Source organism: Triticum urartu, chromosome 2A (assembly GCF_056163025.1).
Source record: "Triticum urartu cultivar PI428250 chromosome 2A, HENAU_Tu73, whole genome shotgun sequence".
NCBI classification, from domain to species: domain Eukaryota; kingdom Viridiplantae; phylum Streptophyta; class Magnoliopsida; order Poales; family Poaceae; genus Triticum; species Triticum urartu.
In genome coordinates, this window is record NC_141874.1 from 77,709,202 (window position 1) to 77,781,290 (window position 72,089).

A 72,089-nucleotide genomic window follows, 5' to 3' on the forward strand; every position below is an offset into this window, starting at 1 on the left:
TGAAGACGCGCCGGAAGATCCGTTCGCCTATTTTGCTTCATCGGGATTCATGTCCTGACAGAGGGTAAGAGTTTCATGGTGCTCCTATATCTCGGTTAAGCCAAGGGCTTGAGGTTCCAGCAAAAAGATTATGACGGTGTGGATTTGATCATCGAATGATTCTTCCATCGAGCTTTTGTGACCACATAGCGGGACCTGCATGGGCCACCAATGTCAAAGCTAAATCTGGCAGATCTTCGGTAGGGGGTCCCGAGTTGGTGACCTTGGCTTGATGGTAACATGAAGTAGAGAGACACATTATTTACCCAGGTTTGGGCCCTGTCAAAGAGGTAAAAGCCTACATAATGCTTGTATTGTATTGATTGTGGATGGGGTACAAAGTATATGATGATCTTTCTCGAGATTGTATGAATGAATCTAACTTGCCTCTACTGACCTAAACCCTTGGTTTATATAGAGTCTGAGGGGTACCTAGGGTTACCCATGATCGGTTGCATGTAGAGATAAACATGTCAAATATTTGAATATGCCTTGTAGTGTGCGCCAAGTCTACGGAAGATTCCATCTTGAGTATGTCGAGGGTCATGGCAAACGTGGCCCAATCTTCGATTATTGGTGGGTCCTCGGCCCGGCCCATGAATGGTAGGCCAATGTGATGAGTACCCCCTAATCCAGGACACCGTCACCCACATAGGTGCCTGGCGCGACGAAGGGGGTGGCCACGCCCCCTGCCTATATGGGGCCCACATTTACCGCCTTGACCTGATTCCACCATCATAAATACCTATAAATAAAGAAACTATCTGCCGTGCCTCCGGAAGAATTTTATCGCCACCGCGAGCCATTGTTCCACGGAGATCCCATTCAGAGGCCTTTTTGGACCTTTGTCGGAGGGGGATGCCATTGTCGGGGCCATTTTCATCAACCTTACTGCTTCCATGACCATGTGTGAGTAGTTCCACCAGGACCTGCTGAAGGAAATATGCCCTAGAGGCAATAATAAAGTTATTATTTATTTCCTTATTTCATGATAAATGTTTATTATTCATGCTAGAATTGTATTAACCGGAAACATAATACATGTGTGAATACATAGACAAACAGAGTGTCACTAGTATGCCTCTACTTGACTAGCTCGTTAATCAAAGATGGTTATGTTCCCTAACCATAGACAAAGAGTTGTTATTTGATTAACGGGATCACATCATTAGGAGAATGATGTGATTGACTCGACCCATTCCGTTAGCTTAGCACTCGATCGTTTAGTATGTTGCTATTGCTTTCTTCATGACTTATACATGTTCCTATGACTATGAGATTATGCAACTCCCGTTTACCGGAGGAACACTTTGTGTGCTACCAAACATCACAACGTAACTGGGTGATTATAAAGGAGCTCTACAGGTGTCTCCAAAGGTACATGTTGGGTTGGCGTATTCCGAGATTAGGATTTGTCACTCCGATTGTCGGAGAGGTATCTCTGGGCCCTCTCGGTAATGCACATCACATAAGCCTTGCAAGCATTGCAACTAATGAGTTAGTTGCGAGATGATGTATTACGGAACGAGTAAAGAGACTTGCCGGTAACGAGATTGAACTAGGTATTGAGATACCGACGATCGAATCTCGGGCAAGTAACATACCGATGACAAAGGGAACAACGTATGTTGTTATGCGGTCTGACCGATAAAGATCTTCATAGAATATGTAGGAGCCAATATGAGCATCCAGGTTCCGCTATTGGTTATTGACTGGAGAAGTGTCTCGGTCATGTCTACATTGTTCTCGAACCCGTAGGGTCCGCACGCTTAAGGTTTCGATGACAGTTATATTATGAGTTTATGAGTTTTGATGTACCGAAGTTAGTTCGGAGTCCCGGATGTGATCACGGACATGACGAGGAGTCTCGAAATGGTCGAGACATAAAGATTGATATATTGGAAGCCTATATTTGGATATCGGAAGTGTTCCGGGTGAAATCGGGATTTTACCGGAGTACCGGGAGGTTACCGGAACCCCCCGGGAGGTATATGGGCCTTAGTGGGCTTTAGTGGAAGAGAGGAGAGGTGGCCAGGGCTGGGCCGCGTGCCCCTCCCCCCTAGTCCGAATAGGACAAGGAGACGGGGGCGGCGCCCCCCCTTCCTTCTCTCTCTCCTCTTTCCCCCTCCCGAATCCTATTCCAACTAGGAAAAGGGGGGAATCCTACTCCCGGTGGGAGTAGGACTCCTCCTGGCGCGCCCTCCTCCTGGCCGGCCGCACCTCCCCTTGCTCCTTTATATACGGGGGCAGGGGGCACCCCTAGATACACAAGTTGATCCACGTGATCATATTCTTAGCCGTGTGCGGTGCCCCCTTCCACCATAATCCTCGATAATATTGTAGCGGTGCTTAGGCGAAGCCCTGCGACGGTAGTACATCAAGATCGTCACCACGCCGTCATGCTGGCAGAAATCTTCCCTGACACTTTGCTGGATCGGAGTCCGGGGATCGTCATCGAGCTGAACGTGTGCTAGAACTCGGAGGTGCCGTAGTTTCGGTGCTTGATCGGTCGGGCCGTGAAGACGTACGACTACATCAACCGCGTTGTGCTAATGCTTCCGCTGTCGGTCTACAAGGGTACTTAGATCACATTCTCCCCTCTCGTTGCTATGCATCACCATGATCTTGCGTGTGCGTAGGAAATTTTTTGAAATTACTACGTTCCTAACAGTGGCATCCGAGCCTAGGTTTTATGTGTTGATGTTATATGCACGAGTAGAACACAAGTGAGTTGTGGGCAATATAAGTCATACTGCTTACCAGCATGTCATACTTTGGTTCGGCGGTATTGTTGGATGAAGTGGCCCGGACCGACATTACGCGTACGCTTACGCGAGACTGGTTCTACCGACGTGCTTTGCACACAGGTGGCTGGCGGGTGTCAGTTTCTCCAACTTTAGTTGAACCGAGTGTGGCTACGCCCGGTCCTTGCGAAGGTTAAAACAGCACCAACTTGACAAACTATCATTGTGGTTTTTGATGCGTAGGTAAGAACGGTTCTTGCTAAGCCCGTAGCAGCCACGTAAAACTTGCAACAACAAAGTAGAGGACGTCTAACTTGTTTTTTCAGGGCATGTTGTGATGTGATATGGTCAAGACGTGATGAGATATAAGTTGTTGTATGAGATGATCATGTTTTTTTGAAGTTGTCGGCAACTGGCAAAATCCTTATGGTTGTCTCTCTATTGCATAAGATGCGAGCGTCCAATAATTGCTTTACTTTATCGCTATGCGATAGCAATAGTTGCTAGAGCAATTGTTGGCGAGACGACCACGTGACGAAACATTGATATAGATCAAGATGATGGAGATCATGGTGTCATGCCGGTGACGATAGAGATCATGACAGTACTTTGGAGATGGAAATCAAAGGCGCAAGATGATGATGGCCATATCATGTCACATATTTTGATTGCATATGATGTTTATCTTTTATACATCTTATTTTGCTTAGTTTGATGGTAGCATTTTAAGATGATCTCTCACTAATTATCAAGAAGTGTTCTCCCTGAGTATGCACCGTTGCGAAAGTTCTTCGTGCTGAGACACCACGTGATGATCGGGTGTGATAGGCTCTACGTTCAAATACAATGGGTGCAAAATAGTTGCACACGCGGAATACTCAGGTTATACTTGACGAGCCAAGCATATACAGATATGGCCTCGGAACACGGAGACCGAAAGGTCGAGCGTGAATCATATAGTAGATATGACCAACATAGTGATGTTCACCAATGAAACTGCTCCATCTCACATGATGATCGGACATGGTTTAGTTGATTTGGATCACGTGATCACTTAGAGGATTAGAGGCATGTCTATCTAAGTGGGAGTTCTTAAGTAATATGATTAATTGAACTTAAATTTATCATGAACTTAGTCCTGGTAGTATTTTGCAAATTATGTTGTAGATCAATAGCTCGCGTTGTTGCTTCCCTGTGTTTATTTTGATTTGTTCCTAGAGAAAATTGTGTTGAAAGATGTCAGTACCAATGATGCGGATTGGATCCGTGATCTGAGGTTTATCCTCATTGCTGCATACAAGAATTATGTCCTTGATGCACCGCTAGGTGACAGACCTATTGCAGGAGCAGATGCAGACGTTATCAACGTTTGGCTAGCTCAATATGATGACTACTTGATAGTTTAGTGCACCATGCTTAATGGCTTAGAATCGGGACTTCAAAAACATTTTGAACGTCATGGACCATATGAGATGTTCCAGGAGTTGAAGTTAATATTTCAAGCAAATACCTGAGTTGAGAGATATGAAGTCTCCAACAAGTTCTATAGCTAAAAGATGGAGGTGAATCGCTCAACTAGTGAGCATGTGCTCAGATTGTCTGGGTACTACAATCGCTTGAATCAAGTGGGAGTTAATCTTCCAGATAAGATAGTGATTGACAGAATTCTCTAGTCACCATCACCAAGTTAGTAGAACTTCGTGATGAACTATAATATGCAAGGGACAACGGAAACAACTCCCAAGCTCTTCGTGATGCTGAAATCAATGAAGGTAGAAATCAAGAAAAACATCAAGTGTTGATGGTTGACAAGACCACTAGTTTCAAGAAAAGGGAAAAGGGAAGAAGGGGAACTTCAAGAAGAACGGCAAGCAAGTTGCTGCTCAAGTGAAGAAGCCAAGTCTGATCCTAAGCCTGAGACTAAGTGCTTCTACTACAAAGGGACTGGTCACTGGAAGTGGAACTACCCCAAGTATTTGGCGGATAAGAAGGATGGCAAGGTAAACAGAGGTATATTGGATATACGTGTTATTGATGTGTACTTTACTAGTGTTTATAGCAACCCCTCGGCATTTGATACTGGTTCAGTTGCTAAGAGTAGTAACTCAAAACGAGAGTTGCAGAATAAACAGAAACTAGTAAAGGGTGAGGTGACGATGTGTGTTGGAAGTAGTTCCAAGATTGATATGATCATCATCGCACACTCCCTATACTTTCGGGATTAGTGTTGAAACTAAATAAGTGTTATTTGGTGTTTGCGTTGAGCATGAATATGATTTGATCATGTTTATTGCAATACGGTTATTCATTAAAGTCAGAGAAAAATTGTTGTTCTGCTTACATGAATAAAACCTTCGATGGTCATACACCCAATGAAAATAGTTCGTTGGATCTCGATCGTAGTGTTACACATATTCATAATATTGAAGCCAAAAGATGCAAAGTTAATAATGATAGTGCAACTTATTTGTGGCACTGCCATTTAGGTCATATCGGTGTAAATCGCATGAAGAAACTCCATACTGATGGACTTATGGAACCACTTGATTATGAATCACTTGGTACTGGCGAACCATGCCTCATGGGCAAGATGACTAAGACTCCGTTCTCCGGAACAATGGAGCGAGCAACAAACTTGATTGGAAATAATACATACTAATGTAAGCAGTCCAATGAGTGTTGAGGCTCGCGGCGGGTATCGTTATTTTCTGACCTTCACAGATGATTTGAGCAGATATGAGTGTATCTACTTGATGAAACATAAGTCTGAAACATTTGAAAAGTTCAAATAATTTCTGGGTGAAGTGGAAAATCATCATGACAAGAAAATAAGGTTTCCACGATCTGATCGCGGAGACAAATATTTGAGTTACGAGTTTGGTCTTCAATTAAAACATTGTGGAATAGTTTCACAAACTCATGCCACCTGGAACACCACAGCATAATGGTGTGTCCGATCATCATAACCGTACTTTATTGGATATAGTGCAATCTATGATGTCTCCTACCGATCTACCACTATCGTTTTGGGGTTATGCATTAGAGACAGCTGCATTCACGTTAAAAAGGCCACCATCTAAATCCGTTGAGACGACACAATATGAATTATGGTTTGGCAAAAAACCAAAGTTGTCGTTTCTTAAAGTTTTGGGTTGTGATGCTTATGTGAAAAAGTTTCATCCTGATAAGCTCAAACCCAAATCGGAGAAATATGTCTTCATAGGATACCCAAAGGAGACTGTTGGGTACACCTTCTATCACAGATCCGAAGGCAAGACATTCGTTGCTAAGAATGGATCCTTTCTAGAGAAGGAGTTTCTCTCGAAAGAAGTGAGTGGGAGGAAAGTAGAAAACTTGATAAGGTAATTGTACCTTCTCCCTTATTGGAAAGTAGTTCATCACAGAAATCTGTTCCTGTGACTACTACACCAATTAGTGAGGAAGCTAATGATGATGATCATGTAACTTCAGATCAAGTTACTACCAAACCTCGTAGGTAAACCAGAGTGAGATCCACACCAGAGTGGTACGGTAATCCTGTTCTGGAGGTCATGTTACTTGACCATGACAAGCCTACGAACTATGAGGAAGCGATGATGAGCCCAGATTCCGCGAAATGGCTTGAGGCCATGAAATCTGAGATGAGATCCATGTATGAGAACAAAGTATGGACTTTGATTGACTTGCCCAAAGATCGGCGAGCCATTGAGATTAAATGGATCTTCAAGAGGAAGACGGACGCTGATAGTATTGTTACTATCTACAAAGCTAGACTTGTCGAAAAAGGTTTTTGACAAAGTTCAAGGTGTTGACTACGATGAAATTTTCTCACTCGTAGCGATGCTTAAGTCTGTCCAAATCATGTTAGCAATTGCCGCATTTTTATGAAATCTGGCAAATGTATAAACAAAACTACATTCCTTAATGGATTTAAAGAAGAGTTGTATATGATGCAACCAGAAGGTTTTGTCAATCCTAAAGGTGCTAACAAAATATGCAAGCTCCAGCGATCCATCTATGGACTGGTGCAAGCATCTCGGAGTTGGAATATACGCTTTGATAAGTTGATCAAAGCATTTAGTTTTATACAGACTTGTGGTGAAGCCTATATTTACAAGAAAGTAAGTGGGAGCACTACAGCATTTCTGGTAAGTATATGTGTATGACATATTGTTGATCGGAAATAATGTAGAATTATTCTGCAAAGCATAAAGGAGTGTTTGAAAGGATTTTTTCAAAGAAAACCTCGGTGAAGCTGCTTACATATTGAGCATCAAGATCAATAGAGATAGATCAAGACGCTTGATAAGTTTTTTTCAATGAATACATACCTTGACAAGTTTTTGAAGTAGTTCAAAATGGAACAGTCAAAGAAAGAATTCTTGCCAGTGTTACATGGTGTGAAATTGAGTAAGACTCAAAGCGCGACCACGGCAGAAAATAGAATGAGAATGAAAGTCATTCCCTATGCCTTGGCCATAGGTTCTATAAAGTATGTCATGCTGTGTACCAGACCTATTGTATACCCTACACTAATTTTGGCAAAGGAGTACAATAGTGATCTAGGAGTAGATCACTGGACAGCGGTCAAAATTATCCTTAATGGAATATGTTTCTCGATTATGGAGGTGACAAAAGGTTCGTCGTAAAAAGGGTTACGTCGATACAAGTTTTGGCACTGATCCGGATGACTCTTAGTCTTCATCTAGATACATATTGAAAGTGGGAGCAATTAGCTAAAGTAGCTCCATGCAGAGCATTGAAGACATAGAAAATTGCAAAATACTTACGGATCTGAATATGGCAGACCCATTGACTAAACTTCTCTCACAGGCAAAACATGATCACACCTTAGTACTCTTTGGGTGTTAATCACATAGCAATGTGAACTAGATTACTGACTCTAGTAAACCCTTTGGGTGTTGGTCACATATCAATGTGAACTATGGGTGTTAACCACATAAAGATGTGAACTATTGATGTTAGATCACATGGCGATGTGAACTAGATTATTGACTCTAGTGCAAGTGGGAGACTGAAGGAAATATGCCCTAGAGGCAATAATAAAGTTATTATTTATTTACTTATTTCATGATAAATGTTTATTATTCATGCTAGAATTGTATTAACCGGAAACATAATACATGTGTGAATACATAGACAAACAGAGTGTCACTAGTATGCCTCTACTTGACTAGCTCGTTAATCAAAGATGGTTATGTTCCCTAACCATAGACAAAGAGTTGTTATTTGATTAACGGGATCACATCATTAGGAGAATGATGTGATTGACTTGACCCATTCCGTTAGCTTAGCACTCGATCGTTTAGTATGTTGCTATTGCTTTCTTCATGACTTATACATGTTCCTATGACTATGAGATTATGCAACTCCCGTTTACCGGAGGAACACTTTGTGTCCTACCAAACGTCACAACATAACTGGGTGATTATAAAGGTGCTCTACAGGTGTCTCCGAAGGTACTTGTTAGGTTGGCGTATTTCGAGATTAGGATTTGTCACTCCGATTGTCGGAGAGATATCTCTGGGCCCTCTCGGTAATGCACATCACACAAGCCTTGCAAGCATTGCAACTAATGAGTTAGTTGCGAGATGATGTATTACAGAACGAGTAAAGAGACTTGCCGGTAACGAGACTGAACTATACATTGAGATACCGACGATCGAATCTCGGGCAAGTAACATACCGATGACAAAGGGAACAACGTATGTTGTTATGCGGTCTGTCCGATAAAGATCTTCGTAGAATATGTAGGAGCCAATATGAGCATCCAGGTTCCGCTATTGGTTATTGACCGGAGAAGTGTCTCGGTCATGTCTACATTGTTCTCGAACCCGTAGGGTCCGCACGCTTAAGGTTTCGATGACAGTTATATTATGAGTTTATGAGTTTTGATGTACCGAAGTTATTTCGGAGTCCCGGATGTGATCACGGACATGACGAGGAGTCTCGAAATGGTCGAGACATAAAGATTGATATATTGGAAGCCTATATTTGGATATCGGAAGTGTTCCGGGTGAAATCAGGATTTTACCGGAGTACCGGGAGGTTACCGGAACCCCCCGGGAGGTATATGGGCCTTAGTGGGCTTTAGTGGAAGAGAGGAGAGGTGGCCAGGGCTGGGCCGCGTGCCCCTCCCCCCTAGTCCGAATAGGACAAGGAGAGGGGGGCGGCGCCCCCCCTTCCTTCTCTCTCTCCTCTTTCCCCCTCCCGAATCCTATTCCAACTAGGAAAAGGGGGGAATCCTACTCCCGGTGGGAGTAGGACTCCTCCTGGCGCGCCCTCCTCCTGGCCGGCTGCACCTCCCCTTGCTCCTTTATATACGGGGGCAGGGGGCACCCCTAGATACACAAGTTGATCCACGTGATCATATTCTTAGCCGTGTGCGGTGCCCCCTTCCACCATAATCCTCGATAATATTGTAGCGGTGCTTAGGCGAAGCCCTGCGACGGTAGTACATCAAGATCATCACCACGCCGTTGTGCTGACAGAACTCTTCCCCGACACTTTGCTGGATCGGAGTCCGGGGATCGTCATCGAGCTGAACGTGTGCTAGAACTCGGAGGTGCCGTAGTTTCGGTGCTTGATCGGTCGGGCCGTGAAGACGTACGACTACATCAACCGCGTTGTGCTAACGCTTCCACTGTCGGTCTACAAGGGTACGTAGATCACACTCTCCCCTCTCGTTGCTATGCATCACCATGATCTTGCGTGTGCGTAGGAATTTTTTTGAATTACTACGTTCCTAACACCTGCGTGTTCATAGTAGTAGCTAGATGGTTCTCCCTCTTTTTGGATTTTGAATACCATGATCCCATTCTTGATCGAGATCAATACGATGTAATTTTTGTGGTGTATTTGTTGGGGCGTGATGAATTGTCACTTTATGACTATATTGATTATGAAAATCAATTGAATCTTTTGAGGTTTGTTGCTGCATGATTAAATAGCCTTGTATGCTCTCTGACTTATTTTCTTTAGCCAAGTTCGTTTGATTTTTCATTAGAGGGAGTTGTGCCATGTAGTGTGTATAATCTTGCGGTGCTCTAACCCAGTGACAATAAGAGCCAAGACACATATTGTATTGTTACCACTTAGGATAGAATGACAGGGGTTTTATCATATTGATTTACTTCTTCCTGTCTACATTATGTCATCTTGCTTATTGTGATACTCTGTTTCTTGCAAACTTAATACTTTAAGATGCATGCTGGATAGCGGTTTTGGGGTGGAGTATTAGTAATAGATGTTGTTCGATTAACTCTCCACTTATCACGAACATAATGCCTATATGAGATTATGCCATAAATAATCATATTCATAAATACTGCAATTCAGTCAATTGCCCAACTGCAATTTGTTTGCCATGCTACTTGAGAGAGATGTCACTAGTGAACCTATGCCCCCAGGTCTATCTCCATTGATAAATTCTTCTACACAATTTTCTTCTTTTTATTTGTCGTATTATTTTACCACTATCTATCTCTATTTGCTTTTAATCTCGTAACTAGCGAGACAAGGGGTTTGACAACTCTCTTGCCATGTTGGGTGCAAGTTTTATTTTGTTTGTGTGCAGGTATTGTTTATCTTGTTAGCTTAGAGCTTCCTACTGGATTGATAACATTCGTTCTCTAACCGAGGGAAATACTTTGTTGTTGTTCTACTTCACACTTCCTTTTTGAGGAATCCCAACAACTCCTATGGGAGTCAGCACTGGTGGAGCAACATCTTTGCAGCAGAGCCCGGCGACGGCTTCCACGCAGCAGATTCCGACAAATGCCGATGAATCCCAACAGAGCAATAGATGAATCACACGGTGGCGACCGAATCGGGGGCCCCATGGTCAGCACTGGTGGAGCAACATCTTTGCAGCAGAGCCCGACGACGGCTTCCACGTAGCAGATTCCGGCAAATGCCGACGAATCCCAACGGAGCAACAGATGAATCACACGGTGGCGGCCGAATCAGGGGCCCCATGGTCAGCACTGGTGGAGCAACATCTTTGTAGAAGAGCCCGCCGACGGCTTCCACGCAGCATATTCCGACAAATGCCGACGAATGCGAACAGAGCAACGGATGAATCACACGGTGGCGGCCGAATCGGGGGCCCGATGGTCAGCACTGGTGGAGCAACATCTTTGCAGCAGAGCCCGACGACGGCTTCCACGCAGCAGATTCCGGCAAATGCCGACGAATCCCAACAGAGCAACGGATGAATCACACGGTGGCGGCCGAATCTGGGGCCCCATGGTCAGCACTGGTGGAGCAACATCTTTGCAGTAGAGCCCGGTGACGGCTTCCACGCAGCAGATTCCGACAAATGCCGACGAATCCCAACAGAGCAACGGATGAATCACATGGTGGCGGCCGAATCGGGGGCCCCATGGTCTAAGTCAAAAAATCAGGAGATGGGGGTGATGGATCCGGCGATGTCGGGCAATGGGAAAACCTGATTTGGGTGGCAATGATGCGGCGACTGTTGTGGGTGATGTCGGTGATGCGGCGCTAGGGGCGTGAAAAGGATCTTGGCGGCGGGGAGCAGACTGGCCAGTGGCATCCAGAATCGGCGGCTGCGCCAATGCTAGTGCAGGAAGTGAAAGTTCAGTGGGCAGTCGAGGGCTCACGCGACGTGGTTAGGCTGGTCGTAATGGTAGTATCATAGTTAGTATCATGCATGCCAACTAGACAATTTTGATGATGTGTCATAGTATTAAATGAAGAAAGAGATGATGGAGTATCATATTATGATACCGTATCATAATAAATGCTATGCTACTTTGTGTCATGTATGGTAATTAAAAAGTAGTACATGATACTAATATATGATACTATGCATTAGGGAGGTAGTATCATACACTAGTATCATATACATGATACTACTATATAATACTCCCATTACAACCAGCCTTAGTTTTTTGCGGCAGCCACAAGTGCAAATATACAACAGCGGGCTAACATTTGAAACTCACAAAAATATATTTCATCATCAAATAGAGACATCATCTACTGTAGTTTTTTGGGCACGGTCATGTTTTTCCATCATCTGCTCAAGATGCTTTAGTTGTCGTTCGTACCGTCGTACACATATCTAGTGGGCCCTAAATGAGAGGTCAAGCTTGTGATCTTCGAAGTGGAGCCTTGAGTCAACACCTTCAGCGAAGATAGCTGCTTGATTGATGTAAAAAAAAAAAGATAGCTGCTTGATCCAGCTAAAAAGGAGCATCGCGCTAGCCGGCTTCCCCCATACTACCTCCAACCCTTCGTCTTGGTTTACTAGCCATTCTCATATTTTGAATAATATTTTAGCCATAATTTTAACTAATAAGTATATAGCAAAAATAATATCATTGTAAACTACATTCGTATACAAATCAATAATATAAATTTTATTACATGCACTAACATTTTCATAGTCAAATATAAGGTCAAACTTTGACACAAAATATGATATGGACTAATAAACCCAGTCTGGAGGTAGTACCCCTTCCTTTCTTTTTTAGTCCGCATATAAAATTTGTCTCAAGTCAAACTAGTAAAATTAATTTGACTAAGATTATAGGAAAAAATATATCAACATTCCTAATATAAAATCAGTATCATTGATTTAACTTTCAAATTGTATATCTCTATTATTGTAGATCTTGATAATTTGTATATAAATTTAGTCAAACTTTATAAAGTTTAACTTAACACAAATTTTATATGCGAAATAAAAGAAAACGAAGGAAGTGGACAAGGATTTGTGGCTCGCAAGTGCGGGGCACTCAGATCCCTGTTGCAGCTTTGTATTTTGGTTTCTGATTTTTAAAGTTCTCTATCTTTTAAGCGAAATTTTCAAATTAAGTTCTGGTTTTTATATTCGTGTTTTCGTGACCAGCGCTCTGAAATAAGATCCATTTTGAAAACTTAAAAAAAATTAAGTTTCAATGTTGAAACCTAGTGCGAGCGACCGATAAAAATCAATTATTTCGTGTCTACGACCAACCGAAAAATTGCTTAAAATTATATCTCTGAAACTTATTAAAACATCACAGTTTTAGATGCAAGAACCGTAAGTTTCATCATTAAAATTTAAATCTTTTTGAGGAATTTTCATTTTTACTGTGTTCTTGTGCAGGATTCAACTACTTCATAAATTGCGAGACAAATCAAACGGACGGTAGGGCTTGATAGGTGGATGTCACCACGCTCGCGTGCCCCCTGTGAATTTCCGCGAAGGGAGCACTGGAACAAAGCCGTCGGCCTGGACTGCATATGAACTGCCGCGCCTCCAGCAGGGACCGCCATCCGGTCACTTGTTAAGTGTGCATTAATTAAAAGGGGCAAACCAAAGATTCGTTCGCTTGGAGATTGGCCAATGCCTTTGAACGACATAAACTCCCTGGACCACTAGCCTGATGACATGTATGTAGTATATTCAGGGGTAACGTGCCCACTCTACAGTACTCGATCTGTTCACCTAGAAGAGCTAAGATCAGTGCTATCCATAGGTAAAAGTTTTACGGAATTTTTAAGTACACATTTAACAACAGACGGTTAGCTAAGATCATGGAGTAGTTGCATTTCTAAAAATCAACTTTTTTATTGGTTAAATCAAGATTTATTGCGGACGTTTGAGAAGCTGAATTAGTACATCGTGACTGTAGATGCTCTAACATATCAAGATCAAATGTAGTAAAGAGTGGCCCTATGAGGATTGGCAGTCCATGTGCTGTAGTCGGGAGCTAGAAGAGCTGTACGAGCTCCAGATCGGTTGGCCCGGGAAGGATCTCCCCACCTATAAGCACACTACATATTTAAACATAGAGCTCCTTTACGGTGATTGGGGCAGTACTGGGAGTACTTTCGAGTACTTACCCCTCCAAATTTTATTAGCCGTCCGATCTGGTGGGGGATTAAAAATGAATTAACCTAATTATTTTAATCAGAGAAGGGCATAATAGTCCAGAGTAAAATATTCTGTTTTCAACCGATCACGTCCACGACGTCTAGATCCAGTCCTCGTTCTCGTCCTCTTCCTTCTGTCCGACGAGCCCGGCGAGAGGTACCAACAACGTTGTCGGCGTCGTCCTCGTCCTCCACCTCGTCCCCTTCACTATAAACGACGTGTCCAGCGGCAGGAAGAAGATTAGGGTATGACATCTGCGGCGGCAGTGTCGGCAGCGACGGTGGCGGCGCTATAGGAACTCGCCCACGCTGATCACATCGCTTCCGGGCTTGCATACTAAGGTATGAATCGCCCGAATCTCAACTCCCCCCCGTTGGAAGTGACTCTTGGGAGGAACTCCAACTTCCTCGTAGATGGATCTATACTCTGCGGTTGGCCCCTCGGTTAGGCCGCCGGAAGATATCAATGCTTGTTCTGAAAGTAGGCTTGTTTTTCTTAATGCAACAGGAGATATCAATGCCTGCGGGAGATATCACCATAAACTTACTTTGTTTCGTAGCCTGCACTTCCTACTTAGATTAGTTTAGTCATCGTCGATTTAGGTTTCCCTAGTGCATGCAATTCAATTTAGAATTTTTCATCATCCATGGTCACTTCACTAGTTTATGGGGGGCCCAGTTTATGGGCGTTTATGATCGCTTGCCATAACATGTACAATGATGAAAGTTTAAAATTCCACGCAAGATTTCGTACTGGGTTTTGCATGCATTTATGTTTGTCCTTTTAGATTTTTATTCGTTTGAATTGTGATGCAGGAAGACATGGTGGATGTAAGTCATGAGTCAATGATGGAGTGCTATCATATTGCCAACAAGATGTTTAATAGTGAGGATGAAGGTTATAGATTCTATAACAAATATGGTCTTGAGAAAGGTTTTAGTGTCCGGAGAAGTTATGTCGAGTGGGATGAATCCAACTGCCATATAATTTTAAGGAAATTTATGTGTAGTCGTGAAGTGGTTCGTGAAGAGAAGCACATGAAGAGGAAGATGGAAGATAGAAAGAGGAGGCCACGGAGTATAACTCGTGTAGGGTGTAAAGCTAAATTGGTGATTGCAAGACAGGAGGAAACAGGTCAGTGGTTTGTCAAGGATTTCATCGATGAACACAACCATCCTCTAGCCCCACGGGATCTATCGTGTCTTTTGCGTTCACACAGAAGAATTAGCGATGAGTAGAAAGCGGACATTGCAGACATGGAGAAATCTGGGATCAGAAAACACCATATTATGGATATTATGTGCATGCAATACGGTGAATATGATGAGGTTGGATGCATTATGAGGGACATTTACAATTTCTGCCATGCTAACAAGAAGGAAACAATTTCTTCCGAGGATGCTCAAACGGTGATCAATCACATGGTGGCGAGGCAAGAGCAAGATTCAGATTTTTTTCTTCAGGTACTTGGTTGATGAAGCTGGCCATCTGAAGGGACTGTTCTGGTGTAATAGTCAATCCCGACTTGACTACGAGGCTTTCGGAGACGTTATTGTTTTCGATAGCACATATAGAACCAATAAGTATAATCTGCCATTTGTGCCGTTTGTCGGGTTGAATCACCACCGCAGCACCGTTATTTTTGCATGTGGTATCATTTCACATGAAACAAGCCAGGCATACGAGTGGATGTTACGGAACTTTTCTGATGCTATGGGACAGAAGCATCCTATATATGTGATCACAGATGGGGACCTTGCCATGCAGAGAGCAATCAGGGTGGTGTGGCCTGACTCAAACCATAGGCTATGTATATGGCACATTCAGCAGAACATTGTACGCCATCTGCATGATGACGCAGTAAAGGAGGAATTCATATCTTTCATATATGATACATCTTCCATTGAAGAGCATGAGAGAAAATGGTTACACTTCTTACAGCGGAATAAAGTAACAAGTGAGGACTCCTGGCTGCATCAGATGTATAAGAGGAGAAAATTGTGGTGTGCTCCATATCTTGAGGGCCGTTGTTTCCTAGGATTGAGCAGCAATCGGCGGAGTGAGAGTTTAAACTCGGTGCTACATACACATCTTGAGGCTAAGATGACGTTGTTTCAAATGCTAGAGCACTATGAGCGTTGCCTTGCGTCGCGACGCTTGAATGAGGCTCTCCAAGACGTCGAGGCCTTGCAGTCTGTTCCGTTCACAGAGGAAAATGATTCAGTTCTTGAGAAACACGCCGCGAAAGTTTTCACTCCTGTTGTGTTTAAGTTGGTCTTATGGAGCATAGATGCTGTCAAAAAAGTGAGATCCGAGAGGTACTTGATGCAGCAGAGGTTACCACATACGTTGTCTTTAAGAAGGAAAGAATGGATAAAAAGATCGAAGTGCGCACGGAGTCGAAGGAAGGTCTGCTTCGCAGTATCAGTTGTTCTTGCCGCAAATTGGAATGCGCGGGCACACCATGTTCCCACATATTTTACATAATGGGAATTTTACAAGAAGAAACACTTCCTAGGTGTTGCACTACTGGAATCAGCTAGTTTGCCATCTGCCAGTTCTTTGCCATCAGCTTCCAAAAAGCAGACGGCAAAGAACTGGCTGATGGCAAAGACCAAGTTTTCCATCAGCCAGTTCTTTGCCGTCGGCTAGCGGACGGCAAAGAGGGAGGGGCCCCACTGACAAACTGCAAAAAAACCTAACGGGCCCCCTCTTTGCCGTCCGCTAGCGGACGGCAAAGAGCAAGAAGGCGGACGGCGAAGTGTCGCGGACGGCAAAGAGGGAGGCCCCACGTAACGTTAACGGGGCCGCGCCCCACACCCCCCTCTCTCTCTTTCTCTCCCACCTCTCGCCACCCCGTCGCACCACGCCCCGCCGCCACCCCAGCGCCCCCCGCCACTGCCCCGGCGCCCCCCCGCCCCGTCGCCCCCGTCGCCCCCGCCGCCTTGCCGTCTGGGCGCCGGCACCTCCGCGCCCCGCCGCCCCGGCCGGGCCCGGCGCCGCCGCCCCAGGCCGCCCCGCCCCGCTCCTCCGCCGCCCTAGGCCGCACCGCCCCCCTCCTCCACCCTGCAGGTGAGCTTCTTCCTTTTTTTCCTTTTTTCTGTTTTTTTAGTTTTAGGTTTATGTTTAATTTAGATTTAGTTTTAGTTTAGGATTAGTTTTTAGGTTTATAGGTTTAGTTTTAGTTTAGTTTTAGGTTTAGATTTAGTTTTTTTCTTTTTCTGTTTTTTTAGTTTTAAGTTTAGGTTTAGTTTAGTTTTAGGAAAGAAGAAAAAGAGAAAAAGAAGAGATCAGGAGAAGAAGAAGAAGAAGAAGAAGAAGAAGAGGAGGAGGAGAAGAAAAAAGAAGAAGAGGAAGAAGAAGAAGAAAAAAGAGGAGAGGAGGAGAAGAAGAAGAGGAAAAAGGAAAGGAGGAAGAAGAAGAAGAAAAAAGAGGAGAGGAGGAGAAGAAGAAGAGGAAAAAGGAAAGGAGGAAGAAGAAGAAGAAGGAAAAAAAGGAAGAAAAGGAAAAAGAGGAAGAAGAAGAAAAGGAAAAAAAACCCGACCCGACACGGTACCCTGACCCCGACCCGGCACCCTGACACGACACCCCGACCCCGAGACCCCGACCCCGACTCCGACCCCGACCCCGACCCCGACCCCGACACCCCGACCCCGACCTCGACACCCCGACCCCGACACCCCGACCCCCCAAGCCTGACCCGACACCCCGACCCCGACCCCGACACCCCGACCCCGACCCGACACGGTACCCAGACCCCGACCCGGCACCCCGACACGACACCCCGACCCCGAGACCCCGGCCCCGACCCCGACCCCGACACCCCGACCCCGACCCCGACCCCGACACCCCGACCCCGACCCGACACGGTACCCAGACCCCGACCCGGCACCCCGACACGACACCCCGACCCCGAGACCCCGACCCCGACCCCAACCCCGAGACCCCGACCCCGACACCCCGACCCCGACCCCGACCCCGACACCCCGACCCCCCAAGCCTGACCCGACACCCCGACCCCGACCCCGACACCCCGACCCCCCGAGCCTGACCCGACACCCCGACCCCGAGCCTGACCCGACACCACACCCCGACCCCGAAACAACACCCCGACACCGACACGGCACTACCCCGACATCGACACGACACCCTGACCCCCCGACCCCGAAATAGCACCCCGACCCCGACACGGCACCCCGACACCGACAGGACACCCCGACCACCGACACCTCCCGAAAAGGTGTTCTTTGGCCTTCCAGAGGCCGACGGGGTCATATATTTGTGAATTATTAGTTAGGTCATATATTTTTCGATTTTGTTATGAAAAACATCATATATAATTGTGTTGATCGTGTAGTTTTAAATGTGCAGTTGTTTCATCGCTGCGAGGTTTGGTGTTCGACGACCTCGCCGTGCGTTTGACGAGCTCTGCCCCTTCGTTCATGGGTGAGCACAAATGACAAGTCCTCCTCCCCCATTAATTATTTGATCTATTCCGATGAAACTTGATAGCTAGCTATATATGTGTCTTGAATCATCAGTATGCGTAACCAATATGTGTCTCCCGTTCGAAAGCGTCATAGTTATAAATATGCATGCATTTGCATATTTATAACCTTGATTCTTTCGAATTGTCCAATGCTATCCATGGACAGCCCGAGTATGTGTAGATTGGGTTCGTTTTTCCATATGCTTTGCTCCGGATCCGACGCATATATTTCGTCAGTGCCTCCCCTGTTGTTCTCCGGGTACACATCCTCTCTGTTTATTGCAGAGACATGTATCAGGAGAACAGCGGGGAGGTGCTGCCAAAATTTTGCGTCGGATCCGGAGCATAGCATGGGAAAATAAACCCAATCTACACATACACGGGTGGGATTAGGACCTATCATTACCTATTAGAGTGTAGGTTGCATGGACGTAATAAAATTGACAAAGTAGATCAACTGATGAATATATACATGGTGAATTACATATATAATTGTTGTGTGTCCAGTAGCTCTGAAAGTCAAGATGAGTGACCGTGCTTGGATGTATACCGGTCACACTGGTCAGAACAAATGGAGTGCTGAATGGTTCACAAAAACTAAGGGGTTTGTGCAAGCCGCATTTGCAAATGGCCAAAAGAAAACCTGGTGCCCCTGTTTCCGGTGCGGCAATTGGGAAAAGAAGACAGAGGCTGAAATGGGCAAACACTTGCAGAAGAGTGGTTTTACGCCCGATTATATGGTGTGGACATTTCATGGTGAGTCTGCCCAACGTGACCGAGCTGAGGTGGATCGTCGTCGCACCGACGAGCATGGTACCGGGATGGAAAACATGGTGCAAGGCTATGATGATGCTCGGGATTCGGACGAGGAGATGGAGGAATCTGCAAAGGCCTTCAATGAAATGTTGGAGTCTTCGAAACGTCCGCTCCACGAGCACACTGAGCTTTGTCAGTTGGATGCCATCTCACAAGTAATGGCTCTGAAGGCTCAGTTCAACTTGGGCAGAGAATGCTATGACGCAATTATGACAGTATTTGGACGCTTTCTACCCAAAGGCCATGTAATGCCTGCAAACCTGTACCAGTCGGACAAAATCCTCCGTGCACTGAAGATGCCCTATGAGAAGATACATGCCTGTGAGAAAGGATGTGCCTTATTTAGGCTTGACTATGCGGACTTGAACTATTGTCCCATTTGCAAGTCTTCCAGGTATATTGTGGTAGACAACGGTATGGGTGAGAAGACACAGACCAAAATCCCCGTTAGTGTTCTTCGGTATATGCCAATCGTACCAAGACTTCAACGTATTTTCATGGTCGAAGAGACGGCCAGACAGATGACATGGCACAAAACAGGCAAAAGAACCGAACTAGATGCAGATGGGAATCTGATGATGGTACACACATCGGATTGAGCTGGGAGCACTACGTGGCTGCCCCGGCCCCGCCGGATGAGATTATTGATGGTGTCGTGTGCAACACGAGGGCAGACATGGTGATCAGAAAGTTCTGGGTAATTTCACCTTTACACATTTAAAAATCTTCAACTAGCTAGTTATTAATTGTACTAATCAATATTGTCTCATTTGATTGCAGACATTCTACAGGTGTGAGGAGGGATACGAGGAGGACGCGGCACATTTTATCGAGAACGTCTGCAAGCACCTACTCCAGAACTTACGGCACGAGGCTCGGGTGCAGGCTGTTCGAGACTACTACGCCTTGCGTGGTATCAAGAAGACCAAGCCGGCGTGCCGCGATAAGTTCCTGAGTAAGGAGCAGTACATGAAGGTAATTCTTAAGGCCTTCTCTACTTAAGTTCCTTCATTTAGTAATTCTTAGCCGTAGCGCTCAAGTTTCTATTTGCTAACTTAGGCGCCTCCGAGATGGTGTGCGGATCGGATGGATTGTTGGGAGGTGTTGGTCGATGAGTGGTGCTCACAACGATGGCTAGCCCTCCACAACGAGGCCAAGGACAAACGTGCCCAAATGGAAGGTGTGCCACACCATCAAGGCAGCTCCAACTTATATCAGTTCGGGCGCAACTGGGTATGTGGTTTGCTTCATGATTCATGCAATTCATTCATCATGCTAGCTTGAGCCCTTTAATTACTAATTTTCATTGTTTCTCTCTTTCAGGCACGCTACAATAAGGCGGATAAGGTGCCAGAGGTGTACGACCTGTATGCCATGGCCCACACTGCCTCTTTCAAGAAAGTCAAGGCTTTCTCTCAGTCTGACCTCGATGATGCAAACAACTTCACCAACATCTCCTCTTACAACAAGCTCGCGAGATATAGAGATGAGGGGAAGGCGAGGAAAGGGGAGGACTTTAACCCGAGCCAGGGTCCCATTGATCCAGAGCTGTTGATGATATCTGGTGACGGGAGGTCCCATGGCTCCATAGCCATTGGAGATGGACTTATCCGTTGTCCTAGCACTCTCCCGGAGATCAAGGTGCGCCAGTCGAGCTCCGCTCCTGAGATAAGGCCTCGTGAATGGCCAGTGCAACTCGCCATCAAGGTTAGTGATACGTACTCAGTTATCTTTCTCCATTACATTGTGTGCGCTTCCATCAATGATTACAAATGGTCATGTGAGTGGTGTTGCAGGCTGCTATACAGAGTGAGAGAGATAGAACGGAGAAACTTCTGGCGGAGGCGGCGGAGAGGCAGCGGGAGTTGGAGGAGAGGATGACAAAGATGATGGAGGAGGAGAGGGCACAGAATGACATGCAGGCAAGGGCCATGTACGAGCTCCTTGTGGTAAGTTTCTTCTGCAGATTAGCCAAAACATTCATGTAGTGTTTGTCTCATTACTAACTAGTATGACTGAGTCGTCAAAACCAAATGTGCAGTCTGTGTGCGAGAAGACAGGTCAGACCACTCCGCCGATGCCAGTGATTGCTCCTGGGACCACGGTGAGTTTTATTGAATGGACATTACTTGCTAGTCTTAACATTTGAGTGTCATCATGCTAACAAGACATTGGAAATGATCTTTGGTGCAGCGTAACTCCAGACAAGCATCGCACGATCCTTCACCAGCTACCGACACGAGCCACCCCGCTCCTACACCTCCTACATCTTGGTAAGTTTATCTAGTGTTTTGCTTAACACATGCATAAAGACCTAGACTTAGCTTTATTTCCTCCAATGCTTACCATAATGACCTAGACTTAGCTTCTTCACCTCCAAAATGACTTAATAAGCTTACTGACCTCCAAAACCATCCATTTTACCTAAGTTAGCTCTAAAACGATCTGTACTTAGCTTACTTATGTCAAAAATTGCATAATTAGCTTAGTTAGCTTATAGACGATCCATTTTACCTAAGTTAGCTCTAAAATGACCCATTTTACCTAGGTTAGCTTATAAATGATCCAGTTCATCCAAGTTAGCTCAAAAATGACCCATTTTACCTAGATTAGCTCCTAAATGATCCATTTTACCTACGTTAGCTTTAAAATGACCCATTTCACCTAGGTTAACTCCAAAATGACCAATCTTACCTAGGTTATCTCATAAACGATCCATTTCAACTAATTTAGCTCATAAACGATCCATTTCACCTAGGTTACCTAAAAAACGATCCATTTCACCTAAATTAGCTCTTAAATGATCCATTTCACCTAAGTTAGCTCAAAAAGATCCATTTCAACTAAATTAGCTCATAAATGATCCATTTCACCTAAGTTAGATAAAAAACGATCCATTTCAACTAAGTTAGCTCATAAATGATCCATTTCATCTAAGTTAGCCAAAAAAGATCCATTTCACCTTAGTTACCTGAAAAACGATCCTTTTGACCTTAGTTAGCTCATAAACGACCCATTTCAACTAAGTTAGCTCATAAATGATCCATTTCACCTTAGCTAGCTCATAAACGACCCATTTCAACTTAGTTAGCTCATATATGATCCATTTCACGCAAGTTAGCTCATAAATGACATACTCTTCTTGTTCTAGTCTTCTTCTTGTTCTACTCTTCTTGTTCTAGTCTTCTTCTTGTTCTACTCTTCTTCTTGTTCTACTCTTCTTGTTCTAACTTTCTTATTTTTCATTTTGCAGAGTTCATTCACTTGACGAAAGCTTGCATAGATGGAGTGCTCCTTATCCCTTTCTCTGTTTCTTTTGTATCGTTGAACTATGCATGTATCGTTGGATGAAACTATTGTAATATATATGGTGAAGTTATGTGTTGGATATCTTATATGTTTGCTCTGTAATGGCCTTTTGAAATATATCTATATATGTCATCTATATTTGTGATGAAAATTGTTGGATTTAATAAAAAACAGATAAAAGAGCCAATATACAGGCTCTTTGCCGTCTGCCACCGACGGCAACGGGCTCTTTGCCGTCTGCCGCGGACGGCAAAGAAGGCACGTGGCATCCAGCTGTGCTTCCTGGGAGCTGACCCGTTTGGTCAGTTTGCCTACAGTGGTAGACGGCAAAGACTTTGCCATCAGTGGCAGACGGCAAAGAACCTGCCATGTAGTGACGTGTAGATGACATCATACGGCGGACGGCAAAGACACTAGAAAGTTTGCCATCAGCGGCGGACGGCAAAGGCCTGCCGTTAGCCACTTAATGGACTGACAGCGCAATTATTGTCGTCCGCCTTCTTTGCCGTCTGTCGCGCTCTCTTTGCCGTCTGCGGCGGACGGCAAAGACTTTGCCATCAGTAGCAGACGGCAAAGTAGCTGTTTACCAAAGCCTACTTTGCCGGAGCCTTTTGCCGTCCGCGGCTGACGGCAAAGGCCTTTGCCATCCGCCGTGGCAGACAGCAAAGTAGCTGATTCCTGTAGTGTTGTGTTCCCACTAGGTGGACAATGAGTGCAAAATATGCATTCGCACCGACCAGAAAGAGCGAGATGTATGCATGCTCTGCAGCCCTACAAAGGTAGTCACGCAGCATGTTTCAAGGCATGCCACTCTGATGAGGCGTTTCAGCATCTAAAAAGGGTTTTGGAAGGACAAGATGTTTGCAAGGGGTCAACAAGTGAACACGCTGATAGCAAGGGATCAACTAATGCTTAGGATAACAGCATTAGGTTTGGCCCGCTGATGCCACAATCGGCTAACCTTGATGGTGAAGGTTATGAAAAGGTTCTGGATCCCGTGCATGTGCCAGGCCGAGGTGCTCCGAGGAAAAGGCTACAGGCAAAGATGAAGAAAATAAGAACAAAGGGTAGATGTAGCTATTGTCATGAGGCAGATGGTCACAATCGACGTACGTGCGCCAAATTGACAGAGCTACCTAATATGCAGTAATTTAATATTTTAATGTGTCCAAATATATTCCATGGCATTAATAATATCCTTATGTGTAGGATCTCAAAGCAGAACTATGATAGTTACAACATTGTGCGCACGGTCGGACAGCAAGTACGTCGATGATCAACCTGATGTTCGCGTGTGCATTGTTGTCTATGTCTAGTATCGTGTGACCTCTAAATTACTTCATTCTGTCAGTTAGTGACTTCCTCATAATGTATGACTCAACTATTTGGTTGTCCACTCCCTTGTAACAGTATGAGTTTGGGATTTTTTTTCCATTTTATATGTGAGTTTTTGAAGTGCAACCTCAAGATCATGGTTTCTTCATGGCCAGCGTGTAGCTTGTTTATGTTGCACGATAAAATTTGAAAATCCAAAAACAAAATAAAGGCCGATAAATCCGAAAAATACATTAGTCATCCATGCTCTCCAATTGAAGAATATACATGATGAATACAGATGATGAAAAAAATTCATCATGCATATCCTCCACATAGAGTGCAAGGAGGACCAACGCTTGTAAAAATCAAATAGATGAAGGTATTTAAGCCGGTGCAGCACTTGCTCGGGGGCGAGGTGGGACTAAAAATATTAAGACGTGATCCTGGCACGAGATCGGCGCGACGTGGGCCGGCCCGTGCTGAATTGCTTGAATGGGTTGGGCTTTGGGGGAGCAGGCGTGGTGGACATGGGAGACCTACGTGCATGCATGGCGTCGGTAATCAAGCATGCACGAACGAACTCCACAGCAGGCGGATCGCGCGAGATTATCGAACTGGGCCCGACAGGCATACATGTGCGGGGCCCTCACCAATTAATTCGGTCGGCCTGTCTCCAGGTGACGACGCCACGCATGCGACGACCCTTTCTCGTGTGCTTTGGCGGGGATCCGCATGCGCTTCGGTGGTGGAAAAAAATCACCTTTGTTCAAAAAATGTCTTAAGTTAGACCAAATGGTCCCTCCGGAATGCAGTGATCTTTTCAACCACCTCCAAATCACCCAAATTTTGGCACACATGATCTCTTGCACAAACAAAGCTAGGTTTCTAGGGTTTTATATTTTTTGAATTTTTTTGAATTTATACTGCCCTCTAGACCGACTGATCAAAACATCGGTCTATACCTCTAGGGCGCATTGTAAAATATATTTTTTTTCCAAATTTTCTTTGATAGACATGTTTGGCACATGTGGGTCACCATGTAAAAGAAAATTTGTGTGATTTGTAGGTGGTGGAAAAAATCACCTTTGTTCAAAAAATAGCTTAAGTTAGACCAAATGGTCCCTCCGGAATGCGGTGATTTTTTCGACCACCTCCAAATCACCCACATTTTGGCACACATGATCTCTTGCACAAACAAAGCTAGGTTTCCAAGGTTTTATATTTTTCTGAATTTTTTTGAATTTTTTTAAATTTATACTGCCCTCTAGATTGACTGATCAAAACATCGGTCTATACCTCTAGGGGGCATTGTAATATATATTTTTTCCCAAATTTTCTTTCATAGACATATTTGGCACATGTGGGTCACCATGTAAAAGAAAATGTGGGTGATTTGGAGGTGGTGGAAAAAATCGCGTTTGTTCAAAAAATGGCTTAACCAAATGGTCGCTCCGGAATCCGGTGATTTTTTTCGACCACCTCCAAATCACCCAAATTTTGGCACACATGATCTCTTGCACAAACAAAGCTAGGTTTCCAAGGTTTTATATTTTTTTGAATTTATACTGACCTATAGACTGATTGATCAGAACATCGGTCTATACCTAAGGGGGCATCGTAAAATATATATTTTCCAAGTTTTCTTTCATAGACATGTTTGGCACATGCGAGTCACCGTGTAAAAGAAAATTTGGTTGATTTGGAGGTGGTGCAAAAATCACCTTTGTGCAAAAAATGGCTTAAGTTAGACCAAATGGTCCCTTCTGAATGCGGTGATTTTTTCGACCACCTCCAAATCACCTAAATTTTGGCACACATGATCTATTGCACAAACAAAGCTAGGTAAGTCAGTGAGCATGTGTAAAATTTTGTTGGTGATATGAAGAAGATCAAAACTAATTTCAATATGCAAAAAAATGCCCACCTACTAGAGGCAGGAGATTTCATACACCACGGCCTGTATACGACTAGGAACCCAACAGTTTATGGGCCAGGATGCAGGCCCGTGGTGCAGATTACTCTTCTGCTCATAGGCCCAATGGGGCAAAGAGCATGATAATTAGGCAAAGTACTGCCTGCATATGAGAGGAGCTTGAGTGGGGAGGCACACCCGGGTATATAAGCTGGTGTGTCTCCCTCTCGCTCGGCAAGGTGGCACTAAACTCCCACCACCGTCTGCTCTGCCCTGGTGCGCCCATGAGATGTGCCAGATTAGAGGGCTTTCACAGGCCAGCCTATCCCGCGTGCTGGACCACACGTGGGTCTAGATGTCTAGACTGGCCCATGCTTTTCCTTTTGTTTGTTTTTCCTTTTCCTTCTGTTTACATAAAAATTACCTGACCACTCAAAAAATAACATAAAAATTACATGATGCCTTAAAAATAACATACAAAAAATTCAAAAGGTATTTTTATCAAACACAAGTTTTTAAATATTTATATTTTCTTTTCTTATAAATAAGTGACATTTACAAAATTATAATAAGTAGGATAATATAACTTTATAAAAAATATATATTACATCTTATTTCAAATTCTCTTTTTTACATTTTCTATAAATGTGAAAAAAATACATCAGTCATCCATACTCTCCAATTGAAGAATATACAAGATGAATACAGATGATGAATCATATTCATCCTGCATATCCCCCAAACAGAGTGCAAGGAAAACCAACGCTTGTAATAAGCAAATAGATGAAGGTATTTAAGCCGGTGCAGCACTTGCTTGGGGGGCGAGGTGGGACTAAAAATATTAAGACGTGATCCTGGCACGAGATTGGCGCGACGTGGGCCGGCCCACGCTGAATTGCTTGAATGGGTCGTGCTTTGGGGGAGGAGGCGTGGCGGACGTGGGAAACCTACGTGCATGCATGGCGTTGGTAATCATGCATGCACGAACGAAGTCCACAGCAGGCGGATCATGCGGGATTATCGAACTGGGCCTGATAGGCGTACATGTGCGGGGCCCGCACCAATTAATTCGGTTGGCCTGTCTCCGGGTGACGATGCGCGCGCGTGCGACGACCCTTTCTCGTGAGCTTTGGCAGGGATCCGCCTGCGCTTCGATGCGCCCTGACACCGCACCGATCCCGGAGCAGATCTCGTCTGGTCTAACTCTGCGGATTCCTAGGATGATTCGCCAGCACTTTTTTCACGTTGTGCCACATAAAATGTCCGTTTGATTTATTTCCTGCACCGTTTTGCAGCAAAAAAAATTCAGTCGCAATTGTACATGATCCTGCAGCACCTGCTCACTAACAACTACTCCCTCCGTTCGTAAATATAAGACTTTTTGAGATTTCATTATGAAATACGTATGGAGCAAAATGAGTGAATGTACACTCGAAAATACGTCTATATACATCCGTATTTAGTTCATACAGAAATATCATAAAAGACATATATTTAGGAACGGACGGAGTGTATAGTTGGGTATAAACACATGCATGTCGCATCGGAAATGGAAATCACATTCTACCAAAAATGTTGTTACAAGACCTCCATCGTGAATGAATTGTTCCATAACTGCAAACATTCGTAAAAAAACCCAAAAAATGTTGTCTCCAGCTTAAAAAAATTCAAATAACATTAGCCCTCATCCGGAAGCTCGTCTCTGGTGCCAAAATCCAGTGTCTTCTTCGTATTGGTCGTTGGAGTTTGTGTCAGGATTGGCGACAACCCACCTCCTCCCATATTTTTACATGGTACATCAATGTAACCTAAGGAGTTCAGTTGTTCCTTTGCCTCAAGCTCTCTAGCCAGAGCCTCCTCATGCTGCATGTCTTGGATGCGCAGTTCCTGTCATAAATCATACGAACGTATTAGGACAAACTTAAGGATGATGAAACTATAAAATTGATGTAACATGAAGAATAGGAACCTCTGAATCAATGTCCGACCACCCCTCATAATCATCTTTCGGTGGACGATTATACACCAAATACAAATGATATGTCTTGATGCCATTCTGACGGGAAATCATCTTTGCAAAATCACCTGGTCCTGAAATCAGGAACATTCCTTCTAGTAGGTCGCACGCATGCTCAGGTAAGAAGTGATACAAATCTGAATCCTTTTTATAACCATATCCAGCCACTTATTTCATGAGAAAATCATAGTCCAATACGCCGGGTTCAAACAATCTCATCTCAATGGGTCTTTCGTCAAAGTATCCTGTCGGGACATGCGAAAGCTCACAATCCTTATGAATGTAAAATTCCATTACCAGCACCTACATACGAGTATCTCACGTCAAATTTAATACATTGCAATCACCAAAGTTTCATACATAATTTTGGATGTGTGTAGCAACATAGCGACAAAGTTACCTCATTATTATATGGGATGCAAACTTTATCTGCCAGGATTCGGGATTATTCCGTCACTGGGATGTGCGTAGCCTACGTATGAATCGCCGACATAGAGTTACACACGAATTAAATATGGTCATACAAAATGTTGGATGTGAATGTTTACCATGGGTGCGAGGTACTTACAGGGGGAGAATTGAAGACATGTTCTTCGAGTGGAGAACTATGGCATTCAACGGGTGACATCGACATCACTAGGCCGCGTAACACTTCTTGGACTGCATATGAATAGCTTACACAAAGTTACTCATAAAAAACTATTCATACACAATATCAGTCACGATCGTGACTGAATAGCATCGTTGCAAGGTACTCACAGGGGGAGTACTGAAGACATGCTCTTGCGGTTGACTGATGTGGCATTGAACATTGGATTGAAACATCGCACGGTCTTCCAGTATCTTTCCTTCCATCATGACCTGCTCCACCATAGCCTCGTAGTCCATGTCCTTGCGCTCCTGTTGCAGCCTAATGTCCATATTGGCACGTGCCTACAACACATTCGCGTCCATGTTGACACGCTCTGTCTGTATAAGGCAGTCGGCAACCTTCCGGTCCTTTTGCAATTTAAGCTGCATCTCCTTGTATGCCAGCTGGAATTTCTTTTCCATGACCTCGCGGTCCTGATTTAACTTTTTTTCTGTCTCTTCACGCATCTGCTTAATATTTTGAGACATATCAACACGCTCATCCTTAAGCATCCTATCGACATACGCACGTTCTTGTTTGAGTGCCCTGTCCATCTCATCACGTTCGTGTTGGACCTTCGCGTCGATCTCCCAGCGGGCTTCACGCAACAACCTGTCATACTCCGCATGGTTATTGCCATGCACATGTGAATCCATGGTGCCTACAACACCAGATAGTAGAATGTGATTAATGAGATCCAGATTGTCAAAATATACCGATTCTGACTAAAACATAGGACTATTTAAATACCTCGTAATATAGAATAGCATGGTGTGTGTGAGACAAACTGAGTCATGAATTTCCAGCAAAAGCTCTAATCTCCTAAAATTCGTATTCCTAATTTGGTATGAACAACCTCATCCAAATCAGTCCTAAATAATGCAGCAACTCCTTCAACAACACCTCCTTTATTGTAGTATTGAGAACAAGTCTTTGTACGCCACATCTAAGTGGCTAAATCACACATCATCCAAATCATTCCTACTAATACAACATAGCCTAAAGGTCTTGTAAAGAAAATCCAACGACAAAAAATATATCCATAACTAGATCGTATGATCAGGATCCCCTAACAACCAATCACAAAGCTCATGCATAAAATTCTTCACTCCAACCTTATACAAATCATTCATAGTAATCCAGTATAGCAGAAAGGGCTAAAAAATTAGCTCCACCAACATAATATTTTCGTAACCAGATCGTATTATGAACTACTGTGAACTTGCAATCACATATAATCTCATAATGGCCTTTACTCCAAGTAAAGACAAGCACACACAATATTGCACCAAAATAGTACCATCGATGGAAAACTAATCCGCTAGGAACAAATACCAAAGATCTTGCACACAAATATGGCATCTCTAATCTCATCACAAACTCCTTTTTGGTCCAATCAACGGAAAAATGTTTGAACGTTTCAAGAGATGGGAGGAGACGTGGAGGATGGTTCCTTTTTGTTTTTACTCCGGCGTCGGCGTGGGCTTCCGCAAGGCGATGGCGATTATCCCGGCGATGGCTACCTCTGGACACCAAAACTTTCTGGCGGTTAAGGAAGGAGCGATATGCGGAAAGAAAAGATGGGAGGGATATGCAGTACGATGGAAGGGTACATATCACCCGTGATATCTGACGATATATTTACAAGTAATGCGCATGGATGGTCCGTCCGTGATTTTAGGGTGGGTTAGTCGGTTGGAAGATTTGTTAGTTAGCCTATTTAGAGGAAGCACGATGCTCTGGTGCTGGTGTTAGGGTTTGTTAGCCCAGCGGAGGAGTCCCTAGTTCTTCTCTTACCCAAAGGATTACGACCACCGTCTGTCATTGCCGCAGTCGCCTGACACCAAATCAACCATGTCGTCGTCGAGCTCGATTAGGTGCGCGCTGAGGGGCCGATCAGTTGATGTGCCCCTGATCCCTTTCCCTGACTGTGGCGAAATGGTTAGATTCTATCTCTCCAGTACCGAAGAGCACAATGGTTGGGTGTTCTACAAGTGCAAGCACCACCATGTACAATCCCTTTACACTTTGGGTTGACATTTACTGCATGAGTATTTTTTTTCTACTGTTTCGTTAGTGCTGGTTTGATTTGTGTTCACTTGATTCATAGGATCCATGTGATTTCTGGCGCTGGGAACTAGAGTACGTGGATCATCTTGTTGGTACAAGTGTCCTTGTTGGAGCTTATGCCCTTGATGCAATGGTTGCGGCACAGGATAGAAGGGAACATCTACAACGCGCAAAGAAACAGTGGGAAAAGAATGCATGTACCAAGAGTGGCAACATTGGAGGCAGGACAAATTACAGTCAGAGCAATGTGGCAACCATTACGAAGCACCAAGCTTATACGATGTTATAGGACTAGGGAGACAAATTGTTTTCATGTTGAAGATGTTGACGGCTAGTGTAATGGTGTTGTGTATGTTGTGTGTGATGTTGATTGTGAAGAAATAATATATTTGTGATCGTATCAAGACGATTATCATGGTCACATGTAATAATAGCTTAACAAGAAGAGGTGTTCTAACATGATACCTCTTACAACCCCACCCCTCTTTTAACATGACAGGTAAGAGTAAGAATTAAATCTTACACGATGATTGCATGAAATAGTTGTTTTGATTATTTCTTACCTTCTTGACTATTATGAGAAAATAAGGGGTAAGATGGAGCATGTTAAAATTGCTAAAAATAATGAATAAAATGAGTTGCAATGAAGGCAATCGAATGGAAATACGTAAAGGACCATTTAAATTCTTGCCCACTATGTTGTGCATGAACACAAGAGTACCATGAAATAAAAATAAAGTACCTCATTACAGCAATGACTTAAAAACCCCTTAATTTATTTTTGCACACTACGTTTTGCCAAAACTACTCTAGAGGCACATCAGGAACATGCGAAACAAACAGATAAATCCCATGATCTCCCAGGTACAACAACATCAGCACCTTCTGTCCTAACAAAAAGAGTTTTTCCTTCTTAATGAACTCGTTCCATTCGTTGACGCAGACACGATCGTCAATATCAGAAATGGTGTATGTACTTGACACAGTACTGTGTGGATGACAAACAATGATTATGGCACCATATTCCTCCATTTCTTCGGGGACAACATGATTAGGCAGTTTCTGTTTGAAAACAATATTTGTTACATCAACACATGGCAACTTAATGTTATGCACTAAAGGAATAACAATTAATTTGGAACAAAGCTAAAAACATACTGAAATGACACAAAGTAAATGAAGAACAGAAAGATGGTTACCGAGAAGTTCTTGTTGCAATCTGACCATGTCAACATATGGAGGAAAGCATATGCTCTTCCTTGATCATAGTTTCCACCATCATGACGCTCCACTAACTTGTCAAGGTCCATCATTTGGCGTATGACATACTCCATCATTCTCCAGTTTAAGCTTGTCCCCTCAGTTATAGCGACATTGTCAATAATATCTCTTTTCTCGTTGGACAATTGGTAGTATGCTACAATATTATATCACAGACAATTTAATTTATTATATATGGTACATTATAAAGTTAGAGTAATAAAACTTGTAGGAGCAAAAAAGTATCTTACTCGGATGTATGGTAGGCAAATTCCCAGTTGTCACAACGCTACTTGGTACTTCTGAATTGTCAGTACTGAACGTAAATCTCCTGACCCACATGTAGCGTGTAAACTCTAACAAATTCCTTCCAAGACTCCCCCGAAATGTATGTAAACTCATTGTCATTGGTAATCTCACATGGGAATTCAAACCCCTCGTTCGTACTGAAACTTGCTTCAAAGTTCCCATATTTTCCCAAGGGCACTCCAAATTTCTGCATGAAACTGTATCTATCATAGCAGGGGATTACCTGAGTAGCATATGTACGATTGTTAATATATATGAACTGTCTGTTAATCTAAAGAATTTGTCCAATCATAGATGACTAGCATAGTATAGTTCACTACTTCTTAGCAGTATTATCATATAACCCCATAGAAGATTTAAATTTACATGCACGTACACAAAACCATTTTATCATCTAAGAAATCAACATGTAATATAACTCTTTTTGCAGTAAACATTACGAACAATTGACTGAGTACAAAGGGTCCGAGTACAATATCGTTCAATATTACTGCCTCCGTCCAAAAGTTTGTGGACAAATTTTTGTACATACAGATGTATCTATGCAGAAAACATGACTAGATGCATGCGTATCTACATGGATCTAACACATTAATTTTGGATCGGACGGAGTACTAAATTTCTCATGATATTTGCTACGGGTCATGCCAGACTGGATCTTACTGTCTTGTTTGCAAATCCCGCGCGCAGGGTGACGGTACAAAACTCCCTCATACGATGCTCACCAGGGCACAAACCCTTGGTGTCCAAAAAAATGCCACACTGAGAATCGAGATCAATCTCATTACTAGTACATACAGTCTTAAAGATTAGTGCTAGCAGTTGAATTTAGATCTGACAGATTCTATAGTGCAAATACGTACCGCGCTGATCTCCTTAACCATTTTTGATCGAGAGAGGGATGTGAGGAGGAGGGGGCGAAAAGAGCAGTTACTTCCGACCCCTAAGCTGAGGATGGCGGAGGCGGCGTCCGGAGATTTCGAAAAGCGCGTACGCCCGGCGTCTCCGATCTTATATTGGAGCGGTCGTGGCGGTGGTAGGAGGCCCCGATGCCACGGGTGCTTAGGAGGAAGGCAGTGCAATCACGGGATTTTGGGAGAGGTGGCGTGCGTGAGTTATGGGATCTTTTAACATATATCATCAAGATTAAAAAAACATTATGTTGTGCTAAAAAATACATTTCATAAGGGTGAACTAGGTTTTTGGTTCGAAACAAGTACGAACGATATATAATTCCAAAATTGGCCTTGTCCATTTTCCAAATAAGTTTCACAACTATACATGCCATGACCAATTCATGCAAGCATGCAAAATGGTTTTTAGTTTAGTGAAGTTTTTCATTTTCGGACGAAAATGCCCGAATGTGGCCACACGTGACAACACTTGCAATCATTGCCGAAAATGGTTCAAACTAGGCATGGAGGCGTACAATGGCCATGAATTGGCACCGCAAAAAAGTTTGGTTGACTTATGATCTGTGAAAAAACCATCGAGCATTTTCGGAGGGTGCCAGGCTAGCCCGGAAGGGCGAGTCCGGGAGCACCTCCATGTTAACACCACATACAAATGATTCCAACTTTTTTTCATGCCCTCCCATGAGCAAATCAAGTAAACATGCAAATATGGTTCTTAGTTTCAACAACTTCTCCACGTATTGGGATTTTTTATATCGAAAATGCCCGAAAACTGGCCCAACGTGACATTAGTTGCAAACTTTACTAGAGTACTTCAAACTTTGCATGGAGGACTAACATGACCATGAGTTGTTACCCCAAAAATTTTGTGTTGATTTAAGAAAGGTCAACAAACCAACATGTGTCTTCTCAGAGGATGCCATGTTAGCCCAAAGGAAGGGCGCGTATTGGAGCACCTCCGTGTTTACAATATCCACAAATGATGCCAACTTTATTTCATGATCTCGCATGACAAAATCAATAATGCATTCAAAATGGTTTTTAATTTGGCCAACATTTATAATCCTTCTGCAATTTCGAAGCGAAAAAGAAACATCGCCTGCATGGTCTACCCCCATAGCCACACAGCGAAAGCAGGGCGCACATGATGCATTACACTTTGTTTGTCTTATGGTGGACATAGTTGACACACCAAGCCTAGTGGGATCATTGGCCTACACCGGATTCCATGTCGTATGAAAGCTCGGGCACATCAACTGCTCCCGTCTAGAACCTTCGAACTGCACTGTCCACTTTGTGAAGCAAGTACAACATGAAATTTGTGAAATTCCCCCAAGATTTTAAAGTTCATCTCATGACAAAATCAAGCAAGCATGCAAAAATGCTATTCAGTTTACACAAAAATTTGCATGTAAAGTAATGTTTTCGGCCGAAAATACTTGAAAACTGGCCACATGTGAATCATATTGCAAACTTTACAAAAAAATGGTTCAAACATGGCATGGAGGCCTAACAAGGCCTTCAATACTCACCCCAAAAATTTTGGTCGATTTCATACAGGTCAGGATAGTACTATAGCATCTGCTCTCAAAGCGTGCGAGGCTCGGCCGGAAGGGCTTGTGTCGGGGAAACTCCATGTTTACAACATCTTCATATTTTGTCAAATATATTTCATGGCCTCCCATGACCAAATGAAGCATGCACGCACAATGGTTGTAAGCTTCTACTAGATTTTCCATTTTCTTCCATTTTTCGGTCATAAATGCCCGAAAAGTGGCCGCAATTGCCAAAACTTGCAAATTTTGCTGAAACTCGTTTTAATGTTGTCCTGGAAGCCTGTAATGTAACATTTTCCATAGTATGTCCTAAGTTGGGTTCATTCCACATGAAGCATGATCTACTTGGTTTGTACATTCAACAGTGTAGCACGAAGGTTCTCGACGGAGGCAGTGCGTGTACCGCATCGACTCCATGGATGGAATCCAGTTTGAACCAATGTTCACACTTGGTATGGTGTCAATTAGGTCCACCCTTAGGCAAAGAATCATGAAGGCATCATGTGCTACCACTTTCGATGGTTGTCTAGGGGGGTAGACCGTTTGGGAGGAAATGAAAAAATCATGAAAATCATGTGTAACCTTGAATGCACTGTGCATGCATGCTTGATTTGGTTCATGGGATGGCATCAAAATAACTTGGAATCCTATGTACATGGTGTATTGAAGGAGATGGCCTGAGACGGGCCCTTCCGGGCTATCCTTGTACCCTCCGAAAGGACATGTTAGTTTATTGACCTATATTAAATGACCGCCAAGTTTGTAGGGTTACAATCCATGGCCATGTTAGGGATACATATGCCAAGTTTGAACCATTTTCATCTAAGTTTGCAAGTTTTTTCATGTGTAAATCTTAGTCTACACTAAGAAGCATTTCGCATGACAGCTTGTTTTGGTCATGGAATTCCGTGGGAAATAGTAGACATCATTCTGTATTGTAGATGATCTACTAGACATGGGGGTTCCCCCAAACACGCCCTTGCGGCCTTGACTGGCACCGTCCGAAATCACATGCTGGTTTGTTGACTTACCTGAAATCAACCCAACTTTGCAGGGTTGCAAGCCGTGGTAATTATTGGGGTACGTTAAAATTTCAACCATTTTCAGCAAAGTTGCAAGTTTTGTCATGTACGACCAATTTTCAGGCATTTTCAGAACAAACAACATATTTTACCACTTAAAATGCATTCCTTTCTTGACAACACATTTGTTTTTTCTTCAAAACATTACATTTGTTTTGGCCAATTACATGCTAATGTTTCAACCTCCCATAACTCACGCCACCCAGATCTCCTGAAATCCCATGATTACAGCTCCTCCCTCGTAACCACCCGCGGCATCCAGGTCCCGTACCACCTCCCACGACCGCTGCAAGATCAGATTGTAGCCACCGCCCACCGCCCATCGGGAACGTCGCCTGAGGGGTCGGACGACAGTGGTGTTGTCGCCGCCTCCTATGCGCTTTAACACACCTCTGCTCCTGTTGCTGCCGTCGAGCGCCACATCCACATCTAGTGTGGAACACACTATCCATGTGGAGCATTGGGCCGCCACCATCGACGACAAAAGGTTATGTGATCATAGCTCTTTTTAATCTTTCTCGGACACGCACGTCAACTAGTAAAGCCCTAATAGGTTTCCCACAAGTTATTCCAGTCGTCAAGATTATCTGATCATAGCTCTGATTAAGAACTATCTTGTAATCAATCTTGGCACACTACACGAATGTCCGAAGAGGTAATACCAAAACAAGGGTATCTCTTTCATGAAATAACACGTCATATGATTATGCAATCCCAAAACCCTAGTTGAACTGCCCCAATGTTATGCATGACCAAAATCTGTAGTGTGCTTAAAGTTACATGTAGTTCATATTATTTAATAAACTCATCTATGCCTGCATATAAGATTTTATTTTTGTTACACATTTCTCAACATGAAGGTCAAATAAATTGAACTGGTTTTGCTTCTGTTCCATAGGTGCCAGTAAAATGGAAACTACTGTTAAAAGTGCTACTAATGGACAAAAACACGTCTCCAAAATGACCGATGAGGTATGTAGTTGACATTTCGTTTGAAAACTGTACTTGTAGACACTTCTTTCATACTCGATAAAATCTGTTGCCACTTTTGTAGGAAATCTTGAGGAAGCACGGCCATATGAAGTTAGCGTGCTCACCGTCAAGGCTTGCCAAAGTCATGAAATTGTTATCAGCAGAACACATAGAGAAAATCATAAGCGATACTAGTCTTGGGTGTCTAAACATGATTCGTGTATTTAAACTCCGGCGCACTATGTTGATAAGACTAGCAAAGAGCTTCGATAGTGATACATCGTCCATTACCATAGGAAAAACACCCATTCCTATCACCGCGGAAGACGTGCACCATATATTTGGCCTTGTGATAGAAGGGGAGGATATTGATGAAAAGCTGCAAAGCACACTGGATCCAAATTTGTTTAACACGTTTCAAAACAATGGGAGCATTGATCTGGCTGACCTTGAGACAACGATCTTAAGTTCTAAAACTCCGGACAATGATTTCCTGGCGCGGTTCGTTCTATTCGCTATTGGCACAGTTTTAGCACCAACAACACAATGTTATGTCGACGCAAAATACCTTAAACTTGTTGCGGATATTAAAAGCCTTCGGAAATTGAACTGGGGATGTTTCACAATGAAACACTTGTTCAGGTCCATACACAAATTTAACTCTCTTGATCAAGTATCTCTACAGGGAAATCTACCTCTGCTTCAGGTTAGTGCAACATCACTAGTTAACATTGCACAATTGATTTTATTTTCTATATCTCTCTATATTGACGAAGTAATTTATTGTGAAGATTTGGTACTGGGAGCAGCTGCGTTCCGGCAAATTGATGTATACTCCTATACCCCCACCATCGGTCGCATGATGAGAAGAATGCACGTGCGTAATAAGAACAGAAGCTTACACCTCAGGAGGTCTTCATAATGGATTGGTGTGTTTCTAGATTTGACCCATGTATATATCCGGTTATCTATTTGCTACTACTGTTTCAATGTACCTGATTCAAAGGTTGTGATGGAAATTTGTGCTCGACAACCAGAGGCCAACAATAGAAAGGATCCAAGAAGCAAAAGTTTGTATGTGTGGATGAAGGTGATACATCTCGAGCACAATCACAAGGTCAAAATATGAGTAGCCACCAAGTAAGCCCAACAAAGACAACTTTCAGTTTCAAAGATCAGTAAAAGGTCGCATCAAAACTCATTCATTTTGCTTTCTTCTGAACGGGGTGTTATTTCGTTTGCACAAGTGGAAATGATAGTTGCAGACCTGAATGCACGTTGTGCTGAGCAAGAAAAGAAGATAGGCAGACCGTTAATGGAATTTCAGCATAGATTTGATGCGAAATTCCTCACCTGAGCGAAGAGTTAATCGACATTAAGAGTAAATCTGGCAGTAATCCTAGGCTCTCGCCGCCCGAGGATGAAATTAAGACTTAAGGAGGGAACTGAAGGTATGTCATGTTGTGCATTTTTTATTGTTATGAATATGTTCCTCCATATTCATTATTGTTATAATTGTTACAGGAATTAAAAAACCAAACTAAAGTCAGCCGACAATCCGAGTCACAAAAAGCAGGCGTCGAGGTAATAATTATGGCCCACCACATAAGTAGTATTACTAAACTAATTATAATTGACCATTTTTTGTTGTAGTAGGAACAAGTCAATGTGTGCAGTGATTCCTTCATGGCGACTCCTAAGTTCGACGCATCCACGCCACGTACTTCAACTCCAAAACCAAGTGCCAGACACGTCCTGCCAAACAAGGCCGATCCTCGAATCACACCGTTGAAGCCTCTATTTGATAATGATTATGTGCTCACCGCTGAGGACAAATAAGCACCCATTTTCATTCGGGGAACACATGGCCCTGCTGAACTCATTCAAATCGGAGACATTCCCCTAAGAGCGAAACAACTGAAGCCAATTTACGATAAAAAATACATATGTGGTGATGTAAGCCCCTTGTACTCCATTGTACATCAACTATTTGAACTGTTGGCACATCATTATATGACTACAAATTTGGCAGGTTATTATGGCGTATGCTCACATCAGCAGAGTTGAGACTGATACTACCTCAGTCATATCCCCCAATGAAACCAGAAAGCTTTTACAAACAAAAGGGGTTATTCCAAAGGGTCGTGGAAGCTCGTGGGTTCAGCGTGTTTCAAATAAATTTGTAGGACGCCGGAAGGTACCCGTTTTCCTCACTTTCATATATCGTAATAGATAGTGTAGATGAAATATTTCAGCGGTCCCCCGAACCATAATTGTTACCTTATCTACATTATTCCGTGGAATGAGTCCTCTTTGACTTTACAACAGGTCCACATCCTGTTGAATGTGCATGATAACCACTGGATGGCAATGGTGTTCAATTTCGACAAAGAAGAGATTCAAATCCTAAACTCCTTGAAAAATCAATTTGACGAGTCCAAGGAAACTACTCTTGTAAGATTTATCTTGCTGCCTCGGTACTGTCGCATGGCACATGAACTCCCAAATCACCGTAACCCTCTGTAATACTCGTATTATGCTAGGTGGAGGCGATTCAGGCCTGCATGGACGAAGCGGTGAAGGATGGCTTGGTAACACCAGCTAAGCCCATCAAATTTACCGACTGGGAAGTAGTACGCTATGACGACATACCACAACAGAATGACGGGTACATACGACCTCCTAAATTATTCTTGCCGACACGTCCAAGTTTACTAAAACCTAAACTAAACACTGCAGGCATTCATGTGCGTTTTTCACACTAAAGTAGATGTTGACATGGAACGGTGAAGTATTTACCGACAAAGTGGAGCAGGTGAATCAAACACTATATTTTCTTGTAGAATATCTTATGACTGAACGATGTGCTGACATATGTGTCACTTATCAAATGTAGTCACAGATAGATATATTTAGCTAGAAAATAGTTTCAAGCTTGCTACGTTCAGATTGCAACAGTCTTCGCATAGAAACATACAAGTACCCCATAACGGTTAGTGAAAAAGCACGAATATTTTATTTTATTCACATGTGTCATGACGCTACCGAATGCACTGATGTCTGCTGTACATGCGGAGATGTATGAAGCCCACGTTGCATCGCAACCTATGGATTCACAAGACGATGTCCAAGAAATTATTGGTACTGTTGAGTGCAAGATATCAGACACGTCGAGCTCCCCAAAGGATCCCCACACCCCGAGCTCCCCAAAAAAGTGGAGAGCATGTGGACGCCCGAGGAAGCTTGTCGATGAAGAGCAAGCTAAAAAAACAAAAACTATTGAAGAGCTCAGAGTGAAATTTGATAGCAATACCATTGATAAACAAGTGTCTTCTTCGATGTCAAGACGATCACGCAAGCCAGCACCATCTATATTGAGCCCATTCAAGACAACCAAATGGTAGTTTGAGTATGTACTAGGTAGCACTGTAGTTAGCACTACTTATGATACATTTGTCATTTATGATTTAGTGATCGTATTTTATCAAACGTGCAACGACGAGCGGTGAAAGATGACTTGCTAACACCAGCTAAAACCGTAACAAAGTAGGGTATGATAACATACCACAATATAGCAATCTCTGCTTTCGCAGTACATACTTTTGGCAATTAGGGATACATGCTCAGTTCTTTTGGTTGAACTGCCAATGGGTCATTATGCGAATCATTTGCATGATGTACTTTTGGCAATATCTTATACTCCCTCCATTCCAAAATAGGTGACCCAACTTTGTACTAACATTTAGTACAAAGTTGGGTCATCTATTTTGGAACGGAGGGAGTAGAACCTAAGTGCATGTCAAAAAGTGGCAATAGGTACTTTTGGCAATCATGTGCATGCTACATTTCTGGCAATTACTAATGCATGCTCCTTTGTTTTGCTTCAAATGGCAGTATGTACTCATGGCAAACATTTGTGTGCTCTACTTTTGGTAGCTATTAATACAAGCTCATTTATAATGGTTTAACTATCCATAGAAATAAGTTGAATGTCATTATTTCTAAACATATCAAATTCAGTGCAAGATATAGCATTAGCATCTTCAGTTAGAGTCATAACATATATGTACCATGTATCACCATAGTGGAGGTATTAGTCAAGGTTGACCGCAATGCACTTAGGGTAGGTTCTTACAAGATAAACAATAGTTTAATGAAGCAACGACGCTTATTAGTATAGGGTAGATGCTTAATTAGGCGCCTATCATGTACAAATTGGCACTGCTGCTTCAGAAAACCATGTTTATTATTGTTAGCATGTACCTAAGCAAGTAGTAGTGGAAGTTGGCCATTACCAGAAATGAGCAATGTACTACCAAACACTTAAACATAGCATGTTAAACAGTCAGAACCCAAAGGATAAATCGGTGCATAAGTTCAAGCAGTATGGTGGGGCAGAAGTATCACACGACAACCATAACATAAAAACAGTCATAACTAGGGTGGGCCAGCAGTAACAACCAAGCAGCGCATTAGATCCTCGGCATCTTGGCCGGACGAGGAGGCCTCGGGAGATAGAATGGCAGATGCCCCTTCGCGTACTTCCTGAGGAAGGCACTAAAAGCGGCATGTTTAGCCCGGACGTGGGGCTTGCGGTTCCTCCCATTACCACGGCCGATATAGGTGCCATGCATGATCAGGCTGTCGTATTCGCTCTTGATACTCACGCAACAGAAGGGGCAGGATATGTTGCCGTAGAGCCTATTGGAGCCGATGTGGTATGGGATTTCCCAATTCCGCAGCCTCCTGATGACGTAGCGGCTCTTGCTGTCCCTGCTCTCCTTACTATCATCCACGTCTTTGTCATCTTCCTGTGTGTTAGTTGATCGACAGCTATGTCAGATTAGGAATACAGAAATGTAGCATTGCATAAGAGTATCTAGTACATTCCTAAAGTAGGAATACAAAAATATGATCAATCAGATGATTCACACAACATGTACCTCATATATTGTAATATATGTTTATGTATTATTTGCTATCGTTCTTGATCTTTTTTATTTCCTTTGCATGTGTAGCTGTTCTCCCCTCTAAAGTAATCCTATTTGTACAATCTAAGTTGACAATTAACTAAAGGGTTTAGGTTTTAGGGTATGAACAAATCACTTTACTGCATTCAAGCACATATTTTAGTTCATACTGAAAATAGATAATTCCAAAAACAGGATCATTTCTTGCCATTTCTTGCAACAATATTTTGTATGATCTGGTTTTATCATAAAGAGATACCAGACAATATCTAATTTAATGATATTCAAACTAGATGAGTACATACTACAAAGTAAGAATGCAATAGAAAATCTTGTTGCTAGAAATGTACTGTTGCATGGACTTGGCATGCATGATTACTGATGTGGCATAGTTTCATGGATTGATTTGTGCAAGAGAAGAACTAATCCATGTTTGTTGTTAATGGCAGGCAGTGGCCGTAAATTGTTATTGCATGCATCAGTACTGACCAGATGCATGACTCGGTGATGTGGCCCAGTTTCATGCATACCAAAACCAGATAATGGGTTGCACAATTGAGGAACAGAGCATAGTTGTAACAGGGGTTTAACTGATTAAAACTCTCATCATTGATAGTCTTGTTGGTACTAGCAAGTCACACGTGCATTGCGCGTGAAAGCAACAGTTAATGTCAATTATTTCAGATGCACTTACATTGCTATGCTACTGTAGGAATGCATTTTTTTGTGTGTGTTTTCTTTAATAAAGTGATAATGTTTGTGCATATTATGCATTTAGATTCACAAAGTTCAAAGCATTAGCAATTCGTTTAGAAGAAAAGAGTTTGCGATGTTAAAGTATCCAAGATTCTAGAACAATGGAGAAACATAGTGCTATGAGGTTGTTTGTGCATAGGTAGCCTTGTGCTTAAGCTTACAAATGCAATATTCTATATAGTACGCATGCTTGGAATTTTTCTTTTGTAGTAAATAAGATATCGAATGGCTAAAAATGCTGGGATTTCCCATCTGTCTACCGTTGGATTGGTTTCATCCAACAACAAATATTCAAAGTTGTTTCTAGAGTACATGTTTTAAAAGCTACCATTTATAGAAGCTCAAGCACTGTTGATAAATATTTACTGTTGCATGTCAACTTATCATGTTCTAGATATTAATCATTGATCCTCTTGTTGACTGTCATGAAATAAACAAATTTGTAGGAAATTTTCCATCCACTAAAACATGTCTGAAAGAATCCTACGTTTTTAGTATGGACAATCAAACACTCATACAATCCTGTAGGATTCAAGATGACATGCCACTCTAATCCCACGTTTTCCCTATTCCTGCGTTTTGGAAATCATACGAATCAAAGAGTTAATATCTAACAAATACACCATTTTCTAGAGCAGAACTGATTCATAACCAGTTTCTAAATCATATTCTTACTCATCTTCACAAAATAATTGCACACACAGGGGGATTTCAGGCCTACATGACTACTGTTCCATGCCAGGTTCAGATTGAAGGGTTTTCCTTCCAAACGTATGAAACAACTAGTACTAATCCTAACACTAAGGGAGAGATCAAGAAACATAACCTATCTGGACGAAATATAATCCTTCATGCATGCAATTTAGGAGAAAACCCCATGGGAGAAAACCGCAAAAACAGAGTAGGAGAATAAAACAGAACAGAGTGGTACCTCTGAGAGCTCGTCGTCGACCTCCTCGTCAAACTCGATGGCCTCATCCTGCACTTCCTGAGCGTCGAGCTCGGCCTCCTCGTAGTAGTTGTCGATGAGCTCGTATTGCTCGCGCTTCCGCTTGACCCTCTGCTCCTCCAGATCCACCGCCACCTCCACCTCCACCATCTCCCCGATCGCAGGCTCGACCGCTGCGATGGCGGCCGGAGCAGTCATAGAAGATGGTGCACCGCCCCCCGTCACAGCGACGGCGCCCTCGGCCGCGCCAACCGCGGCGGCAATGACCACAGCAGGCTTCTGCACTGCTTCTACCGCTGCGTCCTTCTCCACCGCCGCGTCTTCATGCCTGGCCTTCATCTTCCGATGACGAAGGTCAAGGGAGGTGGTTGCTAGCTCGTAGGAGGTAGGGTTCGAGGTGAGAGAGAGGGTTTTTTGCTGATTTGGGGAAGAAAAGCAGCAGGGGTGGGGGGAGGGGGAGACGGGGGTGGCGGAGGCGGCCTTTATTTAGCGTGTGGGGGTGGACGTTTAGAGTTACCGAGGCTAGACGCATGGCGTTGTGCGCTCGTGCACGCCCCAACCGCTTTCATTTAATTTTTGTCATGAATTTGTATATTTTTTGACTTGTGGTTTAGCGAGGAAATTGCACAAACCACCTACTTTTGGTGTTACTTTTGCATAGAACACCTATTTTACAAGTTTGTTGCACAGAAAAACTCATATTGGGGTAATTTGTTGTAGCTAGGTCTAATCCACAATTTTGGGTGGGTTGACATGATTTCTGACAAGTGAGTCCAGTTTGTAAATGCACCGCGAAAAAAAAACATTCCCCATCAGCACCCAACTAGAACTGTGCAAAATTTACAAATAGGTACTCCAGAAATAATTCTCATTGTTTTTGGGCCCACAAAAATGAACTATTGACAGTTTTTTTGTTCCCACATAACATCTTGGCACACAAGAGCATGCACCAAACTTGTTCTCCTTCGACACACAGACGCTATAACGACGGACATGTACCAGTAATATTCACACTGCACGTGTCGATACCATCTTGACCAACACGCAACAACATTGGTCTCATTGGACTCACACATGCCATAACGGGTCCATGTAACACCCAGATGTAATTTACCTTATTTGTATTCCAACTCTTACTATTTCCAGCACTAAGTTATTCTATTTCCTTGTTGTCGGGTTTTTGTCTCCGTGTGTTTTGTCTTTGTCTTGCATCTCATATCATGTCATCATGTGCATTGCATTTGCATACGTGTTCGTCTCATACATTCGAGCATTTTCCCCGTTGTTCGTTTTGCATTCCGACGCTCATATGTCCTTCCGGTGTCCCTTTCTACCTCTTTTCATGTGTGGATGTTAAACGTCTTCGTATTGGACCAAGACTTGTCATGCGGCCTTGGTTTACTACCGATAGACCGCCTGTCAAGTTTCGTGCCATTGGGACTTCGTTTGATACTCCAACGGTTAACCGAGGGACCGAAAAGGCCTCATGTGTGTTGCATCCCAACACCCCTCCAAAGTGGCCCAAAACCCACCTAAACCTCTCCCATCATCTAGGCCGTTCGATCACGATCGCGTGGCCGCAAACCGCACCTCATTTGGAGTCTCCTAGCTCCCTATGCCTATATATATGTGCCTCCCCGTCCAAATCCGGGTCCAAAACCCTAAAAAATCGCCCCGCCGCCATCGGAAATGTCCGGCCGCCGCCGCCCGCGCCTATCAGAGCCCACCACGTGTCCTCCTGTCACCCGCCACCGCCGAGGCCCAGGGAGCCCGGAACCGGCCCCCACGGCCCATCGCACCCGCCGCCACCTACCTCCATCGCGCACCGCCCGAGGCCCGTGCCTCACCCCGTGCCACCGCGGGCAGCGCCGGCCGCCTCCGCTGCCTACCGCCTGGTAGGCAGCGCCCCGCCGCCTCGCACCTCGCCGCCCCACTGCAGTCGCCTCGCCGGCGAGCTCTGGCCAACGAGCTCCTCCGTCTGGCGAGTTCGGACGAACCCCGCACCAGATCTGGCTTCTTCTACCTCCGGCGAGCACGGACGAACTCCGGCAAACAGCGAACCCCGATGATCCTCGACTTCCGCGCCCGATCCCGATCTGGATCCGCGCTACATTAAACCCTAATTCTCGAGTTGACTTTTGCCCCATCTCAGTATTTTTTTTGCATACTTCGTCATGTCATAACTGCATCACCGTTGCTCTGATTCATGCGTGTAGCATATCAAAATGTTCGTCTCGACGAGTACATCATTTCATCTCGTTGCATCATTTTATTTTGAGCTCATCTTGATGCCCGAAATGATGTTGGAAGAGGACTATGTGATGATTATTTCAGATCTGTTTCAGCAAATGCCCTTTTGTCATTTTTGCCATGATTAATGTGTGCATGCTATGATCCTGAGCTCTACATGTGTTTTTAAGAATGCCATTGCATCTTTAAAGGGGTGTATGCCATGTATTTTTGTGATCTTCATGGTGACTAGCACAAGCATGCAAAGTAGCTTACTCATTGATGCTGATTTCAGGGACTTAGGATTTCTCTAAGTCCTTGTCCTACTGTAATTTATATGCCATATGTTCATGCTTTTTCCTAGTGATCCATGCCTCTTTTGAGTATGATTAGTAAGGATGTTTTGTAGATAATGTTGTGCTCTATCCATCCATGTCTTTGTTTGCAATTATGGAGCATCCTAGCTTGAGTCAATCGAGCTCTACTTTTGCTATAAAATGTTCCTGGCAGATTGTTAACATGTTTAGCAATTTTGCCGAGCTTGTTGTTGTTGATCCGTGCATGCTATGTTGTTGTTGTTCTTGCCATGTCTAGCTTCTATGCCATGTCTATTTGCTGGGTGTATGCTTAGTTTGTCATGCAATGCCTCGTAGTGAGTGCATCGAGCTCGTAAACAAGCCTACTTGTCAACTGTTTTGCATGCTCCAGTTTTTCACTAAGTCTGAATCCGTTCATATTTTTGCTATATTCACATGCTTGCAATTGTATTTTCTGATCCCTTTTGGCTCATGGTCACAAAGGGACTTTTGTTATATGCTTAGAGTAGCTACATGCCATGCCTTGCCTTGCCATGATATGTTCCTGTAGCATGTAGTTATCGTGCTCTAAACATTGCTTCTTGAGGATAAATTCCTGACTTGTTAATTTCACTAAGTCTGTAACCAGTAATCTTTTGCACTTTTGCCATGCTTGTTTGAACCTGCTATTGAGTGAATTAGCCGTAGCTCAGTGTTCATATTTTTTCAAGCATCATGAGTGGATACCTGCCATGTATTTTGTTGTCATGTTGGAGTGCTGTAGCATGTTGTTCTTGATGCATTTAGATGGTCTCGTGTTGTTTATCGCAGACCGGTGCCATATTTGTTTTGCTTGCCATTTCCAAACCGTGCATCCGATTCCGGTGATCTTTATATCGATTTCAACTGAAATCAACTCACCTTTCCAGTGGCACTCTTGGAGTTCCAAGTTGAGGCCAGGTTCTATCATTCCTTTGCAAATCATGCATATGCATCGCATATCACATCCCGCATATCATACCATGTTCGCATCATGTTGTTTGAGCATTGCACGTGGTTGATTGTGTTCCTTTTGCTTGTTGTTCTTGATTGGGTAGAGACGGGAGACGAGTACGTGAATGAGGAGCCCGTTGAGTATGCTTACGAGGATCAAGGCAACTCTGAGAACTTTGCAGGCAAGATGACCATAGTCTCGAAATCACTTCTATCTTTGCTTGCTAGATGCTCGCTCTTTTGCTATGCCTATGCTACGATACCTAACACTCGCTTATCATGCCTCCCATATTGCCATGTCAAACCTCTAACCCACCTTGTCCTAGCAAACCGGTGTTTAGCTGTGTCACCGCTTTGCTCAACCCCTCTTATAGCGTTGCTAGTTGCAAGTGAAGATTGGAGATCGTTCCTTGTTGGAACTTGTTTATTGTTGGGATATCACCATATTATCTTGTTTATCTTAATGCACCTATATACTTGGTAAAGGGTGGAAGGCTCGGCCTTGTGCCTGGTGTTTTGTTCCACTCTTGCCGCCCTAGTTTCCGTCATATCGGTGTTATGTTCCCGGATTTTGCGTTCCTTACACAGTTGGGTTATAATGGGAACCCCTTGACAGTTCTCCTCGAATAAAACTCCTCCAGCAATTCCCAACCTTGGTTTTTACCATTTGCACTAACAACCTAGCCTTTTCCCTTGGGTTTCCGGAGCCCGAGGGTCATCTTTATTTTTAACCCCCCCCCCCCCGGGCCAGTGCTCCTCTGAGTGTTGGTCCGAACTGAGCTGCCTGCGGGGCCACCTCGGGGAAACTTGAGGGTTGGTTTTACTCGTAGCTAGTCTCATCTGAGTGTGCCCTGAGAACGAGATATATGCAGCTCCTATCGGGATTTGTCGGCACATTCGGGTGGTGTTGCTAGACTTTACCGTTGTCGAGGATGTCTTGTAACCGGGATGCCGAGTCTGATCGGATTGTCTTGGGAGAAGGAATATCCTTCCTTGACCGTGAGAGCTTGTGATGGGCTAAGTTGGGACTCCCCTGCAGGGATTTGAACTTTCGAAAGTCGTACCCGCGGTTATGGGCATATGCGAATTGGTTAATGTCCGGTTGTAGATAACCTGAAACTTAACTTAATTAAAATGTACCAACCGCGTGTGTAACCGTGATGGTCTCTTCTCACGGAGTCCGGGAAGTGAACGCTGAAGGAAATATGCCCTAGAGGCAATAATAAAGTTATTATTTATTTCCTTATATCATGATAAATGTTTATTATTCATGCTAGAATTGTATTAACCGGAAACATAATACATGTGTGAATACATAGACAAACAGAGTGTCACTAGTATGCCTCTACTTGACTAGCTTGTTGATCAAAGATGGTTATGTTTCCTAACCATAGACATGAGTTGTCATTTTATTAACGGGATCACATGATTAGGAGAATGATGTGATTGACTTGACCCATTCCGTTAGCATAGCACTTGATCGTTTAGTTTGTTGCTATTGCTTTCTTCATGACTTATACATGTTCCTATGACTATGAGATTATGCAACTCCCGTTTACCGGAGGAACACTTTGTGTGCTACCAAACGTCACAACATAACTGGGTGATTATAAAGGTGCTCTACAGGTGTCTCCGAAGGTACTTGTTAGGTTGGCGTATTTCAAGATTAGGATTTGTCACTCCGATTGTCGGAGAGGTATCTCTGGGCCCTCTCGGTAATGCACATCACTTAAGCCTTGCAAGCATTGCAACTAATGAGTTAGTTGCAGGATGATGTATTACGAAACGAGTAAAGAGACTTTCCGGTAATGAGATTGAACTATGTATTGAGATACCGACGATCGAATCTCGGGCAAGTAACATACCGATGACAAAGGGAACAATGTATGTTGTCATGCGGTCTGACCGATAAAGATCTTTGTAGAATATGTGGGAGCCAATATGAGCATCCAGTTTCCGCTATTGGTTATTGACCGGAGACGTGTCTCGGTCATGTCTACATTGTTCTCAAACCCGTAGGGTCCGCACGCTTAAGGTTTCGATGATAGTTATATTATGAGTTTATGAGTTTTGATGTACCGAAGGAGTTCGGAGTCCCGGATGAGATCGGGGACATGACGAGGAGTCTCGAAATGGTCGAGACGTGAAGATCGATATATTGGATGACTATATTCGGACATCGGAAAGGTTCCGAGTGATTCGGGTATTTTTCGGAGTACCGGAGAGTTACGGGAATTCGCCGGGGAGTATATGGGCCTTATTGGGCCATACGGGAATAGAGGAGAGAGTCCTACTCCCGGTGGGAGTAGGACTCCCCCGTTGGCACGTCCTCCTCCTAGGCCGGCCGCCTCCCTCCCTTGCTCTTCTATATACGGGGGCAGGGGGCACCCCATAGACACAACAATTGATCATTAATCTCTTAGCCGTGTGCGGTGCCCCCCTCCACCATAATCCTCGATAATATTGTAGCGGTGCTTAGGCGAAGCCCTGCGATGGTATAACATCAAGATCGTCACCACGCCGTCGTGCTGACGGAACTCTTCCCGTCATTCTGCTGGATCGGAGTCCAGGGATCGTCATCGAGCTGAACGTGTGCTACAACTCGGAGGTGCCGTAGTTTCGGTGCTTGATCGGTCGGGCCGTGAAGACATACGACTACATCAACCGCGTTGTTATAACGCTTCCGCTTCCGGTCTACGAGGGTACGTAGACAACACTCTCCCCTCTCGTTGCTATGCATCACCATGATCTTGCGTGTGCGTAGGAATTTTTTTGAAATTACTACGTTCCCCAACAGTGGCATCCGAGCCTAGGTTTTATGCGTTGATGTTGTGCACGAGTAGAACACAAGTGAGTTGTGGGCGATATAAGTCATACTGCTTACCAGCATGTCATACTTTGGTTCGGCGGTATTGTTGGATGAAGCGGCCCGGACCAACATTACGCGTACGCTTACGCGGGACTGGTTCTACCGACGTGCTTTACACACAGGTGGCTAGCGGGTGTCAGTTTCTCCAACTTTAGTTGAACCAAGTGTGGCTACGCCCGGTCCTTGCGAAGGTTAAAACAGCACCAACTTGACAAACTATCGTTGTGGTTTTGATGCGTAGGTAAGAACGGTTCTTGCTAAACCCGTAGCAGCCACGTAAAACATGCAACAACAAAGTAGAGGACGTCTAACTTGTTTTTGCAGGGCATGTTGTGATGTGATATGGTCAAGACATGATGTTAAATTTTATTGTATGAGATGATCATGTTTTGTAACCGAGTTATCGGCAACTGGCAGGAGCCATATGGTTGTCGCTTTATTGTATGCAATGCAATTGCGCTATAATGCTTTACTTTATCACTAAGTGGTAGCGATAGTCATGGAAGCATAAGATTGGCGAGACGACAACGATGATACGATGGTGATCAAGGTGTCGCGCCGGTGACGATGGTGATCATGACGGTGCTTGGGAGATGGAGATCACAAGCACAAGATGATGATGGCCATATCATATCACTTATATTGATTGCATGTGATGTTTATCTTTTATGCATCTTATCTTGCTTTGATTGACGATAGCATTATAAGATGATCTCTCACTAAATTTCAAGATAAAAGTTTTCTCCCTGAGTATGCACCGTTGCCAAAGTTCGTCGTGCCCAGACACCACGTGATGATCGGGTGTGATAAGCTCTACATCCATCTACAACGGGTGCAAGCCAGTTTTTGCACACGTAGAATACTCAGGTTAAACTTGATGAGCCTAGCATATGCAGATATGGCCTCGGAACACTGAAACCGAAAGGTCGAGCATGAATCATATAGTAGATATGATCAACATATTGATGTTCACCATTGAAAGCTACTCCATTTCACGTGATGATCGGTTATGGTTTAGTTGATTTGGATCACGTGATCACTTAGAAGATTAGAGGGATGTCTTTCTAAGTGGGAGTTCTTAAGTAATATGATTAATTGAACTTTAATTTATCATGAACTTAGTCCTGATAGTATTAGCATATCTATGTTGTAGATCAATAGCTCGCATTTAGCTCCCCTCTCTTATTTTTGATATGTTCCTAGAGAAAATTAAGTTGAAAGATGTTAGTAGCAATGATGCAGATTGGATCCGTGATCTGAGGATTATCCTCATTGCTGCACAGAAGAATTATGTCCTTAATGCACCGCTAGGTGACAGACCTATTGCAGGAGCAGATGCAGACGTTATGAATGTTTGGCTAGCTCAATATGATAACTACTTGATAGTTTAGTGCACCATGCTTAAACGGCTTAGAATCGGGACTTCAAAGACGTTTTGAATGTCATGGATCATATGGATGTTCCAGGAGTTGAAGTTAATATTTCAAACAAATACCCGAGTTGAGAGATATGAAGTCTCCAACAAGTTCTATAGCTAAAAGATGGAGGAGAATAGCTCAAGCAGTGAGCATGTGTTCAGATTGTTTGGGTACTACAATCGCTTGAATCAAGTGGGAGTTAATCTTCCAGATAAAATAGTGATTGACAGAATTCTCTAGTCACCATCACCAAGTTAGTAGAACTTCGTGATGAACTATAGTATGCATGGGATGATGAAAATGATTCCCGAGCTTTTCATGATGATGAAATCGATGAAGGTAGAAATCAATAAAGAGCATCAAGTGTTGATGATTAACAAGACCACTAGTTTCAAGAAAAGGGCAAAGGGAAAGAAAGGGAACTTCAAGAAGAACGGCAAGCAAGTTGCTGCTCAAGTGAAGAAGCCCAAGTCTGGTCCTAAGCCTGAGACTAAGTGCTTCTACTGCAAAGAGACTGGTCACTGGAAGCGGAACTGCACCAAGTATTTGGCGGATAAGAAGGATGGTAAAGTGAACAAAGGTATATTTGAGATACAGATTATTGATGTGTATTTTACTAGTGTTCGTAGCAACCCCTCGGTATTTGATACTGGTTCAGTTGCTAAGAGTAGTAACTCGAAACGGGAGTTGCAGAATGAACACAGACTAGTTAAGGGTGAAGTGACGATGTGTGTTGGAAGTGGTTCCAAGATTGATATGATCATCAACGCACACTCCCTATACTTTCGGGGTTAGTGTTGAACCTAAATAAGTGTTATTTGGTGTTTGCGTTGAGCATGAATATGATTTGATCATGTTTATTGCAATACGGTTATTCATTTAAGTAAGAGAATAAATTGTTGTTCTGTTTACATGAATAAAACCTTCTATGGTCATACACCCAATGAAAATGGTTTGTTGGATCTCGATTGTGGTGATACACATTCTCATAATATTGAAGCCAAAAGATACAAAGGTAATAACGATAGTGCAACTTATTTGTGGCACTGCCGTTTAGGTCATATTGGTGTAAAGTGCATGAAGAAAATCCATGTTGATGGGCTTTTGGAATCACTTGATTATGAATCATTTTGATGCTTGCGAACCATGCCTCATGGGCAAGATGACTAATACTCCGTTCTCCGGAACAATGGAGCGAGCAACTGACATATTGGAAATAATACATACTGATGTATGCAGTTCGATGAGTGTTGAGGCTCGCGGCGGGTATCGTTATTTTCTGACCTTCACATATGATTTGAGAAGATATGGGTATATCTACTTGATGAAACCTAAGTCTGAAACAATTGAAAAGTTCAAATAATTTCAGAGTGAAGTGGAGAATCATCGTAACAAAAATAAAAGTTTCTACGATATGATCGCAGAAGTAAAATATTTGAGTTACGAGTTTGGCCTTCAGTTAAAACAATGTGAAATAGTTTCACTAGTCACGCCACCTAGAACACCACAGTGTAATGGTGTGTCCGAATGTCGTAACCGTACTTTATTAGATATGGTGCGATCTATGATGTCTCTTACCGATTTACCACTATCGTTTTGGGGTTATGCATTAGAGACAGCTACGTTCACGTTAAATAGGGCACCATCTAAATCCGTTGAGACGACACCGTATGAACTATGGTTTGGCAAGAAACCTAAGCTGTCGTTTCTTAAAGTTTGAGGTTGCAATGCTTATGTGAAAAAGTTTCAACCTGATAAGCTCAAACCCAAATCGGAGAAGTGCATCTTCATAGGATACCCAAAAGAAAAATGTTGGGTACAACTTCTATCACAGATCCGAAGGCAAGATATTCATTGCTAAGAATGGGTCCTTTCTAGAGAAGGAGTTTCTCTCGAAATAAGTGAGTGGGAGAAAAGTAGAACTGGATGAGGTAACTGTACCTGCTCCCTTATTGGAAAGTAGTTCATCACAGAAATATGTTCCTGTGACTACTACACCAATTAGTGAGGAAGCTAATGATGATGATCATGTAACTTCAGATCAAGTTACTACCGAACCTCGTAGGTAAACCAGAGTGAGATCTGCCCCAGAGTGGTACGGTAATCCTGTTCTAGAGGTCATGTTACTTGACCATGATGAGCCTACGAACTATGAGGAAGCGATGATGAGCCCAGATTCCGCGAAATGGCGTGAGGCCATGAAATCTGAGATGAGATCCATGTATGAGAACAAAGTATGGACTTTGATTGACTTGCCCATTGATCGGCGAGCCATTGAGATTAAATGGATCTTCAAGAGGAAGACGTACGCTGATAGTAGTGTTACTATCTACCAAGCTAGAATTGTCACAAAAAGGTTTTCGACAAGTTCAAGGTGTTGACTACGATGAGAGTTTCTCACTCGTATCTATGCTTAAGTCTGTCCAAACCATGTTAGCAATTGCCGCACTTTATGAAATCTGGCAAATGGATAAACAAAACTACATTCCTTAATGGATTTATTAAAGAAGAGTTGTATATGATGCAACCAGAAGGTTTTGTCAATCCTAAAGGTACTAACAAAATATGCAAGCTCCAGCAATCCATCTATGGACTGGTGCAAGCATCTCGGAGTTGGAATATACGCTTTGATAAGTTGATCAAAGCATATAGTTTAATATAGACTTGCGGTGAAGCCTGTATTTAGAAGAAAGTGAGTGGGAGCATTACAGCATTTCTGATAAGTATATGTGAATGACATATTATTGATCGGAGATAATGTAGAATTATTCTGCAAACCATAAAGCAATGTTTGAAAGGAGTTTTTCAAAGAAAGACCTCAGTGAAGCTGCTTACATATTGAGCATCAAGATCTATAGAGATAGATCAAGATGCTTGATAAGCTTTTCAATGAGTACATACCTTGACAAAATTTTGAAGTAGTTCAAAATGGAACAGTCAAAAAGGAGTTCTTGCCTGTGTTACAAGGTGTGAAGTTGAGTAAGACTCAAAAACCCGACCACGGCAGAAGATAGAGAGAGAATGAAAGTTATTCCCTATGCCTCAGCCATAGGTTCTATAAAGTATGCCATGCTGTGTACTAGACCTATTGTATACCCTGCCCTGAGTTTGGCAAGGGAGTACAATAGTGATCTAGGAGTAGATCACTGGACATTGGTCAAAATTATCCTTAGTGGAATAAGGATATGTTTCTCGATTATGGAGGTGACAAAAGGTCCGTCGTAAAGGGTTACATCGATGCAAGTTTTGACACTGATCCAGATGACCCTAATTCTCAATCTGGATACATATTGAAAGTGGGAGCAATTAGCTAGAGTAGCTCCATGCAGAGCATTGTTGACATAGAAATTTGCAAAATATGTACGGATCTGAATGTGGCAGACCCGTTGACTAAACTTCTCTCACAAGCAAAACATGATCACACCTTAGTACTCTTTGGGTGTTAATCACATAGCGATGTGAACTAGATTATTGACTCTAGTAAACCCTTTGGGTGTTGGTCACATGTCGATGTGAACTATGGGTGTTAATCACATGGTGATGTGAACTATTGGTATTAAATCACATGGCGATGTGAACTAGATTATTGACTCTAGTGCAAGTGGGAGACTGAAGGAAATATGCCCTAGAGGCAATAATAAAGTTATTATTTATTTCCTTATATCATGATAAATGTTTATTATTCATGCTAGAATTGTATTAACCGGAAACATAATACATGTGTGAATACATAGACAAACAGAGTGTCACTAGTATGCCTCTACTTGACTAGCTCGTTGATCAAAGATGGTTATGTTTCCTAACCATAGACATGAGTTGTCATTTGATTAACAGGATCACATCATTAGGAGAATGATGTGATTGACTTGACCCATTCCATTAGCATAGCACTTGATCGTTTAGTTTGTTGCTATTGCTTTCTTCATGACTTATACATGTTCCTATGACTATGAGATTATGCAACTCGCGTTTACCGGAGGAACACTTTGTGTGCTACCAAACGTCACAATGTAACTGGGTGATTATAAAGGTGCTCTACGGATGTCTCCGAAGGTACTTGTTGGGTTGGCGTATTTCGAGATTAGGATTTGTCACTCTGATTGTCGGAGAGGTATCTCTGGGCCCTCTCGGTAATGCACATCACTTAAGCCTTGCAAGCATTGCAACTAATGATTTAGTTGCAGGATGATGTATTACGGAACGAGTAAAGAGACTTGCCAGTAACGAGATTGAACTAGGTATTGAGATACCGACGATCATATATCGGGCAAGTAACATACCGATGACAAAGGGAACAACGTATGTTGTTATGCAGTCTAACCGATAAAGATCTTCATAGAATATGTGGGAGCCAATATGAGCATCCAGGTTCCGCTATTGGTTATTGACCGGAGACGTGTCTCGGTCATGTCTACATTGTTCTCAAACCCGTAGGGTCCGCACGCTTAAGGTTTCAATGACAGTTATATTATGAGTTTATGAGTTTTGATGTACCGAAGGAGTTCGGAGTCCTGGATGAGATCGGGGACATGACGAGGAGTCTCGAAATGGTCGAGACGTAAAGATCGATATATTGGACGACTATATTCGGACATCGGAAAGGTTCCTAGTGATTCGAGTATTTTTCGGAGTACCGGAGAGTTACGGGAATTCGCCGGGGAGTATATGGGCCTTATTGGGCCATACGGGAATAGAGGAGAGAGGCCAGAAGGAAGGAGGCGCCCCCCCCCCTCTGGTCCGAATTGGACAAGGGGTGCAGCCCACTTTTCCTTGTTCCTCTCCCCCTATTTCCTTCTCTCCTACTCCAACAAGGGAAGGAGGAGTCCTACTCCCGGTGGGAGTAGGACTCCCCCCTTGGCGCGCCCTCCTCCTAGGCCGGCCGCCTCCCTCCCTTGCTCTTTTATATACGGGGGCAGGGGGCACCCCATAGACACAACAATTTATCATTGATCTCTTAGCCGTGTGTGGTGCACCCCTCCACAATAATCCTCGATAATATTGTAGCGGTGCTTAGGCGAAGCCCTGCGATGGTAGAACATCAAGATCGTCACCACGCCGTCGTGCTGACGGAACTCTTCCCGTCATTCTGCTAGATCGGAGTCCGCGGATCGTCATCGAGCTGAACGTGTGCTAGAACTCGGAGGTGCCGTAGTTTCGGTGCTTGATCGGTCGGGTCGTGAAGATGTACGACCACATCAACCGCGTTGTTATAACGCTTCCGCTTCCGGTCTATGAGGGTACGTAGATAACACTCTCCCCTCTCGTTGCTATGCATCACCATGATCTTGTGTGTGCGTAGGAATTTTTTTGAAATTACTACATTCCCCAACAAACACGGTGTTGGAGTAATGCTTGACGTAGGTTGTTCTAGGATCACTTCTTGATCATAGTTGTTCGACCGTGCTTTCGCCTTCTCTTCTCGCTCTCTTTTGCGAATATGTTAGCCACCATAAATGCTAGTCGCTTGTTGCAGCTCCACTTTATACCTTTACCTTTCCTATAAGCTTAAATAGTCTTGATCACGAGGGTGTGAGATTGCTGAGTCCCCGTGACTCACAGATTACTTCCAAAACCAGATGCAGGGACCGATGTTACCGCTCCAGATGATATGACCAAGCTCAAGTGGGAGTTCAATGAAGACTCTCGTCGTTACTACGTGTCTTCCCAGATGATCAGTAGTGGTGCCCAGTTGGGGCGATCGGGGACTTTGTCGCATTTGGGGGTTGATCTTTATTTTGGTTCCGTAGTCGGACCTTGAGTGTATTTGGATGAATGTAATGACTTATTTATGTATTTGTGTGACGTGGCGAGTGTAAGCCACCTATGTACCTTTCCCCTTTATTTATTTACATGGGTTGTTGTGAAGATTACCTCACTTGCGACATTGCTTTCAATGCGGTTATGCCTCTAAGTCGTGCTTCGACACGTGGGAGATATAGCCGCATCGAGGGCGTTACAAGTTGGTAATCAGAGCCTTCCCCGGCCTTAGGAGCCCCCTGCTTGATCGAATCGTTGGCGTTGTTGAGTCTAGAAAAATGTTTTGAGTCATTTAGGATTATATATATCAGAGAGTAGGACTTCTTTTTACTCCTCAGTCCCTTTGTCGCTCTGGTGAGGCATCCTGGCGTAGAGTTTTGACTCTTCTCTTCTTAAATTTCACTAAAAAAATTTAGGATCACGTGGGTATCTTGGAATCGTTCTGATGGTTTTGTGACGAGAACATTGTTCTTGGTGCCTCCTGACATTTAGGGGTTGTGGCAGTGTCCCGGGGAGTTGAGCTCCGAGGTGTTGTCGTCACAATTTTATCATTGAGATTCTGGAATAGCTGAGTTTTGCCGACATCGAAAATCTCTTTTATGCAGTTGTTGGTGAGATAACCTCAACGCCACCCAGTACTGAGGCGGGAGTTCGGGAGTATTGCCATAACTCATATAACGGATGCTTTTCGAAGGTTGAGGTAAATGATTTCCGAAGGTTTCTTGGTTATGTGTTGAAGGATGGATACAGCTGGATGTAGGATTTGCTAGCTTTGGGTGACATATTATGCTTCCCCTGTATCCCCAACACCGGATTGCATAACCGGAAATGTTCAGGAGTTTCATAGGTGGGAATTCTTATAGCTCTAGTTCTTCTTCCGCGGATATTTGGTTTGGGATTGGGTAATCCTCACCAAGTATTTCTTCTTGTCTGTACCTTGTTGTTTTTTCTTCTACCTCTATCTAAGGGGCTTCTCAAATTATGGAAATGTGACCATTTCAATTGGAATTCATTCATTCATTTTGTTCGGATGTGAAGACTTTATGTTGCAATTTCTATCCATTTGATTCAGCTTCAATATTTGTCTGTCAAGATGCTAACGGATGTCACCCTCTTCAGGATGGCTCCTGCTAAGGGTCAGAATCAGGATCCGCCACCACCACCTCCACCTCCGGAGGCATGGAAAGCGGTGATGGCCGCTACCAATGCAAACACACAGCTGATCATGCAAATTCTGCAAGAGCGCAACCAAGGACATGGGAACAATCAGAATCAGTTTGCTACACTCAACCAGTTCCTTGCTAACCAGCCAAAGACCTTCAGCAACTATGTCGAGGCCTCAGACGTTGATGATTGGCTTGTGGATATATGCAAGCATTTTGAGTGCAGTAACGTCAGGCCTGAGGACTTTGTCAAGTTTGCCTCCTTCCAACTCAAATACCAAGCTGCAGAATGGTTTCAGCAATACGAAGATTCCAGAGGAGGCCGTGTGATTACCTGGGATGAATTCCGTCAAGACTTCAAAGCTCATCACATTCCTCAGAGTGTTATTGAAAGTAAGCGTGAGGAATTCCGCAACCTGAAGCAAGGCAGCTTGTTTGTTTACCAGTATAACATTCTATTCCAGAGGCTCGCTCATTTTGCCAAGCAAGATGTCCCTGACGAGAAGAGCATGATTTATCAGTTCAGGGGTGGCCTCAGAGAAGATCTCCAACTAGCTCTCATTCTTTTTGAGCCCAAGAAGTACAATGAGTTCTACAATATGGCAATGAAACAAGAGACTGCTCAACTGAAGTGCGATGCTTCCAAGAAGCGAGTCAGAGATGCGACTCCTTCTTCCTCAACTCAAGTGGCTAAGCAGCAAAAGTATTGGATGCCTCCTCCTCCGTTCCGTCAGCCTTATCAGCAGAAGAGCAAAGGTGGCAGTGGATCTTCCCACCCACCCAACCCTGGCTTTCCGAACAAGACTTCGTCTCAAGCTCCAAGATCAAGTGCTCCGTATCACCGTCCGCTTTCAGAGGTCACGTGCAACAAGTGCCAACAGAAGGGTCACTATGCCAACAAATGCTTCAATCAGAGGCGTCTTCCTCCTCCTCCTGTGAGATCTGCTAGCAACGAAGTGGTCAAGCATAACCCCAAGCACGCCAAGGTCAACATGATGAATGCAGCTCAGGCAGAGGACTCGTCAGATGTCATCATGGGTAACCTTGATGTTAACGATATTCCAGCAAAAGTTCTTTTTGACTCTGGTGCATCGCATTCGTTCATGTCATTCCCATTTGCATCGGAGCACAACTTTGGCACTAAGGCATTACCTAAAGCATTGCAAGTTGTTTCTCCGGCTAAGCGTTTGAGTTCTAGCATGATGGTCCCGGATATTTCTATCATGATGGGTGATTTCAAGTTTCTGGCTTCTCCAATGGTCCTTGGTAACTCGGATATTGATCTTATTCTCGGAATGGACTGGCTTTCTAAGCATAAGGCTCAGCTGGATTGTGCTGCCAGGCAGATTCAATTGACTCATTCGTCTGAGGATGTAATCGTCTTTGCCGCTCAGGATAATACCATCCGACTGTTTTCTCTCAATGAGAAGGGCAAGCTAGATGACATCTCTCAAATTCCAGTCGTTTGCGAATATCAAGACGTCTTTCCAGAAGAGCTTCCAGGAATGCCTCCGCACCGGCCAGTTGAATTTGTCATCGATCTTGAGCCTGGCACGGAACCTGTTTGCAAACGTCCTTACAAACTTGGACCTGAAGAGTTGAAGGAGCTGAAGAAGCAACTCGATATTCAAGAGCGAATGGGTCTCATCCGACCTAGTTCTTCTCCATGGGGTTGTGGAGTTCTTTTTGTGAAGAAGGATGGAACGGACCGACTTTGTGTCGACTACCGTCCATTGAACAAGAAGACTATAAAGAACAAGTGCCCACTTCCCAACATCAATGAGTATTTCGAACAACTCAAAGGTGCTCAAGTATTCTCCAAGCTTGATCTCCATATGGGCTATCATCAAATTCGCATTCGTGAACAAGATATCCCCAAGACAGCTTTCAGAACAAGCTATAGTTCATATGAATACACTGTCATGTCTTTTGGCCTTGTCAACGCTCCTCCAACATTCTCTCGCATGATGAATTTCATCTTCAACCCCTACACAAATGACTTCGTCTTGGTCTACCTCGATGACATTTTGGTCTTTTCCAAGAACAAGGAAGATCATGCCAAGCACTTGTGTTTGGTGTTGGATAAGCTCAGAGAACATCAGTTCTATGCGAAGTTTTCAAAGTGCGAGTTTTGGCTCGATGAGGTTCTCTACCTTGGACATATCATCTCTGCCAAGGGCATAGCGGTGAATCCTGAGAAGGTGTCTGCAATTATGAATTGGGAACCACCTCAGAATGTGAAGCAACTCGGTAGCTTCCTTGGTCTCGCAAGCTATTGTCGAAGGTTTGTTGAGAACTTCTCAAAGGTCGTGAAGCCTCTTTCCAACCTTCTCCAGAAGCATGTGAAGTACGTTTGGTCTCCTGAATGTGACATCGCTTTCAACACCATGAAAAAGAAGTTAGTCACTGCTCCAGTTCTGACTCCTCCTGATGAATCCAAACCGTTTGAGGTCTTCTGTGATGCTTCCCTTCAAGGTCTTGGTGCAGTGTTGATGCAAGAGAAGAAAGTTGTGGCTTATACCTCTCGCCAGTTGAAGCCCAATGAAAAGAACTACCCCACTCATGACCTCGAGTTGGCAGCAGTTGTGCATGCTCTTTTAACTTGGAGACATCTCTTATTGGGAAGAAAAGTGGACATCTTCACTGATCATAAGAGTCTCAAGTACATCTTCACTCAGCCAAACCTCAACCTCAGGCAGACTCGTTGGGTTGAAATGATTCAAGAGTATAATCCGAGTATCGAATATACTCCAGGCAAGGCCAATGTAATTGCTGACGCATTGAGCAGAAAGGCTTACTGCAATAGTTTGATTCTCAAGCCTTACCAACCCGAGCTTTGTGAAGCTTTCCGCAAACTCAATCTGCAAGTTGTTCCTCAAGGTTTCCTCGCCAACCTCCAACTCTCTCCTACTTTGGAAGATCAGATTCGCGAGGCTCAACTTCTTGATGTTATGGTGAAGAAGGTGAAGATTGGGATTGCCAAGAGTCAACCCAAGTACAAGTGTTATCGCCTTGATGACAAGGATACTCTATTCTTCGAGGATCGCATTGTTGTGCCTAAAGGTGAACTTCGTAAAGTAATTATGAACATGGCTCACAATTCACTCCTCTCTATTCACCCTGGAAGTACAAAGATGTACCATGACCTCAAGCAGTCGTATTGGTGGACTCGAATGAAGCGCGAGATTGCTCAGTTCGTGAATGAATGTGATGTCTGCAGAAGAGTGAAAGCAGAACACCAACGGCCATCTGGTCTCCTCCAACCTCTTGCCATTCCAGAATGGAAGTTTGACCATATTGAGATGGACTTTGTGACTAGATTTCCAAAGTCCAAGTGTGGCAATGATGCTATCTTCGTTGTCATCGACGAACTCACTAAAGTGGCTCATTTCCTTCCTATCAAAGAATCCATCACAGCGGCTCAATTGGCAGAGCTATATACCTCCCGGATTGTCTCTCTGCACGGCATTCCGCAGTTGATTTCTTCAGATCGTGGCAGCATCTTCACCTCTAAGTTCTGGGATTCTCTTCAGAAGGCCATGGGCACCAACATCCGTTTCAGTGCAGCTTTTCATCCTCAAACTAGTGGCCAAGTTGAGCGTGTCAATCAGATTCTGGAAGATATGCTCAGGGCTTGCGTCATCTCTTTTAGTATGAAGTGGGAAGATTGTCTTCCATATGCCGAGTTCTCCTATAACAACAGCTTCCAAGCGAGTTCGGGCAAGGCCCGATTTGAAATTCTCTATGGCAGGAAGTGCCATACTCCTCTTAACTGGTCAGAGACTGGTGAACGTCAACTTCTCGGCAATGACTTGATCACAGAGGTAGAAGAGATGTGCAAAGTCATTCGTGATAATCTCCAAGACGCGCAATCGCGCCAGAAGTGTTACTATGATAGCAAACACCGTGACTTGGCTTTCGAGATTGTTGACCATGTCTACCTCCGCGTCTCCCCTATGAAAGGTACTCGTCGCTTCGGTATCAAAGGGATGCTTGCCCCTAGATACGTGGGTCCTTTCAAGATCGTCAGCAAGAGAGGCGATCTCGCCTATCAACTTGAGCTTCCCTCCAACTTTGCAAACATGCACGACGTGTTTCATGTCTCTCAGCTCCGCAAGTGCTTCAAGACTCCTGACCGCACCGTCAACTTCGAAGACATTGATCTCCAAGAAGACCTGTCTTATTATGAGCACCCCGTTGCTATTCTTGAAGAAACTGAGCGCAAGACTCGCAACAAGTCAGTCAAATTCCTCAAATTCAAGTGGTCACATCATTCCGACCGTGAAGCCACCTGGGAACGCGGGGATCACCTCTGTTCTGAGTACCCGGAGTTTTTCCAGTCCTAGATCTCGGGACGAGATCCTTTCGTAGTGGTGGAGTGTTGTAACACCTCGAATGTAATTTACCTTATTTGTATTCCTACTCTTGCCATTTCTGGCACTAAGTTATTCTATTTCCTCTTTGTCAGGTTTTTGTCTCCGTGTGTTTTGTCTTTGTCTTCCATCTCATATCATGTCATCATGTGCATTGCATTTGTATACGTGTTCGTCTCATACATTCGAGCATTTTCCCCGTTGTCCGTTTTGCATTCCGGCACTCCTATGTCCTTCCGGTATCCCTTTCTACCTCTTTTCGTGTGTGGGTGTTAAACGTTTTCGGATTGGACCGAGACTTGTTATGCGGCCTTGGTTTACTACCGGTAGACCGCCTGTCAAGTTTCGTGCCATTTGGACTTCGTTTGATACTCCAACGGTTAACCGAGGGACCGAAAAGGCCTCGTGTGTGTTGCAGCCCAACACCCCTCCAAAGTGGCCCAAAACCCACCTAAACCTCTCCCATCATCTAGGCCGTTCGATCACGATCGCGTGGCCGCAAACCGCACCTCATTTGGAGTCTCCTAGCTCCCTATGCCTATATATATGTGCCTCCCCGTCCAAATCCAGGTCCAAAACCCTAAAAAATCGCCCCGCCGCCATCGGACACGTCCGGCCGCCGCCGGACGAAGTCGCCGCCACCGCCCGTGCCTATCAGAGCCCGCCACGTGTCCTCCTGTCACCCGCCGCCGCCGAGGCCCGGGGAGCCCGGAACCGGCCCCCGCGGCCCATCGCACCCGCCGCCACCTACATCCATCGCGCGCCGCCCGAGGCCCGTGCCTCGCCCCGCGCCACCGCGGGCAGCGCCGGCCGCCTCCGCCGCCTGCCGCCCGGTAGCCGGGGCCCCGCCGCCTCGCACGTCGCCGCCCCACCGCGATCGCCTCGCCAGCGAGCTCCGGCCGGCGAGCTCCTCCGTCCAGCGAGTTCAGACGAACCCTGCACCAGATCCGGCTTCTTCTACCTCCGGCGAGCACGGACGAATTCCGGCGAACAGCAAACCCCGACGATCCTCGACTTCCTCGCCCGATCCCGATCTGGATCCGCGCTACAGTAAACCCTAATTCTCAGGTTGACTTTTGCCCCGTCTCAGTATTTTTTTGCATACTTCGTCATGTCATAACTGCATCACTGTTGCTCCGGTTCGTGCATGTAGCATATCAAAATGTTCGTCTCGGCGAGTACATCATTTCATCTCATTGCATAATTTTCTTTTGAGCTCATCTTGATGCCCGAAATGCTATTGGAAGAGGGCTATGTGATGATTATTTCAGATCTGTTTCAGCAAATGGCCTTTTGTAATTTTTGCCATAATTAATGTGTGCATGCTATGATCCTGAGCTCTACATGTGTTTTGAAGAATGCCATGCCATATTTACAGGGGTGTATGCCATGTATTTTTGTGATCTTCATGGTGACTAGCACAAGCATCCAAAGTAGCTTACTCATTGATGCTGATTTCAGGGACTTAGAATTTCACTAAGTCCTTGTCCTGCTGTAATTTTTATGCCATATGTTCATGTTGTTTCCTAGTGATCCGTGCTTCTTTTGAGTATGATCAGTAAGGATGTTTTGTAGATAATGTTGTGCTCTATCCATCCATGTCTTTGTTTGCAATTATGGAGCACCCTAGCTTGAGTCAATCGAGTTGTACTTTTACTATAAAATGTTACTGCCAGATTGTTAACATGTTTAGCAATTTTGCCGAGCTTGTTGTTGTTGATCCGTGCATGCTATGTTGTTGTTCTTGCCATGTCTAGCATCTATGCCATGTCTATTTGCTGGGTGTATGCTTAGTTTGTCATGAAATGCCTCGTAGTGAGTGCATCGAGCTCGTAAACATGCCTACTTGTTAACTATTTTGCATGCTCTAGTTTTTCACTAAGTCTGAATCTGTTCATGTTTTTGCTATGTTCACATGCTTGCAATTGTATTTTCTGATCCCTTTTGGCTCCTGGTCACTAAGGGACTTTTGTTATATGCTTAGAGTAGCTACATGCCATGCCTTGCTTTGCCATGATATGTTCCTGTAGCATGTAGTTATCGTGCTCTAAACATTTCTTCTTGAGGATAAATTCCTAACTTGTTGATTTCACTAAGTCTGTAACCAGTAATCTTTTGCACTTTTGCCATCCTTGTTTGAACCTGCTATTGAGTGAATTAGCCATAGCTCAGTGTTCATCTTTTGTCAAGCATCATGAGTGGATCCCTGCCATGTATTTTGTTGTCATGTTGGAGTGTTGTAGCATGTTGTTCTTGATGCATTTAGATGGTCTCGTGCTGTTTATCACAGACCGGTGCCATATTTGTTTTGCTTGCCATTTCCAAACCGTGCATCCGATTCCGGTGATCTTTATATCGGTTTCAACCGAAATCACCTCACCTTTCCAGTGGCATTCTTGGTTTTCCAAGTTGAGGCCAGGTTCTATCATTCCTTTGCAAATCATGCATATGCATCGCATATCACATCCCACATATCATACCATGTTTGCATCATGTTGTTTGAGCATTGCACGTGGTTGATTGTGTTCCTTTTACTTGTTGTTCTTGCTTGGGTAGAGCCGGGAGACGACTACGTGAACGAGGAGCCCGTTGAGTATGCTTACGAGGATCAAGGCAACTCTGAGAACTTTACAGGCAAGATGACCATACCCTCGAAATCACTTCTATCTTTGCTTGCTAGATGCTCGCTCTTTTGCTATGCCTATGCTACGATACCTAACACTCGCTTATCATGCCTCCCATATTGCCATGTCAAACCTCTAACCCACCTTGACCTAGCAAATTGTTGTTTGGCTATGTCACCGCTTTGCTCAGCCCCTCTTATAGCGTTGCTAGTTGCAGGTGAAGATTGGAGATCGTTCCTTGCTAGAACTTGTTTATTGTTGGGATATACTTCGTAAAGGGTGGAAGGCTCGGCCTTATTCCTAGTGTTTTGTTCCACTCTTGCCGCCCTAGTTTCCGTCATATCGATGTTATGTTCCCGGATTTTGCGTTCCTTACAAAGTTGGGTTATAATGGGAACCCCTTGAAAGTTCGCCTTGAATAAAACTCCTCTAGCAATGCCCAACCTTGGTTTTTACCATTTTAACTAACAACCTAGCCTTTTCCCTTGGGTTTCCGGAGCCCGAGGGTCATCTTTATTTTTAACCCCCCCCCCCCCCGGGCCAGTGCTCCTCTGAGTGTTGGTCCGAACTGAGCTGCCCGCAGGGCCACCTCGGGGAAACTTGAGGGTTGGTTTTACTCGTAGCTAGTCTCATCTGAGTGTGCCCTAAGAACGAGATATGTGCAGCTCCTATCGGGATTTGTCGGCACATTCGGGCGGTGTTGCTGAACTTGTTTTACCATTGTCGAGGATGTCTTGTAACCGGGATGCCGAGTCTGATCGGATTGTCTTGGGAGAAGGAATATCCTTCGTTGACCGTGAGAGCTTGTGATGGGCTAAGTTGGGACTCCCCTGCAGGGATTTGAACTTTCGAAAGCCATGCCCGCGGTTATAGGCAGATGGGAATTTGTTAATGTCCGGTTGTAGATAACCTGAAACTTAACTTAATTAAAATGCACCAACCGCATGTGTAACCGTGATGGTCTCTTCTCGGCGGAGTCTGGGAAGTGAACACGGTGTTGGAGTAATGCTTGACGTAGGTTGTTCTAGGATCACTTCTTGATCATAGTTGTTCGACTGTGCTTTTGCCTTCTCTTCTCGCTCTCTTTTGTGAATATGTTAGCCACCATAAATGCTAGTCGCTTACTGCAGCTCCACTTTATACCTTTACCTTTCCTATAAGCTTAAATAGTCTTGATCGCGAGGGTGTGAGATTGCTGAGTCCCCATGACTCACAGATTACTTCCAAAACCAGATGCAGGGACCGATGTTACCGCTCCAGATGATATGACCGAGCTCAAGTGGGAGTTCGATGAAGACTCTCGTCGTTACTACGTGTCTTTCCCAGATGATCAGTAGTGGTGCCCAGTTGGGGCGATCAGGGACTTTGTTGCATTTGGGGGTTGATCTTTATTTTGGTTCCGTAGTCGGACCTTGAGTGTATTTGGATGAATGTAATGACTTATTTATGTATTTCTGTGACGTGGCGAGTGTAAGCCAACTATGTACCTTTCCCCTTTATTTATTTACATGGGTTGTTGTGAACATTACCTCACTTGAGACATTGCTTTCAATGCGGTCATGCCTCTAAGTCGTGCTTCGACACGTGGGAGATATAGCCGCATCGAGGGTGTTACAGTCCAAATCATTCACCAATTCTTCTAGTCACATTCCACTCTAAGATGCAACAATGGACCGACATGTATCAATCTTGATCTCTTTGCACAAATAATTGGTATAAGGGCCAGATGCACCAATAGATGTCACAATGCACTGACACATGTCACTTGGGCCAACACGCACCATGCCCATTGATACATCTCCAACGTATCTATAATTTTTGATTGCTTCTTCTCTCAGACCTTCGGGTCCATAGTTATTAGCTAGATGGTTTCTTCTCTCTCTTTGGATCTCAATACAAAGTTCTCCTCGATTCTCTTGGAGATCTATTCGATGTAATCTTCTTTTGCGGTGTCTTTTGTCGAGATCCGATGAATTGTGGGTTTATGAACAATATTTAAATCTTCTCTAAATTCTTTTATGTATGATTGGTTATCTTTGCAAGTCTCTTCAAATTATCAGTTTGGTTTGGCCTACTAGATTGATCTTTCTTACAATGGGAGAAGTGCTTAGCTTTGGGTTCAATCTTGCGGTGCTCGATCCAAGTGACGGTAGGGGAAACGACACGTATTTTATTGTTGCCATCGAGGATAAAAAAGATGGGGTTTATATCTTATTGCATGAGTTTATCCCTCTACATCATGTCATCTTGCTTAAAGCGTTACCCTGTTCTTTTGAACTTAATACTCTAGATGCATGCTGGATAGCGGTCGATGTGTGCAGTGATAGTAGTAGATGCAGAGTCGTTTCGGTCTACTTGTCCTGGACGTGATGCCTATATACATGATCATAGCTAGTGATACGTCTCCAACGTATCTATAATTTTTGATTGCTGCATGCTATATTATCTACTGTTTTGGACATCATTGGGCTTTATTATCCACTTTTATATTATTTTTGTGACTAACCTATTAACCGGAGGCCCAGCCCAGAATTGCTATTTTTTTTGCCTATTTTAGGGTTTCGAAGAAAAGGAATATCAAACGGAGTCCAAACGGAATGAAACCTTCGGGAACGTGATTTTCTCAACGAACAAGACCCAGTAGACTTGGACCCTACATCAAGACACGAAAGAGGAGGCCATGAGGTAGGGGGCGCGGTTGCCTACCCCAGGCGCGCCCTCCACCCTCGTGGGTCCCCTGTTGCTTGACCGACATACTCCTTCCTCCTATATATACCTACGTACCCCCAAACGATCAGATACAGAGCCAAAAACCTAATTCCACCGCTGCAACTTTCTGTATCCACGAGATCCCATCTTGGGGCCTGTTCCAGAGCTCCGCCGGAAGGGGCATCGATCACGGAGGGCTTCTACATCAACACCATAGCCCCTCCGATGAAGTGTGAGTAGTTTACCTCAGATCTACGGGTCCATAGTTAGTAGCTAGATGGCCTTTTCTCTCATTTTGGATCTCAATACAATGTTCTCCCCCTCTCTTGTGGAGAACTATTCGATGTAATCTTCTTTTTGCGGTGTATTTGTTGAGACCGATGAATTGTGGGTTTATGATCAAGTCTATCTATGAATAATATTTGAATCTTCTCTGAATTCTTTTATGTGTGATTGATTATCTTTGCAAGTCTCTTCAAATTATCAGTTTGGTTTGGCCTACTAGATTGATCTTTCTTGCAATGGGAGAAGTGCTTAGCTTTGGGTTCAATCTTGCAGTGTCCCTTCCCAGTGACAGCAGGGGCAACAAGGCACGTATTGTATTGTTGCCATCGAGGAAAAAAAGATGGGGTTTTCTTCATATTGCATGAGTCTATCCCTCTACATCATGTCATTTTGTTTAAGGCATTACTCTGTTTATAACTTAATACTCTAGATGCATGATGGATAGCGGTCGATTAGTGGAGTAATAGTAGTAGATGCAGGCAGGAGTCGGTCTACTTGTCTTGGACGTGATGCCTATATACATGATCATACCTAGATATTCTCATAACTATGCTCAATTCTGTCAATTGCTCAACAGTAATTTGTTCACCCACCGTAGAATACTTATGCTCTCGAGAGAAGCCACTAGTGAAACCTGTGCCCCCGGGGTCTATCTTCATCATATTAATCTCCTACTACTTAGTTATTTCCTTTGCTATTTACTTTGCCTTTACTTTACTTTGCTTCTTTATCACAAAAATACCAAAAATATTATCTTATCATATCTATCAGATCTCACTCTCGTAAGTGGCCTTATAGGGCTTGACAACCCCTATTTGCGCTGGTTGCGAGAATTTATTTGTTTTGTGCAGCTACGAGGGACTCGCGTGTAGCCTCCTACTGGATTGATACCTTCGTTCTCAAAAACTGAGGAAAATACTTACGCTACTTTGCTGCATCATCCCTTCCTCTTCGGGGAAAACCAACGCAGTGCTCAAGAGGTAGCAAGAAGGATTTCTGGCGCCGTTGCTGGGGAGGTCTACGCAAAAGTCAACATACCAAGTACCCATCACATACCCTTATCTCCCGCATTACATTATTTGCCATTTGCCTCTCGTTTTCCTCTCCCCCACTTCACCCTTGCCGTTTTATTTGCCTCTCTCTCTATCTCTCTATCCTCCCTCTCTTTCTCTATTTGCCTCTTTTTGCCCGCTTGCTTTTTGTTTGCTTGTGTGTTAGTTTGCTTGCTTGTCACGATGGCTCAAGATAATACTAAATTGTGTGACTTCACCAATACCAACAACAATAATTTTATTAGCACTCCGATTTCTCCTCTTACCGATGCTGAATCTTGTGAAATTAATACTGCTTTGCTAAATCTTGTGATGAAAGATCCGTTTTCCGGCCTTCCTAGTGAAGATGCCGCTACCCATCTAAATAGCTTCGTTGATTTGTGTGACATGCAAAATAAGAAATATGTGGATAATGATATTGTTAAATTGAAGCTATTTCCTTTTTCGCTTAGAGATCATGCTAAAGCTTGGTTTTCGTCTTTGCCTAAAAATAGTATTGATTCATGGAACAAGTGCAAAGATGCTTTTATCTCTAAGTATTTCCCTCCCGCTAAGATCATCTCTCTTAGAAATGATATTATGAATTTTAAGCAACTTGATCATGAACATGTTGCACTAGCCTGGGAGAGAATGAAACTAATGATACGCAATTGCCCTACTCATGGTTTAAATTTATGGATGATTGTTCAGAATTTTTATGCCGGATTGAATTTTGCTTCTAGAAATCTTTTAGATTCGGCCGCGGGAGGCACTTTTATGGAAATCACTTTTGGAGAAGCTACTAAACTCCTAGATAATATTATGGTTAATTATTCTCAGTGGCATACTGAAAGATCTACTAATAAAAAGGTGCATGCGATAGAAGAAATTAATGTTTTGAGTGGAAAGATGGATGAACTTATGAAATTATTTGCTAATAAGAGTGTTTCTTCTGATACTAATGATATGCCCTTGTCTACTTTGATTGAGAATAATAATGAATCTATGGATGTGAATTTTGTTGGTAGGAACAATTTTGGTAATAACGCGTATAGAGGAAATTTCAACCCTAGGCCTTATCCTAGTAATCCCTCTAATAATTATGGTAATTCCTACAACAATTCTTATGGAAATTATAATAAGATGCCCTCTGGTTTTGAATCTAATATTAAATAATTTATTACTTCACAAAAGAATTTTAAGGCTATGATTGAAGAAAAATTGCTTAAGATTGATGATTTGGCTAGGAACGTTGATAGAATTTCTCTTGATGTTGATACTTTGAAACTTAGATCTATTCCACCTAAGCATGATATCAATGAGTCTTTCAAAGCCATGAGAATTTCCATTGATGAGTGCAAAGAAAGAACCGCTAGGATGTGTGCTAAGAAAGATGCCTATATAAGAGCGTGGTCTTCTAGTTCCTACGAAAATAAAGATGAAGATCTAAAAGTTATTGATGTGTCCCCTATTAAATATTTGTTTTGCAATATGAATCTTGATAATGATGGGACTGAACATGGTCCACCTTTACCTAGAAGGCGTTCCAAGAATTCGGAATTTGTTGATCTTGATGCTAAATTTGATAAAAGTGGGATTGAAGAAATTAAAACCCTAGATGTTGCTAAACCCACTATTATGGATTTTAAGGAATTTAACTATGAAAATTGCTCTCTGATTGATTGTATTTCCTTGTTGCAATCCATGCTAAATTCTCATCACGCTTATAGTCAAAATAAAGCGTTCAGTAAACATATCGTTGATGCCTTGATGCAATCTTATGAAGAAAAACTTGAATTGGAAGTTTCTATCCCTAGAAAACTTTATGATGAGTGGGAACCAACTATTAAAATTAAAATTAAATATCATGAATGCTATGCTTTATGTGATTTGGGTGCTAGTGTTTCCATGATTCCAAAAACTTTGTGTGATTTGTTAGGTTTCCATGATTTTGATGATTGCTCTCTAAACTTGCACCTTGCGGATTCCACTATTAAGAAACCTATGGGAAGAATTAATGATGTTATTATTGTTGCAAATAGGAATTATGTGCCCATAGATTTTATTGTTCTTGACATAGATTGCAATCCTTCATGTCCTAATATTCTTGGTAGACCTTTCCTTAGAACGATTGGTGCAATTATTGATATGAAGGAAGGTAATATTAGATTCCAATTTCCATTAAGGAAATGCATGGAACACTTTCCTAGAAATAAAATTAAATTACCTTATGAATCTATTATGAGAGCCACTTATGGATTGCCTACCAAAGATGGCAATACCTAGATCTATTCTTGCTTGTTATGCCTATCTAGGGGCGTTAAACGATAGCGCTTGTTGGGAGGCAACCCAATTTTATTTTTATTCCTTGATTTTTGCTCCTGTTTAGTAATAAATAATTTATCTAGCCTCTGTTTTGGTTGTGTTTTTGTGTTTAATTAGTGTTTGTGCCAAGTAGAACCGTTGGGAAGACTTGGGAAAGTCTTGTTGAACTTGCTGTAAAAAACAGAAACTTTAGCGCTCATGAGAACTGCTGTCATTTTTATTGAAAAGTGCTATTTAGTTAATTATTTTGGCAGATGATTAATAGATAAATTCCTCACGTCCAGCAATTTATTTTAGAATTTTTGGGGTTCCAGATCTTGCGCTAGCTATAGATTACTACAAACTGTTTTGTTTTTTACAGATTCTGTTTTTCGTGTGTTGTTTGCTTATTTTGATGAATCTATGGCTAGTAAAATAGTTTATAAACCATAGAGAAGTTGGAATACAGTAGGTATAACACCAATATAAATAAAGAATGAGTTATATAATTTTTCTCTAGTATTTCACTTATATCTTTTAGAGCACGGTGGTGGATTTGTTTTATAGAAACTATTGATCTCTCATGCTACACTTAGATTATTTTGAGAGTCTTAATAGCATGGTAATTTGCTTAAAATCCTAATATGCTAGGTATTCAAGAATAATAAATTCTCTTATGAGTGTGTTGAATACTTTGATAAGTTTGATACTTGATAATTGTTTTGAGATATGGAGATGGTGATATTAAAGTCATGCTAGTTGAGTAGTTGTGAATTTGAGAAATACTTGTGTTGAAGCTTGTGATTCCCGTAGAATGCATGTATGGTGAACCGTTATGTGATGAAATCGGAGCATGATTTATTTATTGATTATCTTCCTTTTGAGTGGCAGTCGGGGACGAGCGATGGTCTTTTTCTACCAATCTATCCCCCTAGGAGCATGCGCGTAATACTTTGCTTTCGTAACTTGTAGATTTTCGCAATAAGTATATGAGTTCTTTATGACTAATGTTGAGTC

General features: G+C 43.4%; 1 protein-coding gene and 1 pseudogene across 1 annotated transcript; one reads left to right on the forward strand and one right to left on the reverse strand.

The window, feature by feature from the left end:
- The first annotated feature begins 14,513 nt into the window (after positions 1 to 14,513).
- LOC147983880 (protein FAR1-RELATED SEQUENCE 5-like) lies at positions 14,514 to 16,179 on the forward strand (annotated as a pseudogene).
- A 24,639-nt stretch (positions 16,180 to 40,818) lies between these two features.
- On the reverse strand, positions 40,819 to 43,360 carry LOC147983881 (uncharacterized). The gene is made up of 2 exons (XM_087539622.1): positions 43,004 to 43,360; positions 40,819 to 41,157 (listed from the first exon to the last, which is right to left on the reverse strand). The coding sequence occupies exons 1-2, from the start codon at positions 43,358 to 43,360 to the stop codon at positions 40,819 to 40,821; spliced, it is 696 nt and encodes a 231-aa protein (XP_087395748.1).
- Positions 43,361 to 72,089: the final 28,729 nt, after the last annotated feature.

Coding starts and splice junctions, on each gene's coding strand:
- LOC147983881 (XM_087539622.1), bottom strand. CDS start 43,360: ATGAAGGCCAGGCATGAAGACGCGGCGGTGGAGAAGGACGCAGCGGTA. Junction 41,158..43,003: donor TCGACGACGAGCTCTCAGAG/GTACCACTCTGT, acceptor ACTAACACACAG/GAAGATGACAAAGACGTGGA.